Source organism: Pygocentrus nattereri, chromosome 24 (assembly GCF_015220715.1).
Source record: "Pygocentrus nattereri isolate fPygNat1 chromosome 24, fPygNat1.pri, whole genome shotgun sequence".
Classification (NCBI taxonomy): Eukaryota; Metazoa; Chordata; class Actinopteri; order Characiformes; family Serrasalmidae; genus Pygocentrus; species Pygocentrus nattereri.
The window spans coordinates 13,987,585-14,059,673 of NC_051234.1; the positions used below are offsets into that span (position 1 = coordinate 13,987,585).

The window sequence follows — 72,089 nt, forward strand, 5'->3', positions numbered from 1 at the left end:
GACAATAATGCCAGCACATGTCCCTATATTTATAAAAGAAGCCAGCAGAAGCAGCAGTCCCAGCAGTCATTGGGTGGAAGGTGAAAAAGAATCGTTTCACAAGAAAAAAACAATTGAAGCCAAATGCATTTATAATAGAAGACACTGGGCAAGGACTGAAGCAGCTATCCACTGGCTTCTATTATAAATGCATTTTCTGTTTAGATACCAGGGAACATATCAAGATTATTTTCATGGCAATCAACCTTACAGTGTCAGAAAAAGATTTCACTGAAATTCCTGGAATATTAAAAAATATATAAAAAGTGTTTTCCATGCATATTTCACTCAGATCCACATGTTCTCACACTGAAACACATGTGAATATAGGGATAAATGTGAGGAGGCCTTTGTCATGTTAACTATGACAATTACAACAGTTAGATCTGTCATAATACACTTTATATATGCACTACTAGCTCTGAAGTCAACATACACTTAAGTACACGATCAAGCACACTCAAACTGACACACATAGTTTCTGACAGTAAAGGGAGCCTATTGTTCAATACAGTGAGTGTGCATGTGGCTTCATCTTCACTTGTCAAAAGGCCTTATTGGCTGACAGCAAAGAAAGAACTGCTGACATACAAATCAGTCTCACTGACACACTCTCTCTCCCTCTCTTACACACACACATTTGTTTTTATACAATGTCAGAATCTTGTCATATGTATGTTCCGTATGTGTTATATTTCCAAGATATATAAAATATTCTAATATTACATTTCTAAAAATAATATCAGCTTCTGCCTATTGTCTTTATTATTGTCTTTATTTTCATTATTTCCTGGATATGTACTTTCAATTTTCAAAGAAAACTGCAGTGATATGTTTCCACACATCCAAAGCCTTAGAAGCTTTTTTTTCTGCTTCTCACAATCCAAATAATCCCAAACACAATAAAAACTCTGGCCTCTGGGGTGGTCAGTCCATTAATCTAAGAACACCTGAAGTTTCTTTACTTGATTTGTAAATTTTCTTTTCACAAGAGGTAAAAACTTTAAGTACTCTTTATTTGGCCTGGTAGACCGTTCTTGTGGTCTATCAAGTCTTGCACAGTTGTCTGTTGTTGTTGTTTTCATTGTGTCTATATCTTTTAATACATTTTTGAACAAGCCTCTCCAAAATGGCAACTTTACAAGAGAGGCCAAAGAGTGTCTATACTTGTAAGGTAAAGAGATTTTATTCCAAATTATTTTGAAGCACTTCTATTGGACCAATCATCATGAATTTTCCACACAATATAAAGGACAGCAGCTGTGTTCAAATGTGTTCAAATACATTTTTTTGACAGTGATGATATGTACCATATGTATTAAGTACCTGTAATAACTATATAAACCTAACATTAACCTCAGTAACTAAAAAGGCTTTGCTATTTCGGTTTCAAAAAAGTGACACTTTAAATAGTGAGGACCATTCTCTTGGTCCTGATGTTGTAGTTTTTGTCTCCAGAATGCATGAAAACAAATACATAAACACTTTCATTTGCTAAGCATTGTCCCTTGCACATGCATTTACACACAAACACACACACAAACACACACACACACACACACACACACACACGCACACACACACGCACACACACACACATATAGGGATCGATTGACATCTGTGTTGCTCACCATGGACAGGCCTGTCTGCTAGGCCCTAATCTCCGTGAGTCCCCGTTCTCCCTGGGAGCCCATTATGGGCGTGCGCTGTGTGTTAGCCCATTAATCTGCTGATGGTGTGGCACACTAGATTCCTTCCCCACTGGCTCCCAAGGGAAGGTGTTGTGGTGATAGATTGAGCCCTATGTGTGTGTGTGTGTGTGTGTGTGTGTGTGTGTGCGCATGTGTATGTGAGCCATCTTCATTTCTTTGTTCGACCAGAATAAAGAGAAAAGTCACCACAACAATATCCTACTTTGGTCTCTTTCTCTCTCTCTCTCTCTCTCTCTCTCTCTCTCTCATTTAGAGTCTAATCACAGCTTTCTCTCTTCTATCTGACTGCTGCTTGATTGTTATTTGATCCTTCATTACTCATTGAATGCAGACAGAACTAAAGTGTCACTAAAGTTTGCCTCTATGTGTGTCTGTACATCAGTCAATCTCTCTCTTTTTCAAATATCTCTAATATAAGCTATAATTCAAATGTTTGTTCAATTGTCAAATTCAATTGTAATTTGAAAAACTGGATCAACTGTTCCTAATAATGTAAAACCAATTTTATTTAAATCCATGTATGAAATGATTGAAAATAGAGATGCCAGGAAAGGTTTCTTTGTGTAGAACCATAGAAGAACCTCATTTAATTCCATGAGGACCCTTTTAGTGGATGGTTCTTTGGAGAGCAATGTTTGTAAAGGGGATATCTGAATGTAAAGATTGTTTTTCAACTATCTTAAAATTGTTAAATTAACTGAACTTCAAACAATAAGTTAATATTTAATGACTGTAAGATTGCAGCAAAGACAAAAAATCCTGAGTCTCATAGATAAACCTTGAGATTTGACAGCTAAGGTTTAGCTGAAAGTGACATAAGTTCCCAACTCTGATGCTGGACTTACCCCTTGTCCTGTACATTTCTGTGTTTTCCTGCACTAATGCACCCACTTCAACTCAGGAAAGGTTTGTTATTTGGTTGTTAAGTTGAATGAGGTTTGTGGGGAGCAGAGAAAACAGTAAAATGTGCAGGGCAGGGGGTACTACAGGACCAGGTTTGGGAACCACTGTTCTATGGTGTCGCTCAAAGAAACTTTATTTTTAAGACCGTGCAACATCAAATTTCATCATATTTCAAATCATTTAGCAAAAAGCTCTAAAAAACCTAGAGATTTTAGTTCATAATGATGGTAGCTGATTCCAAAGTAATTGATTAAGCTGTATAACATCAATAATGACAATGCTTGAATGTATTGTATTTATTGTTCCTTAATTTTGTTACAATACATTTTTTCAGGCCATATAGGGAAACTATGTTTGTTTTGAACCTTTTGTTTTTGTGATGTCACAAGAGCCTACTCATTTAACGATATTAGCGTGTAGCAGTTTAGTCTCACCCATTTATATTGAGGATTAAGGGAGTGTTTCAGCTCTGAGTGCTTTTTAAATGTGGTACAACACAGTGTGGCCAGTCAGTGTGGGCAGAGATAAATGTTGATATGCATTAGTCTTAAAGGCACTGCAAAAAAATAGCCTGTAAGGGATAAAGAAATGTTGGAAAATTGTCCTTTAAAATGAATTATGACTGATTTTGGTTTTAAAATCATTTTAAAATACTTTTCTGAGTCTAGTTTACAAGTTTCTAATATTTCAGTCTATTCTGTATAAATCAGTATCAAATAAACACAAAACCATTGGCATTTGAAATCAAATGGTAGCATTTCCTTTTACCCCAGCTACTTGTAGTTTTCATTTCAGCACCATTTTGTTACTGCACATTATACATTTTTCACGAACATGAGTTACAAAGAAGATCTGCTGGACCAAAAACCTTGTTTTTGAACCACTGTATTAAAAGAAATTTTAGAATTCCAGTATGAACATATATGAGTTTATATGGTATGCAAACCTTTGAACAGTGTATATATATATATATATATATATATATATATATATATATATATATATATGTCTTGCAGTCAGCCTGTTTACACTTCATTGTTTTTTTTTTTTTGTTCCTTGATAATACAGGTGTACTAAGCTGGCATGTTTGACTGTGGCTGTTGGAACACAAACACCGGCGTGTTCCGATCAATAGCGTCATTAAACGTGAATTAGTGCTAACTTGATCAAACAGCTAGCTTTAACACCAATCAATTACCATGGTAACTGTGAGGGGCAGTCTGGTCGACACAAGGGCCCACTCAATCCACAGCAGGAGATGCCAATCACTCTCCACAGCCCACAGTGCGCTGAGAGAGGTAGGAAAAGATGAGATGGAGGAGGGGTACGCAGTGTGTGTAGGTCTCCATGGCTCACTCCTCCAGTACTCCAAACTCAAGATGAAGTTGCAAAATGGGAATAAAAGAAAAAAAAAGGATATTTTTTCTTGAAGTGAGAAGTGTGGATGGAGGGAAGCTATCGGTGGATGTGGTGCTTGCATTCGCTGCTAACATTATCCTGTCCACAGAGAGAGAGAGAGAGAGAGAGAGAGAGAGAGAGAGAGTGATTGAAAGCGTGAGGGGGAGGAGGGTTAATTGATCTGCTCTCTCTCTGTTCAAATCCAGTACGTATCACAAATAATACTTCACGAAATTGTTACCAACATTGTTAAATCATATTTTTTCATAGTTTTGACCTAAAGCATATTTTTTAAAAGACATTTATATTGAGAAATACATTCAGGGTGTTGTAAGGTAAAGTAGTCCCCAAAGATAAGCCATTTTCAGGGATTTACCACTGTTTTATGATTATCTGCAGCACACTGAAAATCTCTGAAGACATGTGTGGCTTCATTGGTGGTTCTGGGAAGTAAATAAATGGTTATATTTGTGTTACAGAGATTTTGACCCCATGTTCGGGTCACCACCACATGTTAGTTTCGCTTGAGCACTTTGCATTTCATGTTAAACCACTCTGAATGAACATTATTTACATCTCTGCAGTTGAATTCTGGAGACATTTTGATAAATAAGTCCAATTGCCCTTTAAAACCACAGCTTCCCTCTCATCCATAGAACTCAATGTCAATATATAATATACATTGTACACACACAGCAATTTTGCCATGTACAGACAAAAACTTACTCTGTAATGACTTTGTTGACATTCTTTTTCAGAAAAAAAACATTCTAGAAGTTTAGTAAAGGGTCTGGCTTTTATCTGCCTTTGCACAACTTACTACATCTGCTGTGCCGGGAGTACTTCTTTGCTTGTGTTGCTACTTGCTGAGATGCTAAGTGACCAGTATTCTTACAAATACCTTATCTGCCAATAAGTATGAAGGCCAGCTAATTTCATAATATTACTCAAGAACAAACTCACCTCCTTAGATTATAATTTTGATAGTAATACTTTGGAGGAGTAATAAAATATCCTTGCAGACTTCTTTGAAAAACTGAAATCAAAGTTTATTGAAAAGCATGGAAGCTGTAATAAAGGCACAATGTGCACACAATAAACAACAAAACAATTATATTTAGTTGTTATGGCTTCTGTCTAATTTTCTGTTAAATACAGGCTAAATATAGAATGATCTCATTGACTGACATTTACTCATTTGAGTTACTATTTCTGTTTCTAGAGCCAACAAAGTTGGCAAAAGGTGTAGCTTTAGGCCAGGGGTTGCCAACCTTTGATTTCAATGCTTTGATTTCACATGTTTCAGGGTGGAAAATACTGATTCACAAATATAGGTTGAGCCAAACATTGACAGGAGCTTCAGTGCAGCTTGTTTTACATTGCGATACTTCTACACAGGCATGAGTTTACAAAATTCCAGGGATCCCTAACTCAGAACAGACCTGAGTCTGTCATCTTCAAAAAGTTCAATCATCTCCATTTGAGATGTAGCTTCATCTGTCACCAATGGGGGTTTCAAACAGCCTGAATCAGCAGCAAAAGGGTTAACAAGGAATGTAATTTGTGGCCTTTCCTGCTGTAGATCATGGAATCTGTCCTCAAAGTTCTGTTTCAGACTTTCAAGATGTGTTGTATAGTGTGCAGTTCTCCCTTTTAGGACCTTAGTTGCTTGGGCACTTGCATTTGACACAGACTGGAAATATGTTAGCTCTCCCTTTTTAAGATAAGTTTTAAACAGCATGAGTTTGCTAACAAATGCAAATACTGACAGCACTAGATCAGGTAGCATCTTTAATTTCCCCTGGAGATCAAGGTTCAGTCTGTTCAAGTGGTGCAGCATGTCCACCAGAATAGCCAGATCTAAAATCCACTGGGGATCAGAAAGTCTTTGTGTTTTTCTTCCAGGAACAACTTCACTTGGTTCAAGAGATCAAAAGTTAATTTCTCAAGATCAGAATATAACTGTGTCTCAATCGCACTGTTAATGTCTGATATTCTGTGTTCGACTGTATGTCAGGACAACTGGAACTCTGATACCATTCGTTTCAAATGTTCATTTTCTGGAGATAAGATTGAAATGACGTCGCTGAGACAACTTTTCACAAATTCACCCTCACTGTATGGCTTTTTAGCACGAGCGATATTCCATGGCAGTTGATAGGATGCAAGCGTGACAATTTCTGACTGTTTTGTTAACTTCTGAAACAACTGAGTCTGTTTGTCTGACTGGCATTTCAAAGTGTTCAGCTTGTGCTTGCACAGTTCGGTACCTTTGGATAACTCCTGGTCCATGTTGGCATGCAGTGAGATAAAGTGGCACTGAATAATGGAAGCTTTAAAATTGGATAACGGCGTTTGGCATATCAAACAGAATGACTTTCCTTTCCACTCAATAAAAAATACAAATCCTCCCACTCTGGTAAGAAGGTTCTGTGTTCATCTTCATATTTTCGTCTGGCTTTACGTTTCCCAGACACTGCCATGTTTCGGTGGTTGGATAGCTAGTAGCCTGGCTCAGCGCATGGTTTTGCTGTGACGTTCTCCTTGCAGGGGGAGGGGCGGGGATGTAGCATCACCGTGGCAACAGACTTTGGCTTCTTCCAGCATGGAAAACATTCAAGCAGTGACTCAAATACACAACGTATATATATATATATATTTAATTGTAAATAGAAGAGCCGCACATGTGCAGGCAAAGAGCCGCATGCTCACTTGCGAGCCGTGGGTTGGCCACCCCTGCTTTAGGCCTATGTGGCTGCATGTGGTCGGTATGTATTTGATCAATTGTTCCTGTGCACTGAACTCCCCCACTATGGAGACAGCTTATCTTAATGAAAGACCACAAAACCAATGTAGCAAGATCATTACTGTAATCACAGGCACTGATGAGGTATGTTATCTTTATCATTACATACACTCACACACACGCATGCACACATATTGGTATAAAGAATGCCCTGTCTGTATGTACTTTCAGGTAATGGATGCAGATATGAAAATAACCTGTGCTAAAAGTGATAGCACAGCAGATCCTGCTCTAATTGGCCTGTGTAAAAGTGATGAATACATGCCATCAGACATTATAACTCATGCAGTAAACAGTATGTACATAGTTAGTTCTACTTCAACAGCCTACAGAGGCAGCATTGCATAGCATTAAGTGTAGATTACAGATAATCTAAACATATTATAATGGCACAAATACAAGAATGACTTACAGTCAAATGCAAAAATTTAAACATACCTGGTCAGTTTAGTGAACAGTTCAGCAAGTAAACAGTATTTGCACATTAAAATGTGCATGCTCTCGGCAGAAGATGTGTTAACTTCTTTTTAATTAGAACACCAACAAAACATGTCATTTGACCACAGGCTTCCAAACTTTGGCATACAACTATACATCAGTGGAATGAAAACTGAAAAAAATGGAGAGAAAAAGAAAAGAGAAGGGAGGATGAGTAGAGGTGAAGGAATGGAGAAACAGTCACACACACACACATACAATGCAAACTCTTAAGCCAGATAAAAAGACTGCCACAATCATTGCTGGTGATAACAAAAGCATGGTGTAGCTTTATGATGATTGTTTCTTACTCAAAGTGTATTGAAACATGCAGAGAATGTGCCACGTTTCCAATATGAGAAAGGTTTTCTGGATTGTCCGCAGGCCTGTCTATCATCCACACTCTTGAATTACATAGCCATGCTAGTGTAGGACGTTTAGAATGTGGCTTGGTATGGCATGTGGACATCCCTGAAAAAGACGTCATCTAGAAGGCAGCCTATGTATGTATGTATGTATGCAGCCTCCAGTGCATGTGTCTTACTAATACATGGACACTGATACACCCCATGCTAAGACAAACCCTTTTTTTCTTTTAACATTACGCTGGTAACAATCTGGATGGTGTTTTGGTTTCTTTTGACCCAGAATATACAATATTCATTATTTCTACAAACAATATGAAAGGCTTACTTGTCAGACCACAATAAATGTTTCCATTCTGCATTAATCCATTTCAGATGAGCTCAAGCCCAGAAAAGTCAGTGGTGCTTTTGGACATTGTTGACATTCGCAGTGCATACTAAAACAGTGACAAGCTGTGTTTACTGACAGTTGTTTGTCAAAATATTGCTGAGGCCATGTGGTAATATCCACCATAGAAGCATGCTGCTTTGCTCGCTAAAGCTCTATTCAGACAGGTTTAGTTTTCCATAAGGAGGTGGGATAATACCAGTTTACCTTAGGACATCTGCTGCATGTTTATGAGCAATTCACACAGAATAAAACATTTTGGAATAAATGTCAGAGATAGGAGTGGCTACTCAATATACATGCCGCCTTCACTCCAGAAAAGAGTAGAAAATGTTAAAACATTTAATTTAGCCATTATTTTGTTTAACCTAACTGTTTACCTTAAGTGAATTTAGTTAGTTATTAGCATTACTGTTTGCTTGGGAAGTCACAACAAACAGTCAACTTCACCAATCAAAGTTTTTTTTCTGTAATGTTTACATGTTCTGAGTTGTACACATGAGACAGGACAGTAACATTACATATTGGCCTGATTTTAGCCACTGAGAACAGTGTGGCTGAAGTTGGCTTCCAATTCACCTGCTTCTTGTGTGAGTTTTCTTGTTCAACCTTAAATAGTGCAGCAGTTACATATGTATATATATATATATATATATATATATATATATATATATATATATATATATGCTAAATTTACTTATGAAACACAGTGAAGTTGTCTTTGCTTTGGAGTTTGTTGAAAAAAAAACAGAAAAACAGTAATAATAGAAGAAGAAGAAGATGTCTGGTTTCTCTTCTTCTTGGTCCACTCTATCCATAGACATAAATTTGTTCAGTCCTATCACCAGTACAGCTGAACCCCTTAAAATCCCAGGCTTAGTACATACTAAGGTTTGTTATTCAGTAACTACACGGAACTGGCTGAACTATTACTGAGGGCATACTGAAACTTTGGGCCCACTGATGAGCCCTGGCTCTTAATTAATTAAATGAAGTAGAGGTTTTGAAATGGTTAAGCAAACAGTGACAGATATAAAATTACAATATATTGTAATAACATTTACTTGTATCTATTGCAATGTTAGTATTTTTACAAGCAAATAAACCACTTTATGTATAATGTTCTCAGGTGGCCTAAGACTAGGCCCAGTGCTGTAACTCCAAAGAGAAGTGAATAGAAGAGAAATGGAAAGATGAAGACAGTGACAAAAAGGAGAAGCAAATGAAAATAGAAGCCCTCTGTGCCTTTGTCCAGCCTGACCTGTCTACACTGACCCCCAGTATCCCATCATCCCCCCAGTGGAGCGCTGTACAGATGTCTGTGGTATTGCACAGTGCAGTGATTTCCCATGTGTTGTACCCTCCAATGAACCCTCCAATTCTCTCTCTTTCCTCTCCCTCATCTCCAAAAGCTTATAGATTCCTGGCTGGGATTCAGATGGTAATTGAATATGGTTTGCGTCTGTTCTGATGATAGCTGAGAAACAGAACAGAGGCTTGGCTGAATTAGGCTTTAACATCTGTTGCTGTGCTGTAAATGTGAAGTTATCTCCAAAAGCTGTCAATTAAAAAATAATTTATGATAATGATCACTGTTATTATAGGCTACACTCCATAGTATTGTAAAGGCTTTGTGATGCATGGACCTGAAGGTGTTGATTCAGCTGTATTGACTCTGGAATGTTAAAATGAATCCTAGTAAACAAGAACAGTATTCCAAAATATTACACACTTTCTGTTAGCCAAAATAAACAGTTTAAACTGTTTTCAAACATACATATGAATAAATGCATGACATTTAAAGAAAAGGAACCCACACCAACAGAAGCGTACAAAGGCTCATGTTTGCAGTCAGAGTAAACTGTGTTGTTACACAGTATTGCGTTATTTAATATGTGATATTGCATTACACTACTATTCCACCCATTTTTAAAATTATTTTTGAAAATAATTCAGAATCTAACCAAATGAATCTGTTGAATCAGTTGAATCATTTTGATTTTAATTGAGCTGTGGCAGCTATCAATAGTGCTGGAGGACAAGATGTGCAAGTTGTTCTTCATTAGAACATCTATGCCTTACCTACCTTGTGTGTATGTGGACACCTGGCCACAGCTGTATGAGCTTGTTGGACTTTTATGTTAAAACTATGGACATTAATATGGGGATAGCTTCCCATTTTGCAGCTATAACAGCCATCACTCTTCTGGAAAGGCTTTACAAGAGATTTTGAACCGTATTTGGGAGAATTTGTGCTCTTTCAGTAAAAAGAACAATTGTCAGGTTATGTTTTGTGCACAGAGGCATGGTCCTGCTGGAATAGGAAGGGTCTGCCCTAAACTGTTGCCACAAAGTTGAGGCATGTATGTGTCTAAAATGTCTTTGTATGCTGTAGCTTTAACATTACCTTGGAACCATGCCCAAACAGCTCCAGGCTATTATCCCTCAACCAAACTTTACTGTTAGGTGCTTTGCTCAAGGGCACTCAGCCAAGGGGATTGAACCACCAACCTTCCAGTCACAGGACTGGTTCCCTAACCTCCAGCCATTATGCCTCCAGTGGCATTATGTTGGCATTATGTATTCTGGTAGTTAGTTTTCTCCTGCCATCTGCCAAAACCAGATTCATTCATTAGACTGCTAGATAATGAAGCATGATTTATCACTCCAGAGAACATGCTTCCCCAGCTTCAGAATCCAGTGGTGGTGTGCTTCACTACTCCAACCTACATTTGGCATTGTGCATAGTAATCTTAGGTTTGTGTGCAGCTGCTTCGCCATTGAAATACATTTTAAGGAGCTCTCAATGCACAGTTCTTGTGCTGATGTTGATTCCAGAGGCAGTTTGGAAATACTACTTGTTTCAGCACTCACCAGATCTGCTGTGTGAGGATGTATGGTCTATTCATTTATGATTGCTCCTGGATGCTTCCATTTCACAGTAATAGTACTGTTACCTGGGGCAGATCAGGCACGGTAGAAATTTCACAAACTGAATCATGGCAAATGTGGCATCCTATGATGAGAGCATGTGTATACATAATAAATGTATTAGCAATAGTTGTGGCTGAAACACCCAAACTGAATAATTAGGAGGAGTGTAAACATATTTTTGGCCATATAGTGTGGTCAATAGGTAACTATCTAATGAATCAGGTGTGCTAGAGGCAAAGCACAAAATATGCATAATAAAGGATACCCGAGTGGGACTGGGAACTGATAATATAGGTATGTAATTAAGGACTGTAGCCACCTGGTCTTATGCAAGTTTTGTCAGCTGTCCTCTACCTCATTCATTAGTGGTCAGTTTCTGACCACTGTACCACTTTTGACCAGATTTCGTTTGGATGGTGGATCATTCTCAAACAGCTTGGTCATGCAAGAATTATATTACATGTACTGGGTAGCTAGGATGGTAAAACGAACCTCGTTAGATGAAGTACACTCATGAGTAAAAATCTATAAAGCTTTACTTGAGACAGGCACAGGCGGGGGGGTGGGGGGGATGGGGGGGTGGGGGGGGTTACCCTCTGACAGAGCCCTAAGCTGTGATTATCTGTGCAGTTCTCACGGGCATCCTAACCCCTGCCTGCCAATAATTAGCCCCAGTTAATTACAACCTTACTGCAGGTTAAGCTAGTGAAAACCACCCAAGAGATAACACACACACACACACACATAGGCTCACACACACCTTCTGAGACTGGTTTTATGAGCTCAGTGCCCAGGTTCAGACCTGAGTCTGACCAGTGTCAATATCAGAACTGACAGCTGACAACTCAGGCCCCTAATACACTTACACACACACAAACACAGAAGAGGCTTTGGTGGGCAACTGTAGGGGGTAATACAGAAAGAACTGATTGAAAAATGGCTTGAGGTACTACTGTTCTGGGGCAATTTACTATCATAATGTCATGTCATCCTTTTGGAGTTCAAACTGGATTTAGGCCTGTACACAAATCTAAAAAGGGTGGACAGCAGTCCAATCAAAATCTGAAATGAAGAGATGCTGAAAAGCTATACAAATGGTACAAAAACTTTCTCAGGCTATGAACTCTCAACACAATATGGTGTCACATATTTCAATCAGAGGGATGTGAAAAAAGTGAAGAAAAAAAAAATACTAAAAGATACAAAAAGGGACTCCTGACAACCCTGCTAGCCCTGGCAGAGCCGTAAAATGGTCAGCTTCAAATAAGCAGTACTTAAAGCTTTCATCTTCGAGAATATCAAGCTCCACTTTCATTTCATATCTGGAAAGAGTCCACAGGTGTTTCTGCCCATTCTTGCACTGTGAGAAGACAACTCAATGACGTGGGTCTGAAAGGATGTGTAGCTGTCATGAAGCTGTTGCTGAGAAAAGAAAATACATAAAAGAGAAGGATATTTATAAGCCAAACAAAGAATTTGTTGGTATTCTCAGAACATGGTCTAGAACTCAACATCACTGAATGTGTTTGGGAAGAGTGGTAGTCAAGTGACATTGGCCACTAGTGTTACATAATAGTGTAAAAGTGTATTGTTTTAGCAAAGCTTTTACTTTCACTCAAAGCAGTTATACCATTTAAATGTGCTGGGTTGTTATAGTAGAATTCTACCAATTTTTCAAAAATTGCATATTCCACTGTAATGAATCTTACCAAGTTAGAATTCAGAGTGTTAACAGAGAGTTCATAGTGGCAGTGATGAGATCCTGAAAAGTTTAATGCAGGTGTGTCCAGTCTTATCCACAAAAGGCCGGTGTGGATGCAAGTTTTCATTCAAATCAGGCAAGAGCACACCTGATTCTACTTGATCACATGGTTTCAAACTTTAATTGAACTAAATTAATTATATGAAATAAGAAACCTGCAGCCTTCCACTCGACGACCGCTGTGATAGGCTCCAGCACCCCCCTCGTGACCCTGAGGGAGAAGCGGCTTGCAAAATGGATGGATGGAAGAAACCTGCAACTACACTGTCCTTTGTGGTTAAAATTGAACATACCATCAATCCCCTTAATGCCTTTAGAATCTACTTCACAGAAAACATACATGAATTGCTTACAAGTACACAGGCTAATTCCTAAGATATTATTATGAGATTTTGGGCCTAAAATATGTTTTGTTTGTTTTTGTTCAATCCATTTATGGCAGAGATGTACATGACAGAATAAGACAAGAAAGTACTAAAAAAAAAGTACTTTTTTCAGATTTACCACTGATTTTTTACCCGCATCAACATACAAAAACTCAGAAGACAAGTGTACATTCACTCGCCATTTTTACCATAATGCAAAAATGGCAATATTTGCCTTATAGACATTGCCCCTGGTTCCTAGCACCACTGTTTTTTTTTTTTTCCTAGCACCACTGTAAGGAAATCTAGTCAGTAAAATTCCCTACACTCTGATTGATTTTATTTATATCTCAGTCATTAATTTATGAAGAAAGTTTGAAACATTAGTGGAATTCCACTTTAATAGTCTCACACCTATTGACATTCAGGCCAAATGCACAGGAATTTATGCACTGGCTTTGGAATATATTTGTTTACCATAAGCTGACATCAGCTATTATAGGTCCCATTTTGGCCTAGCTACAAAATTGTACATGACCTCAGAGCTCTATTCTCAACCTCTGTTCGTTTGTCTGTTGCTCTCTCTTTTCTTTCTTGTTCATTTTCTATGTCATTTCCATATTCCATAACAGTGAACGTGAAGGAACAAACAACCACACTCTAACTCATCCCATACTACCTGCAGTAACAATTATAATCTCATGGCATGTTAACTTTTCGTGTTCTCTGAGGAATCAGAGCACATATAACCATTTAGAACAATCCAATTAACTGCAGGAAATTAGCCAATTAGCAATTACACACTGAAGAGAGGACTCATCAGGGTGTATCTAATCCAGACCTCTGGAACATTAAAGCTGAGCACCAGCTGATGGCTTACTCCACACACACATTAGTGGAGGATATCAGTCACTGACATTAACATAATTACAGCATCAGCTACAAATATTACAAACACTAAGAGGAATGCATAGCTAAAAACAAAGCTAAGATGTTAAAACATACTTGTTTTTATGCATGTTATGATGTGGGGTTATATATACAGTGAGAGAACATTCATTTAAAGTCCAGAAAAACAGGCATTCGATACAAGTTGTTAATTATTTAAGAAGACACTTTTGAAATTTCCTTAATTTATATCTAATTTATATTAGATATAAATTAAGGAAAAATAAAATAAATTAAAAATAGGAGGAAGTCAAAGGAAAATAAATTTTAAAAATAAGAGTTTCTAAAACTGGGGTTTAAAAAAGTATTAAAAAAACAGAAAGTGAGAAGAAAAGAGAAAACGAGACTCCTAACAACCATGCAAGACCTGGTAGACCACCTGAACTGTCCCCATCAGATAAACAGCACCTAAAGTTTTCATGTTTGAGAGACAGGAGGAAATCAAGCTCTGCATTTGCTTCAGATCTGTAGATTTACATGATGCACATGATGAGGGCTGGGGCTCTGGCTCTTCTCAGTTTGTGGAGGAAGCAGAAGTGCTGATGAGCCCTTCTGGCCAGTGATGCTGTGATGTTGGCCCAGGAGAGATCCTCTGTGATGTGCATACCCAGGAACTAAGTGCTGTTCACCCTCTCCACAGCAGCACCATTGTTGGTCAGAGGAGCATGCTGGGTGCACGTTCTCCTGAAGTCCACAATGATCTCCTTCATCTTCTCAATGTTCAGATGGTGTGTCTTCATCACAGGGCCAGGTGGCACACCTCGCTCCTGTAGTTTGTCTCATTGTTGTTGCTGATGAGACCCACCACAGTCGTGTCGTCCGCATACTTGATGAAGAGGTTGGAGCTGTGCGACAGTGTGTAGTCGTGGGACATTAGAGTAAATAGAAGGCGGCTCAGTATATATCCTTGGGGGGCCCCTGTGTTCAGTGTGATGATGCGGGATGTGTTGTTGCCAGCCCATACTGCCTGTGGTCTCCCAGTCAAGAAGTCTAGCAGCCAGTTGTACACTACAGTGAAGTGTTTAGCCCCAGCTTGTCCAGTTTGAGAATAAGCCACTGGGGGATGATGGTGTTAAATGCAGAGCTGAAATCTATGAAAAGCATTTTGACATGAGAGTCTTTTTTGTCCAGATGTGTGAAGGCTGAGTGGAGGGCGGTGCAGATGGCATCATCAACTGAGCAATTAGGCCGATATGCAAACTGGAAGGGGTCCAGTGAGTGGGGATGGACAGACTTGATGTGTTGCATGACCAGCTGTTCGAAGCACTTCATGAGGATGGGAGTGAGTGCAACCGGACGGTAGTCATTGAAACAGGAGGGTGATGCTTTGTTTGGGACAGGCATAATGGTGGTGGCTTTCAGGCATGTGGTGACAACAGCCTGACTCAGCGAGACAGACAGACAGACAGACAGACAGACAGACAGACAGACAGACAGACAGACAGACAGACAGACAGATAGATAGATAGATAGATAGATAGATAGATAGATAGATAGATAGATAGATAGATAGACAGAACTTTATTGATCCCGGAGGGAAATTGCAGTGTTTCAGTAACAAGACATATAATTACAGATAAGCTTACATAAACTATGCAGAAAAACACAAAATAGAAATTAATCTAGACATACGTTTAAGTACAAGAGAAATAAAATAAAATATAAAAGTATATCTAGTTACATATTCACATGGCATATGAAACAGATTCGCTATATTTACAGACAGCAGGCACTGAATGGTATGAGGTAGTCTAACATTACATATTAAAGACATGACTAACTTTGAGTTGCAACAGTATTGTAGTGTGAAGTGCACAGTGAAAAGTATCATTACAATAATAGTTGTGATATAGTGCACAGTGTGTATTAATCAAAGAGATACAGTGATGTGGTTCAGCACAGTTCAGACAGCAGGGATCAGTACCTTCTCTGCAGTAAGGAGAATTGTTGTAGAGCCTTATAGCAGTAGGTAAGAAAGATCTCACACGGCACTCTTTAACACAGTGCAGCTGTAACATGTGCCTCTCTGTTCATCCAGTGTAGCATGCAGAGGGTGTGAGGTGTTTTCCAAGATGGCTAACAGCTTGTTGAGCATCCTCTGTTCTGTTACAACCTCCAAAGAGTCCAGCTTGACTCCTACAACAGAGCCAGCCTTCCTAATAAGTTTGTTGATTTTGTTCAGAGCACTTTTGTTAATGCTGAGAATGTTACAGCTCCAGTCCAGCTTGTTGTCCAACTGCACACCCAGATATTTGTATGTCCCAACCACCTCCACATCAACACCATCAATCGTGACTGCTGACATGACAGGTTTGGACTTCCTAAAGTCCAGCACCATGTCCTTAGCCTTACTGATGTTTAGCTGCAGCTGGTTCAGCTTACACCAGTCAATTCAGCTTACACCAGTTCAGCTTACATCAGTCAACATGTGTCAGGAAACCAGCTGAGTAATTATAAATGTAAATAAATCCATTAATCTCCAAATTATCTCTTTTCCTTTTCGATGTCTGCGTTGCTGTGTGTCCAGCAGTCTGCACATCAGTCTTCAGCTTTAAAATCAGAATCAGAATCCTTTATTGATCCCAGAGGGAATGTGCAGTTTAGGAAATTGCAATAAAGGCTGGTGAATTAGCAGTTAAACATTAACTCCAGCATTTAAGACCATTTATTGTGAATAGTGTGTTAGAACTATGTGTCATAATGATTTTACAGCAAATTAGGATTATGTTATTTAACCTAAAAATCTAGTTCTGCTGTGGAGCTGCAGCAGCTCTGCAGCAGTGGAGAGACTATTCATGCCTGATTCTCAACCCAAACAGAACCAGAGTCAATGATGAGGATTTTGAGGCTGAAGTGTTGCTGAAGTTTAATAAAGACTCTGAATGTCATGTCTGTACACACACCAAAAAGGCATAACATTATGACCACCCCCTTACAAGGTCATAATATTATGCCTGATCGGTGTATCTTGCTGAAATGTTTAAATTGGAGCAGTTTAATTTCAGCAGTTGACAACATTTTGCAAAAAAATTCTCTGAATTATATTCAGTTATTTTTGTTGACTTTTGTTAGAAAAAAAACATGGAATGATTGACTTTGTATTTAGTCTTAATTCTGGTTGGATATCATGCCTTTGGGTGTGTAAGTTTCATTGTTGGTTACACTTAAACTCACTTTTTGGTGATCTTTTTGCAGCTTTTGTGTGTTTCTTTCTGGCACATGGTTAAATGCAGTGTCTTGTTCACACATCAGTTGGGCTTGTTTGGTGTGTCAGGTGGAGATTCACAAACATTCTGACAATCATACTCTTAAAGCAGCTAAAAAGCAGCCACTACTTTCTCTGGAAAAGTAGCTAAATTGTAGCTAGCTACAAACTTTGTGAAAGTACCTACAAAGTAGTTAACTATTTTTTCATTAGCTATCCCAACCCTGGTAAAGTGTTTCCAAGCAACTGTGTTAAGTAGAATCGTAGATACTTCATTAATGAATTCAAGTCAATAAGACACAAGTGATAATTAAACTGGACTGATTGTTTTACTTAATATGGACATGTTCAACTAATGAAAATAGAAGAAGTGTGTGGGTTACAGGTCACAAAGCCTTGGATGGATTATCGAACAGGCCAGTTGGGGCAATGTCAACACCAGCCTCTAGCTGGTACCTATAATACAATTTGTTGAATGGGAATGTGAAATGGGAACATTTCTGCATAATTACATCTTTAAGATGTAAACAAGTCACTCTGAGAGGTTTGGTGTGAAAAAGAAACATACAGACTCAAACTTTCTTTACAGTACTGGTAATAGGAACCAGGGGTCACAATGTCTTCAACACAAATATAGACATTTTATTCACTATTCAAACCCACCAGTGAATCAACACCTGTCTTCTTGTAATGATGATATGTAATGATGATGACGGTAAAGTTTAACTATGTTTTGGGCCAAAACCTATTCTCTAAATGAACATAAAACAGGTCTCAGCCATCAGGCAAAGTGTTTGTAACAATTTCATGCAATTACTTACTGTGAGGGAACTGTGAGGCATTAAAACAGAGTTGTTATAAGAGAGGACAGCAGTTAATGGCTGTAACATGAATGGAAAGGCACGTAAAGCTCAGCGTCAGGTTATGGAGAAATAAAAAGAGCCGAAGATCTTGCTCGTTACTCCACGAGCGGGAAAGCCCCTCCTCTCCCTGTTGTGGAGATCTGTGCCTGGTTGTACCAACAACTGCAGACTATTTATAAGGTTTTTGTTAGATTTTATCAGTGATTTCAAACATGCTTAGCTAATTTGACCTTCAGTTTGGAGTTTTTATGTCTCTCCTCATGCAAACAGATAGGAGTCTGGTCTTGTTTGACCGAAAAAAAACCCCAAAAACCTGGATGCGTTGCCAAGATGGCTTCTGACTGAACAGGCTTTCAAGAAAACTGACAAATAATTCTGGCTTGGTAAACTTATCTATAATGGAGCACTTCACATCAGCACTTACATTGTTGAAATCTTAATGACTGAATTAGAGAGAATTTTGGAAACACAGGTGGAACTCCCCTTTAAGTATCATCAGTAGGTGAGGTCAGAGTCCAGACCTCAGCATTACTGATGTGTTTGGGATTACTCAGAGTATATGCAGCAGAAAATGCAACCAACTTCTAAAACTGAATCTTAGTAAATAAGAAAATACCCCTGCAGATTTAATTGAAAAACTAAGAGCAAGTCTCCAACAAAGACAAAAAGTGGACATGCTGAATCTTCGATATCATATTTAATTTTCTAAACTGAATCCTAAACCTAATCTTTTTTTTTTCAATAAACCATAGAACTTTGAGGACTGGACCTTTGCTGGTCTTTACATTGCAGGTCTATCTCGTGCTGTCTGAAAAATGTACGTAAACAAACACCATAAACACAACAACAAGAAAGTCTAGGCATGCACAAGGTCAACGATCGTTCATTAAAAGAGAGCAGCGTGTTAATAATGTCCCAGCACACACACACACACACACACACACACACAGACCAGGTTATCAGTTCGCCAAGTTACGAGGCCTCTCGCGTTTCCAAAACAGATGCTCGATTACTAATAAAAATCAATGGTCCACATTATCTCAACAGCCGCCTCGCGCCCCTCTCAGCTCAACAGCTTCGCGAGCAGCCTCTTAATGAAATCGCTGGCATGAACATTCCTTTCGCCTCTCCAATCTCACTAACACGCAAGGCAAACACGCGCGCGCGCACAATTAAGTGCTGTTTTACTCACGAGGTCGTAGGTGTGTGTGTGTGTGTGTGTGTGTGTGTGTGTGTGTGTGTGTGTGTGTGTGTGTGTGAGAGTGTGAGTGTGAGTTTGTTTGTGTGGGCTGGGTGTTTGAATGAGTGCTTGCCCCCTGCTGCCCTCTCTCTTGGCCGTCTCTGTAATTCGCGCGCTTCCATTAACCGCTGTATTGATAACGGTCATTAGCATATTTATGGTGACGGCGGGGCCGTTATTGTTTGCGCGGGTTATTAATCTTCCTTCCGAGCAACTGATCTGACAGCTCAATCTATTCTGCCATCGCACCGCGCGCCCGCTCGTGCCACGCGCCGCTTTTGTCCCGGGGTAAATAGGCTGAGCGTGTGCCTGGTATGCGTACACGGGGGATTTTGATTGACGTGACCCCTCCTCAGGTGAGCGCTTCCTCCAGCTGGGCCGAGCCTTCTCGGGCATCACTGACACCCTGCCAACCGCTGCCAGGCGCGCGCGATTGTTCTTGCTGATTGCAGTCCCCCGGGAGAGCATGCGCACGTTCTTATTCTACATATTCTACATAAAGATTAACCTGCAAAAGTCCGGAATCACTGTTTTCAGTGGGTTTAGAACCATAAAACCCCAAGAACCATTTGAGTGTTTTTTTTCGCATGGTGAAGTCGTTCTTCAGACTGATGGAGAGTGTGTTACAGTTCTATAGAGAACCTTTTTTGAAAATGGTTTTGTAAAGCGCCAAAAAGGGGTTCTTCTACTGTTATGATGTCAAGCATGGAATAATAGAACTCTCTTTAGTGTTAAACAAAACCATTTTGAAAAAGGTTCTACACACTTAAAAATGATGGTTCTTTATTCAAGAAAAATGGTTATATTTAGAACCAGTAACACTTTAAGAACCGTTTGAATGATTAAAGCTATTCAGATTGCTGGAGAATGTTTTATATGGTTCTGTATAGAACCTTTTAAGGTGGGGCCTATATAGCACCAAATGGAGTCATGCTATTGTTTGTTGTCAAGCTTGTGTCAACAGCAGAACCTTTGGTGTTGCTATATGGTTGGTGTTGCTTTTCAAAAAGATTCTACATGCTGTTGAGGGCTCTTCAAAGGTTTGCCACTAAAGAAAATGGTTATATATAGAAACATGAACACTCAAAGAACACTTTGCCTGATTAAAAGGTTGACAAAAAGGGTTCTGTTTACAGTTCTGTTTTTTCAGTTATTGTTACAATACATTCTTATAACAAAATTTTTCTACATTTTTGGGGGTAAACAGTAAGAAGCTATTAAATAAATAACATAAAATACTGCAGATTTAACAGCCACTTTTTAAATATCGCACATTTTGTATGGTAGTTTCTATTTTTACTAAAGTTAGAGACTATGTTTATTAATTTAATTTGCAGGAAAACGTTTCCATTACATACAAATTATTAATTTTTTCAGTAGATATTTCAGAGGATTTTAAATAGAACACAATTCACTTGACTATATATATATATATATATATATATATATATATATATATTGAGATATATTATAGCTCAAACAGCATTGCAGTGTCTCAATGTGCACAGTTAAGTTAACAGTATAAGTTAATATTAAATGCAATAATAAAAACTGTTGACAAATGATTCCACACTGTCAAACAGTAGACTGTACACTTTCACAAGTCATTTTTTCTTGGATAAGTGTCGCACGTAGACTCAGTGTGATGGTTGTAGTGCACCTGCGGTGTGGTTGGTTTGTGTGTGTACATGTTGGGTTTGGGGAATGAATTTCTGGATTGCTGGGATGTGTATGTGTGTCTCTGTGCCTGAGGGGAGAGGGTGAGGGGGACTGGAGCATCTAATCGGGGGTCCCAGGCCAGCGGGGAATACTGTGGGTGTCACTCTCTCCAGATGATTGACAGATTGTTGATTAGGGGTCGGCTGAGGGCTGGAAACCAGCCAGGACCACCAGGGGCAATCAGCAGCTCCACCATTCAAACAGTCTCTCTCAAGCACAGACACACTCACATGTCAGCACTTAGCATGCCATTGGGAAGTGACAAGATCAGATCATCCGCAAGCAAAATGTGCAGCACTGAAAAAATGAAAAAAAAAGGAAAACTCACAGGAGAACTGATAATGTTCTTTGAGCCGTGGACAAAAGTACATGACATTACACCTGTTGGTTTGCTTTGAACACACAGGTAAACACATGAGGGTTGTAAAAATTATATGAAGGTGGATATTCAATTGCACTGATTTTATCAACTGGAAAATCTGTAAATTTTGCAGTTGTATGCACATCTATGACCACTTCATAACATTAAATTCTGTATCTGTAATCTGCTTATACTATACCATACTGCCCAATCAATACTAAATATATCCTACAGGAGAACTTGGTTTGGTTAAACTTATTGTCATAACTAAGCTGATCAACTGGCTAACAGGCAAGGACGTTCTTATATTAAAGTAATAGTTTGGCAAAAAATCTAATTCATGAAATTCACACTTACCCTAAATGTAGTCGATCAGGCAAGACACGCTTTTTGTTAAAATTTTGCTTCTTTGTTTTAAACTGCAGATATGAGGCTAACATTGCTAACAACAACTAGAAGTCAATAGTCACCCCATCTCTTCCATAAATACTCCAAAACCTCTCTCAAGAAGGTAAAAATGAATCCAGGCTTTGAAATAAGCTAGACTTAATGTGGTTTAGAACAGGGGTTCACAACTTTTCCATCTTAAGGCCCATCTATTTGTGTCTAGAAGACATGTCTAAAAATGTTATTTTTGTGAAATTTAAAAAAAATCTGTTTAGGTCCTTCACCTACATTATGTGGTGCATATCAGTGAGCATATCAACAGGATAGTGGAAAATTGCATTGTTTGTACAGTACAATGTTTTAGTGTTTTTTTTAGGAGTGCTTAGAATGAATCTTTTTTCTATAATCTTTTTTCCAGCGGCAAGGGGCAAAAAATTGGCAGTTGCTAAGCAGCTAAATGATGTGGGAAAATGTCTAATAATTCTAGCAAATGTTTACAATAGTCTTTTTTTTTTCAGCACATCCAGCTTTTCTGGCTCAAGCTGTGTAATTTATCTTACTGGCAGTTCACAAGCTTAGACATAAGACTGTCATAATGTAACATTCAATGTAGAATGTAAATAGAAGGTTTGTTGTTTTTATCTTATCTGTGCCACCTTTTTTTTGCAGTTCTTGAAGCTTGATGTCATTAGATTCTTATTTGTATTTCTGTTACACCTTAAATACAGCATTCCCACACTAGTGCCCATACAGGCATCTGAATATAAGTGCTACATCATTTAAGGTCAAAGACGCTAACTCAAGCATCATCTAATAACTGTCCACTGCATGAGACTCAGTTACAATTAATAAACTGAGAATATACTACTTGAAATGGGGGCTACTGGTTTTACCCCTAAATTACTACAGATATACTCTTGGATGTAACATTTATAGTCTTAGCGTTTTTCGTGCTTATATGCACAGGTTAATACATTAACTCACAGATACAGGCCTAAAACATTCACAGCCCAAGTGGAATTCTTGAGATTACTCACTTTGGCTTTCTGCCTTAAGTAGCATTAAGACCAGCATTACATTATTAACATTACACAGGAAATCACATAGCACACTTGCAAGCACAAATTAGCATTATCATTGGGGTGGTCATTTGACAAGAAAAGCTACTTTTATGGTGAAGGCTTCTGGATTAAATGCTGATATAAGAAAAGGCATGAAATTACTAGAATGTTCAAAAATAGGTGACAAAGTATATTGTCCTTGTTTAGCAATCTGTGCCTGCTTGACAATAATAGACTACTCTAAATGAACTATGTTTTCTATCAGAAATATTGTTCATTGAGATTATTATTGGCAATGCATATAATGAACCTATGTGTATTTTATCATACTGTGTGATTTATAAAAGTGACAAGCCTGTGCTTTAATAATCAATTATTCTAATACTCAGTAAAAGCACTCCTTGTTTGACCAAATAACTTTGTAAAACATTGTAAATCCCCCCCAAAATAAAACAAATAAACAAAGTTTGTTGTATTAATAATTATTTGTATTGCCTGCAATCAACTACTATGCAAATATGCTTCCAGTTCTCTCCGCTTATTGTGTTTTTTTCTGTACACATAAAAATACTGGTTTTTAACAAATAATGAAATCATTCATCACAAAATCCTGATGAAACTTGTATGCATTGAGTCATTTTTCTAACGAATCACAATCAAAACAATTTGAACTCTAAATGCAAAATCATGAGCCACATCAGTATACAAATAATTCAAATACTCTTCAACAACCAAAAACTGTCCTAAAGCCTTTGTACTGTGTCCCAGTATGAAGTCAATCACTGTACTCTCCTGTGTACGGGTCAGAAGCAGATTAAACCTTTTTCACTACAAAGGAACATTGTTTGGAAACTGTTTCTTTATATGTGGTGATAAATATCTGCTTTTATAGAGGCTATCATTCTGCTCATAACGTCGCACGGTGATATATGACTGGTTGCTTTATTAAAATACCCAGGCGAGATTGTTTTATTCTACAAATATAAATCAAAACTCACTCCTTACACTACACCAATTACCCAGGGCCCAAATATGCTAATGTAGCAGAATATTTTATAGAAGCAGTAAAATCTGAAATCCATAATTTGTTAGTGTATTTCATGTAAGAAAACACTAAAAGGTGGGCTATGAATACAAATTGTTGGAGGCTAATCTGTTTTATGGAGCTGAGATGAGTGATAAGTGTGTGAGAGATAAATAGAAAAGATACAAAAGAATGTTTCAACCTACTGCTTGGAGGTATACTGAGGGCTGTGTTAAATGGGATTGTATTAATTGAAAATGATGAAACCCTGCAAAGTTGCCATATTAGACTAGACTGAATATGTGTGCATGTGCATCTCGTACATATAGGGCCCATATTCTCCTTGCTTTTTCACATATATATATATATATATATATATATATATATATATATATATATATATATATATATATATTTTATGCTTGCTGAAACATTAACACATCCTCTGCACTGAATACATTTTTATTTTTAAATGGCTTTTTTTATATTTTAGTGCATAATTTCTATTTATTTGCTAAGTTTATGTTGGGGAAAAATGAAATACAAAATACAAATTATGGAATTGGTCTCCACTTTGCAGCTACTACAGCTTCCACTCTTCTAGGAAGCTTTCTACAAGATTTTGGAGTTTGTGGGATTTTTTGCCCATTCATCCAGAAGAGCATTTGTGAGGTCAGACCTTGATGTTGGACGAGAGGGCCTGGCTCGTAATGTTCATTCTGGTTCATCCCAAAAGTGGTCGATGGGGTTGAATTCAGGGCTCTGTGTGGGCCAGTCATGTTCTTCCATACCAAACTCACCCAACGCCTTGGTTGCATTGACCATTTTGAGTTTGATTTCACAAACATTTACACAGTGAGGTCGTATGTAAATTGACTAATACATTTGTTCCCCTGTATTGTACTACTCACTAGCCATGTTACTAGCTACCTTGTAGGTTCATATTGGTAAAAAGTTGGTAAAAAAATTTTTTTCTTAACCCTGGTTCTTGAAATACACTGCCCTTTCTGCACAACAGTTGAGAAGTGAACAAAGTCACTTGGAGTGGTTTGATGTGAAAAGCTTCATTGTAGAGATTCAGAGTCAGATTTATTTAGTGGTGGTGAGAGGAACCAGGGGTTATGATGTCTACAATCTTTTTTTGTCAATGATAGCATATTCTACACCTGGGGTGGGGCACTCAACTTTTGAGTTGTCAGGTTTCCTACACAGTTCAATACAATTTTCCTATTCATGTACATCAGATTCAACTCATCATCTGATTACCAGGCTTAGGTGGTAAAGGAAACCAACTTTATTCATGAACTGATTTGTGTAAAGGTGGCATCCTATGAAAGTGCTGCATTTAAAGTCCGTCAGCTCTTCAGTACAACCCATTCTTCTGCCAGTGTTTGTCTAAGGAGATGGCACAGCTATGTGCTGTCATAAAATAATGTCTGTTTGCTGGGGAAATAAAAATACTGTTCACTGTCTCAGTCATGAGAGATCATCTCTGTGCTCTTGAAAAACTCCAGCGTTTGTTTCACCTCCTCCAGACTCTGCAATAGCTTCTTTGCTAAGGTAGACAGACCACTGAGTGCTCCGAGGCCATCACTGCACACCTACACTTTAAATTTCTTAAATCTCAATCTTTGATTGCTGCTATGGGAAATGAGGACATCAAAACTAGACAGGACAGCAAAACAATATACATGAATTGGGGATTTGTTTTGCTGTCCTGTCTAGTTGCACCATGTGTATTTGTCATGTATCTTTTTGTTCTGTTCATTTATTGTCTTGTGTATTTATTCTGGTGTATTTTTAGATGTGAAGCACCTCATTTCGTTCCAATGTATACAAGTTAAATTGAGGAATAACATTAAAAGTCAATAAAGATCACCCAGCATCTGAAAAGCTTAATCTCCTGCCAAGTTTTGTTCCAAATCTAAGATGGTAATATAATATATATTACCCAACTGGGCTAGCTTTTAATATTACTTAATAATTTATAATTATAACTGTTATATGCCACCTGTGCCCAATATACTGTTAAGATCCAGTAGATATCCATGTTAATTTGGTTGGAAGCCAAAATATTGGTGCACTGGCACTCTACTATCTACTGTATTTTTATTTTTTATTTTATTATATCATCAACTGGAGTTCCTGTCTTTCATTTGAATTTTCCTCAGCATTATTGTGCCATTCAAAGTATGTATGTAGGTAATTAGTTGATGTTTTGTTTGTTTAGCTTATGATTAAATGTAATCTTTTTGATTGTAGAACAAAACTAAAATTAGCCTCAACTGTTATAAGGACCAAGCACCATATGACATGACCCTAGGTTATAAATTTCTAATCCAGTTCTCAAAGCTTCCTAACTACTCTGGATTTCCTATTTCAGATCCCAATAATACTAAATGTGGTATAGTTTTAATTATATATGTAGACTGACGATTGCCTGGATGGCCCAGATAATGGAGATGGGAGCCTCTAACACAATTGTACAATATATGTCTGTCATTTATGGATCATTTGACTTTAATGTGCTCATTTTGCTCGTCTCCTATTAATTGAGACTTCAGAGCTTCACATTACTGTCTGCTACAAACTTCAAATAAAACATAGAATGCCTTACAAACTTACAAACTTCAAATGTGTCTAATCTAAAATGGCCAAAAAATATTTATGCTAACACATAAAATCCCATAGTGGTGCTAGTTATATATGACATCTGTCATAACTGTTTGTTTCTGACAGCATTTTTATATTTATGGCCAGGACTGAAAGCCTAACTGTAATAGCCACTGTTCACCACTGCATTTTACTATTCAATTTCTTGTATGTTAAAGCAAAATTTTGTTCAAATTTAAATAAGTAGCTTTACTGAATGAGATAAAAAGGAAAGCTAAAATGTGGTGTCTGTGCATCGCTGCACGTCAGAATAATTTAAAAGTTAGAGGTGTCAGATTTCGCAAACATTTTTCATACACCTTTATGTATTAACAGCAAATGCAGGGTCTTAGAAAGAAGGCACAACCTCAGAAAAAAGGCACAACTCTTTCAAAGTGCTCACAACCATCTGCTTAGAGAAAGGGTCCGAAGATGATACAAAATGTTCATCCTCACTTAATACGCGATTACATAGTTGCACAAGAGAGATTACAAAACTTTCAGTCATCAGACTTTAAGCCTGATGGGCATGTGACAATTTCATTTTAAAAAAGAAAAAAAACTAAGCAACCAAATGGCTGGCTAATAGCAGCAAAAGAAAAAGTGCAGCAGTGCTCTGTAACCTTTGCTTGCTCTGAAGGTTATGCAGTCTGACCTGGTTAATGCTCCTGTTTGATTTACGCCTTTGCAGGCCTCATAAGCCCTTTCTTATAATGCATGATTAAGACCCAATCAGCGCTCAGGTAAAAATAAGCTCTTCATATTTAATGTGCCTTGTGTTAATGAGCAAACGGTGCTCTGGAACTGCCAACAAAACAGATGCACCGGCCACTGCAGTGATATATCTGACCGTCTCCATTATGTGATTAAAGATGAGGCTGTTTAAGTTGTATGCAATAAAGCCTATGTGTGCAATATTAACTTGTGTGTTGCACGTTATGGCCAGTCGCCTTCGTAACAGTACTGCAAACAGTATTTTCTTGAAAAAGAATGTCAATAAACATGAAAATGTTCTGCATGGTTGAAGTACCACAAAGGAGTGTTAGAGACTTGGAGATGATCTGGTTCTATAACTTCTAATCAAGTGCAACCTTTTATCATATACATTTTTTAAAACTAATCATAGATTAACATGCTGATACAAAGGGAACAGTTAAATGGGGTGAAGCAATAAAATAAAATAAACACATGAAATGGCAATTTGCACAAATATCACAGTATTTAACATCAATTATCAGCCGAAGACTAATGCTCTTGTGGCTAAATACAATCAAATCCTCAGCTTCAATATCTAGTGTAATGCTTCCTCAAAAGTGTAGTGTTCGTTTATGCTTAAGGGTTACAAACTCCCTATTAATATTAATAATTTATTTGAGAAGATAAATTGGATTACCCATTGTCTACAATTTTACCAGCAGTGAAGGACAAATAGGGCTTTCTATGCCTCAGGCTGGCTTAATGATTTCTGCAAGCTAGAAAAAAATATATAAATTTTAGTTTCTTTTTATTTAACTCTGCATGTGTTAGTGTTTCTCTTGTTTAGCTTTTTTGGAAACATAAGCGTCCAATAGGTAATGGAAAAAGGATCCAATCAGAATATTTTTCCGTGTGGTATCTAGGTAGAAAGCTCTCCAATTGGTTAGGACTTCAGAAGCTGAACAGAAAGCCTAATGTGCCAACATAATTATGAAGTGAGAGTGGAATCAACTACTCACATGTTTAGACTGCAGCCAATTTTGTGAGGAAAAATGGTACTGTAGGCCTTAAAACCTAAAAGTTCTAGATACGTTAGCGATTGTCAGTGTGACTGTTAGTCGGACTAATGTGTTTCAGTCTCAAGGAAAGCAATGGCAATTTGCTTGAATCGCCATTAGCATAGCACCAACATATTAGAATCCCATAAGGTTGTTAGCAGAGATTAGCATTATCGTAGTGGTGTTTTTCCTCTTTTTGGACATGTATGGCCCAACTTACTAGTTTTAATAGCTACTTACCTAGATATTCCTTTTGAATGGTTTTCTATGTTCGACAAACATCTGATTTATAGCAATGAAACTACTGAATTTCTGTTCAGAGCTTAACTGCTAACATCAGTAGTTAAGACCTATTCCTCATTCATCAATCATATTAGGGCTGTAACAAACGACTAATTGGATAGTTGAATAATATATTGCTTACTAAAACAAATGATTATTTGGATTATGAATCACTACATTGCCAAAATATGTTTATGTAGCTATTAGCTTTGAAATCTAACTGGAGGTTGTTTTATACATTTGTTAACTAACAATAAAGATGAATACCATTCAAGAATTCACTGTTTTAATAAAACTAAACTCCAATGTATTTTTTCTGTCAAAATTTATGACCAATCTCCAAGCGCTGTTAGTACTGCGAGACTGGAGGAAAAAGACTTTCATTCGGCCTCAAAGAGGTTCTGGACAACTGTCCGGCAACTCAGGAGTGGTCGGGGTGGCTGCACCCAAGCTGTATTCAGCAAGGGTGGAGAAACTCTGATTTCAAATGAGGATATTGTCGGTCGGTGGATGGAGCACTTTGAGGAACTTCTTAATCCGGGAGACGTGCCTCCCTCACGGGAGTCAGGGCCAGAGGCTTCTGGGGTGTCAAGTTCCATTTCCCTGATGGAGGTCACTGAGGTAGTTGGTAAGCTCCTCAGTGGCAAGGCACCGGGGGTGGATGAGACTCGTCCAGAAATGCTTAAGGCTCTGGATGTTGTGGGGCTGTCATGGCTAACATGCCTCTGCAATATTGCATGGACCTCGGGCGGGAACAGTACCCTTGGACTGGCAGACTGGGGTGGTGGTCCCTATTTTTAAAAAGGGGGACAGGAGGGTGTGTGCCAATTATCGGGGTATCACACTGCTCAGCCTCCCTGGGAAAGTCTATGCAAAGGTGCTGGAAAGGAGACTCCAACCTCAGATTGAGGAGGAACAATGTGGATTCCGTCCTGGTCGTGGAACAATGGATCAGCTTTTCACCCTCTCACAGATTGTTGAGGGGGCATGGGAGTTTGCCAATCCAATCTACACGTGTTTTGTGGACTTGGAGAAGGCTTATGACCGTGTTCCTCGAGATATCTTGTGGGAGATCCTCTGGGAGTATGGGGTGCCGGGGCTACTACTCCCGGAGTGAGAGCTGTGTCTATATACTATATACTCGGCATTAAGTCAGACTTTTTCAGTGTTAGCGTTGGACTCTGCCAGAGTTGTGCCCTGTCTCCACTCTTGTTCGTGATATTCATGGACAGAGTGTCAGGGAGTAGCCGGGGTCAGGAGGGCATTATGTGTGGAGGCTGGAGGGTGGCGTCTCTGCTATTTGGAAATGATGTTGTTCTTTTGGCAGAATCACATGGATGCCTCCAGCGCTCGTTGGAGCGGTTTGAAGCGGTTGGTATGCGGATCAGCACCTCCAAGTCTGAGTCCATGGTCTTGGCCCGGCAAAGGATGGCATGCCCACTCCAGGTAAGGGGAAAGGACCTGCCCCAAGTGGAGGAGTTTAAGTATCTTGGGGTCTTGTTCATGAGTGAAGCGAAGAGGGATCGTGAGATCGGCCGTAGGCTGGGACAGGCGGCAGCAGTAATGCGGTCACTGTACTGGACTGTAGTGGTGAAGAGGTCAATATGTTTACCAGACAATCTACATCCCAACCCTCACCTATGGTCATGAGCTGTGGGTAATGACCGAAAGAACGAAATCGCGATTACAAGCGGCAGAAATGAGCTTTCTTCGTCGGGTGGCGGGCTACACACTGCGATAGAATGAGGAGCTCGGTCATCCGGGAGGAGCTCAGAGTAGAGCCGCTACTCCTCCGCATCGAGAGGAGCCAGCTGAGGTGGTTCGGGCATCTGATCCGGATGCCCCTGGACACCTCCCGGTGGGGGTGTTCCAGGCACGGCCTACCGAGACAAGACCCTCTCCAAGTTTGCCTAGGAGCGGCTTGGGGTCCCCGGGAATGATCTGGAGGAAGTTGCGGGGGACAGGGTCATCTGGGATTCTCTGCTCTCCCAACTGCTACCCTGTCTGGACTAGCGATCAACGATGATGATGATGATAACCAGTGATGTGCAAAGTATCAGCAATAAAATACAACAAACTAAGTTTCCTTTAATCAAATAAATAAATCTATCTAAATGTAAATGTTAAACAATGCAGTTTGTGCTCTGTGCATTCTGCTGTCTGTCTACACTCTGAACCTAAATGTTACGATCACAGGTCTTTGATGGAGGAGAGTCTTGCTCTGCAAGTGGTGGCAAAAATTTGCGCACAACAGAGAACTGTTTGTAAACGCTCTCCTGTGCTCGCCAAATCTGACCGAAACTGCAGTGTTTAAAAGTGTAAACGTTATCTGGAACGTTTACAGGGTGGCTGTGAATAATAGTTGTTTCTCTGTTCCAGCTCCATTAACGAACAGAAATTGTTACGGCTCGTATCATGATGTAGGACGGGATTTACCATTAACATCAGCTAAGCAGCTAGCTAGCACAACTATCGCCGCATCCCAAACACTTCTGTACTTCACACACTACACTAATGAGTGCACTTCTAATTGTATATGCGCTGTTTTTACACATTAGTGTCCTAGTTTGCAATTTTGGACGTGACGTATTGTCCCGCCAATCTTCTTCATCCAGTGAGCCGATGAGTTTCCTCTTCAGATGCACCAACATGGAGGATACATTCCCATAGCCACCTTTTTCTGTGTTTAGCTCCCACACGTTTTTATTTACAAGTAGAAGAGGAAATTTTTGATAATGACTTAAATTTGACGTAAAGTTATTGTTGTGTATGCACTCCAAATTTTTTTGCCCTGTTTCTGTCATGGCTTGACAAAAAGAAACAAGCTAGAAGTGCAGATATGTAGCTGATGAAACATAATTCACATGTTAATAAAATTCATTGCATAAATAAATGTCAGTTATTACATTTGAATAGTAAAACTAAGTAAGAATTCCTTAAGACAATAAAAAAAAGAGTGCCATAAAACATTTTAAAAATAACTGATAAATAAAAGCTTTTTATATAATGACCACACAAAACAGTGTGCATCATTTAATTTAATGATGACCTCAGTTTCACATCAATAGCATCTATGAGAAAGCACAGAGAGTCAGTAACAATCCAAAAACCAATACAGAATTGTGCCCCTTTGTCTCTAAGAGAACTTTCCTTCCAGTTAACTAACTTACGAGCTCCACTAGTTTCAGGCTGAAATAACATCCGCCATTGTTATTACTGAACAAAGGCTGAAATGCTTTAAGACGGAACAGGGCACAGAAATACTCCCCATCGATTTCTGCCCCGGAAACTCTCTAATGGTCCGCAGGCAAAAGACACACACACACATGCACGCATCCACACAAACTCTTACTCACACTCACACTTCAGGCCCCTGAGATGACACGCACGATCAATGTAGCCAGCAAACAGTAATTCATTAACCTCTCAGTCAGACGGGTGCTCCACATTCTGGCCCTATCCAAGCTGAGGTCCGTATTGTCCCACCAGCCGAGTCCTAGACAGGTTAAAAGTACCCATTCGTTCGCTGCTCTTTTCTCTAATTAGCGAGCGCATTCTTTTATTGGTCTCTCCATGGTGACCTGCACAGTGGAATGCTGAGAGTGCTGGAGTCACTGGGTCTGTATGATGTCATAGCATCAATCGGTCAGGCTGAGGATATGCCTGTGGAGCTGGTCAGTAAATGCTTGCAAAGAGAAGCGATCTATGACTCTGTCCCGGCCGGCCTGGCCCATGCGCTGCTTAAGTCCTGGATCTGTCAAAAAGCGTCCCATTGCTTCTGAAAAACTTTCTGGTGTGGGATCACACAAGAAGCCAGTCTCCTCATGTGCCACTGACTCTAGCGGCCCACCAGAGTTAACAGCAATGACGGGACAGCGGGTGTACATGGCCTCCACTGGCACAATCCCGAAGTGTTCATTGCTGGGCGTGTACAGCACGCAAGTGCTACTCTGAAGGAGGGCTACTTTCTGGCGGTCTGAGAAAGAGCGCAAGAAGGTGGCATGCTCCACTAGACCTAAAGAGGCCGCTAGCAAGCGCAGCTCACCATAGTGATGCAGGTTCTCAGCCACGCGCTCATCATAGCCACCTGCCATCACCAGATGCACCTGGTCCCACTGCCTTGAAGAAATACTGTCCTTTAAAGCAGCTAAAGCCTGCAATGCTAACGGCAGGTTCTTCTTTCGCTCGTAGCGGTTAATGGAAAGGAAAATGACACGTCGGCCCTCAGGAACCAGGCCAGTGAGGTCTTCTTCCACCTCTACATCGAAAGAAGCAAAGTTCAGAGAAGGGTACAGGACATCTGTGTGTATCTCAGCCAGGTTGGGGAAGGTCTGTTTGAACACGCTAGCAGTGAATTTGCTGTTGACCACAATACGGTCGGCCATGCCTGTGGTCAGCTCCTCCAGACGGTCGATGGGCGCACGGTAGAGACGCTTCAGCAGCGAACGACGCTGAGTCAGTAACTGGTCAGGAAAGTGACAGTAGAAAAGAACCTTCTTTCTGTGGCGTGACAGGCGCAAGACAGGAATACATGCTGAGACCTAAAAGAAGCACACAGAGAGAGAGAGAGAGAGAGAGAGAGAGAGAGAGAGAGAGAGAGAGAGAGAGAGAGAGAGAGAGAGAGAGAGAGAGAGAGAGAGACTGTGTTAATTAGCGATTAGTGATACTTCTGCATGCACAGACTCAAACTATTTAATCAGCTATGGTTTTACTTGTTATTCTCCTTTTTTGAAATTTTAATATTTTATACTAATGGTAAAACTTTGTTTATGTTGCACTTGTGTTATTATTTTGCAATCTGGTGTCAATCAGAGGATGGGTTTGAGAGTTCCTCTCAAAGTGTCTTCCTCTTGCTTCTGGGCTCTTTGTCACCATGGGCTTACTCATGGAAGCTGGACCCTAATCTTTCTGTAACGCTGCTTTGTGACAACACCTGTTGTAAAACAGTAACGTTTGACTTGAATTGAACAGTACTTTTTTGTGGTAATATACATTTGAATATGCATTAAACCTGTGGCATTAACAGAATCCTCTTATTTGGATGACTGTATGGAACTGGGTTGGGCTGGAGTATTTTTTTCTTTTGCTTTACCATTTCATCTTGTAATTTGGTGACATTCCTTTACTCTGAAGAGGACTTGGGAGAAAACACAGTGATACCACGTGATCAGAGTCTTAATCTTTGTCAAATAAAAAACAAAGGACAGCTCAGTAAAATACCATCAGTATACCATCATCTTTAAGTTGACAGTGAAATTGTAATTAATATAGTAATACAGAACAGAATTGCACACAAACTGAGACAAATCTGAGAGTTTGCAGTCACTTAGCTTAGCGCTTTGCCTTCTCTGAAGTCTGAGGCTGTCAGAAATGACCTGTTTCACCTGGTGAATGAGAGCTGAGACATATTCATACTTGTGTTCCCCGCCCAACATTTAATGTTTACATGTGTAAATACTGCTGTCTTGTTATACTTTGGACAAAATAAATCAATAAATAAACTTCTTATTTAAACTGCAGTGAATGAGTTTTTCTTGTCATTGGCTCTATTAGCATGGTCGCTGGATTAACCATGGCTGGACACAGGCCTACATTAATATATTTCTCAACCCATCTTAGTATGCTTTTAACCATAGTAAGAAATGAGAAGACTGGTTGAAATATGAACAGGAACACTCGTACTGGCATGTTTGTGGAAAAAGTCTTGCCCTTCAAGAAAAAGCCAGTTTTAGTTTGATGATTATGCTGCTCACTCATGTTGTGGAGCTATGCGCTAGCGCAGCCATTATAAAAACCTTAAAAATACAGTTTTTATTGAGCCAAATGCCACAAACAATAAATGAGGTTTTTGTCAGATTTTACCAGTGATTTATATTTTTATTAAATGGTCTTTTAATCTCTCCTCATTCAAAGAGTGAATTAACCATTATTTTCATGTTATTTTCATAATATCATGTCTAATATGTTTAAGGGTACCATATGCAATAATACAGTGGGAGAGAGAGAGAAAACTAGTAGGGAGATGAAGGAAAGATAGAGGCCGGTTACCTGATCACAGAAGACAACATCAAATTCCTCGCCGCTCAGAAAGACCAGATAAAATGCTACGTAAATCATGCGCAGGTAGGCGCAAAGAGCATGGAAGTACCCAAATACACTGGTGGGTAACCAATCGCCTGCACACACCACAGGTAGGTCTGGCGAGAGGGTCTCTGAAAAGCAGTGCTGTGGGTCGTAGTGTGCTGTCCATATCTGGACACTGCAGCCACGAGATGTCAACGCCACAGCAGCATCTACCACCAGCCGCTCTGCACCTCCTATACCCAGATCAGGGTGCAGGAACACAACCCGGACCATCCTGCTACAAATGGCACAAAACAAACGTCTTAAGGCATATATATAATCAAATTCAAAGTGATAGTTTAATGAAAAATCAAATTTACATCAGTATCCCCTTTATCCTTGTCTTAGGTGTGCATTTTGTTTGGTGGTAAACAGTGGGTCATAGGCTTTCATTACTTGTTAGCTTCACTGTCCTTGTAGCTCCAGTTCAAAAATAAAGAAGTCAATTTCAGACACCAAAAAATGTCCAGGCTGAACAGTTAAATTTGGGGTAATAGGTAAAGTGTGTACGTTCGGTTTTTTGCCTAAATTTATAACAGCTTTGTGAACAGCAGATTCAGATGCTTCCACTGAGACTCTTGTATCCACATCTCTGTGATGTAAACTGAGTAGTTTGATGTGAATTCTTTTTTATTGTATAGAAACGAGAAAAAACGAGTTTTTTTTTACAGTAGCATAGGAACCAGAGGTCTTAATGCCTACGCAAATATAGCCATTTTATTTATTATCCAAAACGACCAGTGAACCTACATGCGTCTTCTGGAATTTTATAAGTACTGATGATAATAGTAAAAACATTGACAATCTGAAGAAAATACTTCCTTTGGGTCCTATTTTGCTTTACAACGCCCTGCATGTACATGTCCCCCACAAATGAAAACCACCATAAAACAACGCCTTAATCACATTGGTTTTAGAGGCATTAAAGTCCTCAGTTATCTGGTTCCTATCACCACCACTGTGAGTAATTCTGACTTGGCAAGCAGACGGGCCCATTTCACACCAAACTCTGAATGATTGATTACGTATTAACCACTTAATCATGCAAAAATTTTGAATATACGGTGGAGCTCTCCTTTAAAGATTATCACAAATAGTCGAGGCAACGTCATGCCAAAACAAGCAAGCAAACTGTACTGTGCTCATTTACAAGTAATAGAAAATCATCATGTTTCTACCGAAACAAAAAAAACTGTCCTATGGTAGCTTAGCTACAACTGCCTTGTAAATGTAAAGTTTTATTATTTATGTTAGCTCGGCAGCTGGAACTGTTACTATGAGCCAAAGCCACGTAATCTAATTCAACCGTAATCTTCTTTCAGCGGAAACAAGTTGGCTATATTTTTCTATACTGTGTCAGCAGTATATTGTAGTATGCCAAGTTATGAATCGCTCAAATATAATAATCTTAAACTGTAACTAGATACTTACGCTCAGTTGCTGTATAAGGCTGCTTGCAGTGGCTCTATCGCGCTTCCATAATGGCTCAAATTTCGCACGTCGTGCTTAATAACGTACTAAACTCGGGCTCAAGTGTGGAAACTGGAGCATAGCGGAGCCAAAATGTCCTCCTGTTCCTCGCCGTGCGTCAGACACGTCACAACATTCAACGCCACACGATTAAAATGGTAAAATGAACTGCATTATATGAGTCACAAATAGTCGAATAAATAAAATGCGTGTTTTTTACATTTTAAGTGCCCAACAAATCCCCAAACTAAGCTCTAAATATCACGTATGTTATTTTCTTGCGTCCGAGTTTAAGCCAGGCAGTGTACAGGCTACTAAGAGTGCCCTTCTTAGTGTTGTCGTGGCCTTTTCAGTCTTCTCGATTCAAAAGCGTCGTTGCGGTCGGCGTTCATTCACTGAGCCGGCCTGTCCGATCAAGTCTTATTCTACAAGGCTCAAGAAACCTTCAAGATAAAATGGTAAGTTTTTTTTGTATTGTATTCGATTAATGTGCGTCTTCGTATAATAAAAAAGCTTTTTTGAGAGCGCGTCTGCGTTTCCTCCGTTTTGACAGCCACCGCTAACGTTAAGCAGTAACGGCAGCGCGCTAGTTCGCTTTGCTGTCTTTTTTATACTTGTTAGGTTAATGTTTTCATATGTGTCTTATCGTTATTATATCGTATTTCATATAATATACACCAGCTGTAATTATATAGTGATATCCACTGTATTCGCAATTTACAGTTAGTCCGCCTCTGCATACGTGGCTTTTTAGTAGTGGACCATCAGCATAGCTGTAGTGGTCGCCTGGCTCAACCTGAGCCTTTATGGCGTAGTACTGTTAACCTATGTATGTACAAAAATCTTCCGTTAATTTAACGCTTGTATGTCTCCAACTGGCTTTACTTTTTAATTGTTCTGATTGCTCATGTCTCTTTGTGATCCTCTTCAGCCTGGACCTGCAGCAAGTGCATCAAATGTGGGTGCCTCCGGCCGCTCCCCTAGCAAGACAGTGGCCCCTCGCGCAGCTGGCTCAACGGTCAGACAGAGGTAAGAGATCTGGCTAATCTTCAGCTCATCTGCTCCTTGATACACCACATCGAAACCACTATCAAGATTATGATCACCATTTTACTGTACTAATGTTGGGGGTACACATGCATCATTCAGTAGCACCTGGACAACAGTTTGGCACTTAACTAATCTTACAAATGCTCAGAGTATCTGAGGGTTGTCACACTAAATGTGTCTAACATTATGAGCCAGTTTCCCAGACACAATATAAACCCTGGAAGGAAAAAGGATTTCTGGTGGCGATTTGCACCATGGCACTACAGTTTAGTCCAAAAAAAAAAAAACAAAAGTACAATATCTGAGTGAAATGTGGAAGTGTGTGTGTGTGTGTGTGTGTGTGTGTGTGTGTGTGTGTGTGTGTGTGAGAACACACCGCCAGTCCTGATTAGATAACTCATCAGAAATGATGGTAACTGGTCTTTCGTCGTCTAGGTCACAACATTGTTTTAAACTAATAATGATTGCTGATGAAATTACAATATTTGCTTGGTTAAGAGTAGCATAGTGTTAGCACTGATAAACAGTACAAACTACAAAGTTGTTTGATATAAAAGGTTACTTCACCATTTTTGTGAATCTGATCACCGTTGCATGCAAGGATCTCAGATTAACTTAGATTTGTTTGTTTTTTTTTTTTTTAGTCGTAAATAATCATTTTAAACTTTCAGGAAAGCCACTGGCAGTGGCACGAGGTCTGCGGGTAGAGCTACAGCATCAGCAGGAACAGGTGGCATGTGGCGCTTCTACACTGAGGACTCGCCAGGACTTAAAGTGTGAGTGAACACAAACACAATCACACAATTTTCCACAAAGTGCAATCAAGGTTTTTCCACTTGTCCAGGTACAACAGAAAATGGTCAGATTGGCAATAGTTTGGTCATTTGCATCAAGCACAACTTTGAAGCAATTGCTGTCTGGTAGTTTTGAAGCTGTTAACAAAAGTGTTATCGCAACACATGGACGAGGGGAACTGAATAGTTATAAAAAGACTTCCAAATACCGTGTTTTCCAAAGTTCTGCATGATTTAATAGTCGAGATGTAAACAGGCATTCAGAATTTTTTGATGTGAAAGGGTTCATTGTAAGGAACCTTACCATCTGCCAACGTTCTTTATAGTGGTGGTGTTGGTACTAAACAGGGGGTGTCAATGGGTTTGTTTTTATATATATACACTCACTCACCCACCCACTACGCACTTTATTAGGTACATCTATACAATTGCTTGTTAACACATAGCTAATTAGCCAATCACATGGCCGCAACTCGGTGCATTTAGGCATGTAGAGGTGGTCAAGATAACTTGCTGAAGTGCAAACTGAGCATCAGAATGGGGAAGAAAGGTGATTTAAGTGACTTTGAAAAGGCAAAAGGGGGGTCCAACCTTTTACCAGCAAGGTGTACCTAATAAAGTGTGTGTGTGTGTGTGTGTGTGTGTGTGTGTGTGTGTATGTATATGTATGTATGTGTATATATATCTCTCTCTCTCTCTCTCTCTCTCTCTCTCTCTCTCTCTCTCTCTCTCTCTCTCTCTCTCTCTCTCTCTCTCTCTCTCTAATAAATAAAACGTTCATGATCGGCAGAGGAGACTGAGTTTGTGTTTTGAACTTTAAAAGATGGTGGTGGGACGGGTGTCCAGCTTCTGTGTCTCAGAACAGTCTTCTCTCACCCTTCTGTAATAAGTACGCATGAGGTACATTTTTCTGAGTCCGACATAGTTTTAAAGCAAAAAACCATAATCGTGCCAACTGAAAAGCACATTATTTTGTATCTGATTACTTTTATTGAATAGTGAATTATTGAAAAGTGTGTGCATATAAAACCTTAGTCTTAATCTGTAATCGGAATGTATTCAATCAGCTTGACAATCTTTGCATGTCTACATAGCCAGTTGCAGGAGTCATCAGATCTGTGGGTCGGTCATATGGCTAAAATACAATATTATGGCACTAAGAAACATTTTCATTTTTTGTATCACACATTGTTCTAGTAGTGCCACGTTCAAAAGCTTAAAGTCTGTATGCTTTTATTCAGTAATATTAACTTTTTTATTTATTCAGTTTTATTCAGTGTTTCAGTTGCTCAGTGTTCTTTAAGCACTGACCGTATCCATGATATGCTCAGAAAAGTGTACTGTTTTTCACAACAATAAATTTATCATGGTGACAAATATTGTCATTTTGCTAACCTTTAATCAGATCATTACCAAACATGATGAATAGTAATGAGCTTCTGAAAGTAAACCTTAAAATCCCCCATTAACAAATGCACTAATTGATTAGTGCTTTCAGGTAACAACCCAAAACCTTTTCATCTTGCTACACTTTACACAATGCATTTCCATGCAGGCCTGCAACAATAAGTCCAGTGACTTACTGAGTCCAGTATGGCAGATTTAAAAATAATTTATGGTCATAAAAGCATAGAAGAATAAAGAATTAGAGCAGAGGTGAATGAAATCTAAAATCCAGTAGAGAGAGGAGACAGCCTGTGAGAAGCCCAAATTTGAGAAACTATGTTTGAATCTAAACCAATCTAATGCTAATGGACAGCTCTGTGGAATTTGGGCAAATATATCAGGTTTTACTATTTATTAAGGAGAAATTGACAGTTTACATTTCATGACACTTTCGTTTACTCACTATAGCTATTTACTGCTTCATTTTTGTAGAATGAGGTGATTAATAAATGAATAGAGATGCTTAATCTGGTGAACACACAGCACCACTCATTTTTAATTCATCCCCTCAGCTCAACAGGAAGTGACACGGAAGGGAGAGGCAGGGGGATCTGTGAGGTTTAGCATTTATGAGGATAAACATGAAATTTTAACGACAGGAAATTGGCCTCTTGGGTTCAACCTCCGTCTTTATTTGATCTCTCTCCTGCTGATTGCCCTCCTACAGATGTTTGTGTGTGTATGTGTAGAATAATGCTCACATTGTAGACTTCTGCAATCCTATAGTCCTTTTTCTAGTCATAAACTTAATTTCTCTTCAGATTGTGTTTCCTGTGCATGTTTATCATCTGTTAATCTGTATCAGCACTGAGCCCAGTACACATTGAACTTTCAGCCTAATTCTAACCTGACTTGACCCATAATTTGACACAATTCTTACCCAACCAACAGCAACAGAAAACTACATATGTAAGGCTATAAGCAGGATATCAAATACTTGGTTAACCAGTGCAGTGTATAGTATTCAACTGAAATAACTACTACGTTTCACAGTATAAGTCAGAGAAAATATACAGTCCAAATGCTGATTTGGGCACATTGCCTAGGGCACTTAGTTGAGGACATGACTGAAGTCAAGAGAGTTCAGTTAGCAGTACAGGTGCACTAAGTGGCCAAAACATTCTCATTTGAATAATAAAACAAGCCTATAGCCTTATGTTAATATGGTCTAAAGTATTTAGTTTTTCCCCTCACTCCTTCAATCTGGATATCCAAATTTATATTTATATTCATTTTGAGTATCTGCCTGAAATAAACACAATCAAACAAAACCTACCATCTGAGAAAGAAAGCAACAATCTGAGCTGAATGTTTTGTTCATCATTGTTATTGTACAAACCATCTAAACATTATCAGTAACAGTCTGAATGTGAAACTGATGGTCTTATATGACTGAATCTGGAGTTTCTTTCTTTGGGCTGAAGTGTGTGTGTGTGTGTGTGTGTGTGTTGGAGCTTAATTGAAGTTCTGTCTGAAAAGGTCACATCAATTAAAGCCTGGGGGGTGGGCCTTCAGTCGGCATGGTTACACGGCTGCCTAGCGACCCAGGGGATGGTCAGTTCCTACTTTAATAAAGCCCCTCGTTAGCTGCCCTGCTCATTAGTGCTGTGCCACTCACCAGCATTTATAATCCTAATTACCCCTCCTCTGCATCACGTGACCACGATGAGCAGTCCTGATTGGCCCATGGGAAAGAAACTTGGATCGACTAAAGCTGTCAGTCATAAAAGTCGAGGAACTTTTATCTATACACTGCATGCTTAAGTAATCCTCTGTGAGATTTATTCTTTTTTTTTTAAATTAATTTTTAGTTTATTTACTTAAATAATAATAATTCTTTTTAATTAGTCTGCTAAACTTATCATGCATTATGCCACATGAGTTTGGGAGGTCTTAGGGATGGCATTACAAAGTAGCTAGAAAGTTGTGAAGAAGTGAATAAGAAAATAATGAAGGAAAAAAATGGGGGGGGGGGGGGTAATACCGCAAAATATTGTACAAAGCTGATTAACTTGGTCCACAGGTGGTGGGAGGGGTTGTCTTAGCCTGGGTGTTCACCACTAGGGGTCATTCTGTCAACATGAATTGTTCAGCTGAGGATTGATCTGAAACATTACACTTGACTTCTCTCTCTTTCTCTTTTTCTCTCTGTGTTTTGCTTTCTCTCCTTAGTGGGCCAGTGCCAGTGCTGGTAATGAGTCTGCTCTTCATCGCGTCGGTCTTCATGCTGCACATATGGGGAAAGTACACCCGCTCTTAAATTTCATTGACCTTTGATCTTGGACCGCCAAACTCATCAGCAATTTTGACTTAAGCCATTGGACTCGGACCAAACTCTGATCATCCTCACACCGAAATGTTTTCATTTATTTTAAAGCGCCCATTTCGGGGTTTCACTCCCACCCCCCCTCTATCTGGCTGAACAAAAGATTCCTACCCACTACAACTTTTCATTTATTCTTTTAAGTTTTTTTTCTTTCATCAGATCTGGAGCAGTACATGTATGTATTTCTTTTTGCTACCATTTGTACAAACAACTATGTAAAATTGTACAATAAAACAACATGAAATATGTTGTGTGACTGTTTTTTTCCCCACCCCTTCTGAAGAGAAAGAAAAACTGTTCTTGTGGGGGAAACTTGCTTAACCTCAGCTTGCAGTGGAAGAAAGTGCTATGCAAAATCACATTCCAGACATGTGTTGGAGGGGCTCCACCTGTCTCGGAGCATTATGCAGTAGCATACACCGTAGCCTGCAGCTCTGCACCGACAACTTCAGTCCAACCTGTCTGATTTGCCCCAAGCAAAGTACACATGTACTCATGTCTGTAAACACAACTGAAAGGTGAACCAGCACTGCGCTATTAATACTATTTTTAAATTGAAATGTCAATAATGCAATAAAAAGTATTTTTTAAATTGGGGAATTTGAGGCATTTCCTTTTAAAAAAAAAAATGTGACCAGGAAATTAATTATGAGTAAAGCAGAAAGTCGGCCAGAAGCTACACGTTAAAACCCTGAAATGTCAAGACGGATACATTTTACACGAGTGAAAAAAAACATACAGTAACAAAATACGAGTATACAGTGGAAATTAAATCACTTTCCTCTGCAAAACTGCTGAATTACACTTATTATAAACTTCAAAAAGTCATAGTTATCCCTATATATTGTTATGGACAAAACCATGAAGTAGCTACTGTATGTGGGTTCAACTGGTTGCTGCATGTAATACAAACTTGGATTTGATGCACAAGCATGTTGCATCAACAGACCTTTGTGATCAAGCAAGCTAGTGTTTTCTTGCAATTTGTAGCTATTTGCAGGGAAAATGGAAGCAAATATGTTTGTTTATAAAGTTATGATGCACTTGAAGTGAACAGTAATTTATCTCACAGTATTTAGTTCACAATAACACTTCCAGATTGAAAAGTCATTTTAAAGCTAGGCTAATAAGAATTTTCATGACTCAACAGCCTTTGGCTTTGAAGCGGCCTAAAACTAACATCCTAAAACTAGCATGTTACTTGTTATGCAGTATTCTATAGGGCTACAATTCATCTCTCTGCCTCTTTGGTTTGATCAATTTCAGGATTCAGGTGTCCTTTTTGTGTTTTCATCCATCAGTGTTCTCACAGCATTGAACAAAAATGTCACTGGGAACCCCCCCCCCCAAACAATCCACTGAAGTAAAGCCTAATAATATAGAAGTGATGCTCACCTTCTAAACGATGTTATTTATCTTCCTTCAGCATTACCCACAATTCAAACAGCCTGGCCTCATATGTCCATTCCCAACAGGTTGTAGTTTCACTAAATACATCAACAGGTTATTATCTTCAGACCAGGAAATCTCACTCTAGGGACTTTTCTGGCACCTAGGTGGCAAGTAGGCCTGTTTACAAGAGACGTAGGTCTTTGCTTGGTGTGCCTTTTTAATCCTTGTCCACCCTGCTGAAAAAAGACTATTATGATTAAAACCTGATCATTTTGTTGGCTTAATAGTCACCATTAGAGACCACTAATTTTGTGTAGGTCTTAACCATTTACATTGTAATATAAATCATATACATCACCAGCAAGCAACAGAAACGTTTAATGGTGTTTGTGATTTTTTTTAGCAGGACAGAAAATGAGTCCTTAGTGAAATTTTTTAAATTTGAAAATTGATGTAAGGAGCAACAGTGGTTGGCTTTTCAGCTATGCTAAAAGTACCAATATTGTCAGTTGCATATATGGTATTTAAGAATTGTGTAATTGCCAGCATTTGAAAACCTACAGAAACTGCACATACACTATACTGCTATACTATAAGTATTTGCCTTCACACGGATATGAAATCGAGTGACATCCCATTCTTAATCCTTAAGGTTTAATATGATGTTGATCCACCCTTTGCAGCTATAAAAGCTTCACCTCTTCTGGGAAGGCTTTCCACAAGGGTAAGGAGTGTCTGGCTAGCAATCTCTGCTCTAATTCATCCCAAAGGTTTTCTATCAGTTTGAGATGCAGGCCAGTCAAGTTCTTCCACACCAAACTCGTTCATCCATCTCTTTATGAACCTTGCTTTGTGCACTGGTGCGCAGTCATGTTGGAACAGGACGGGGCCATCCCCAAACTGTTCCCACAAAGTTGGGAGCATAAAATTGTCCAAAATCTCTTGGTCTGCTGAAGCATTAAGCGTTCCTTTTACTGGAACTAAGGGGCCAAGCCTAACTCCCGAAAAACAACCTCATCACACCATAATCCCCTTCCACCAAACTTTACACTTGACACAATGCAGTCATACAAGTTCCGTTCTCCTGGCAACCGCCAAAGCCAGACTTGTCCATTGGATTGCCAGACGAAGAAGTGTGATTCATGACTCTGGAGAACACACCTTCAAAGTGGTTTGACATTTACATTTACAGCATTTGGCTGATGCTCTTATCCAGAGTGACTTACAATTTGATCATTTTACACAGGTAGGCCAAGGTGGTGTTAGGAGTCTTGCCCAAGGACTCTTATTGGTATAGTGTAGGGTGCTTGCCCTGGTGGGGGACTGAACCCCAGTCTACAGCATAGAAGGCAGAGGTGTTAACCACTACACTAACCAACCAACCAGCCTTCAGTCCAGTGGTGGCGCTTTACACCACTGCATTCAACGCTTTGCATTGTGCTTGGTGATGTAAGGCTTGGATGCAGCTGCTTAGCAATGGAAACCCATTCCATGAAACTCTCTACGCTGTTCTTGAGCTAATCTGAAGGCCACATGAAGTTTGGAGGTCTGTAGTGATTGACTCTGCAGAAAGTTGCCGACTTCTGAACACTATGCGCCTCAGCATCCGCTGACCCCGTGCTGTTCATCTCAAGAAAAAACAGTCCAGATGGATTATACAGTATTTAGTAATAGTAACTGCTGAGATATGGGAACCTCTGCATCTGAGTAGGTGCTGTTCTACAGGAACTTTACCAAGTAGTGAAGTTCTTCAAGAAATAGCACACGTCCAACTTAGACTATATGACACTTAACAACGTTTAACTGCCAGTATTTGAGAAGCTATGAAAAAGGCATTTTTTCTCTACAGCTATCTTTCTCAAGGAACTTCACTAAGCTGTGTGGTTGTCCATGTTCTTAAGAAATCATAATAGTGTTGAACATTGAATAAATTATATTGTAATAATGGTTTAACTGCTGAGATATGGGAACCTCTGCATCTGAGTAGGTGCTGTTCTACAGGAACTTTACCAAGTAGTGAAGTTCTTCAAGAAATAGCACACGTCCAACTTAGACTATATGACACTTAACAACGTCTAACTGCCAGTATTTGAGAAGCTATGAAAAAGGCATTTTTTCTCTACAGCTATCCTTCTCAAGGAACTTCACTAAGCTGTGTGGTTGTCCATGTTCTTAAGAAATCATAATAGTGTTGAACATTGAATAAATTATATTGTAATAATGGTTTAACTGCTGAGATATGGGAACCTCTGCATCTGAGTAGGTGCTGTTCTACAGGAACTTTACCAAGTAGTGAAGTTCTTCAAGAAATAGCACACGTCCAACTTAGACTATATGACACTTAACAACGTCTAACTGCCAGTATTTGAGAAGCTATGAAAAAGGCATTTTTTCTCTACAGCTATCCTTCTCAAGGAACTTCACTAAGCTGTGTGGTTGTCCATGTTCTTAAGAAATCATAATAGTGTTGAACATTGAATAAATTATATTGTAATAATGGTTTAACTGCAGGAGTATGGGACTCAGTGTCTGAGTAGGTGCTGTTCTACAGGAACTTTACCAAGTAGTGAAGTTCCTCAAGAAATAGCACATGTCCAACTTAGACTATATGACACTTAACAACGTTTTAACTGCCAGTATTTGAGAAGCTATGAAAAAGGCATTTTTTCTCTACAGCTATCCTTCTCAAGGAACTTCACTAAGCTGTGTGGTTGTCCATGTTATTAAGAAATCATAATAGTGTTGAACATTGAATAAATGATATTGTAATAATGGTTTAACTGCAGGAGTATGGGACTCAGTATCTGAGTAGGTGCTGTTCTACAGGAACTTTACTAAGTAGTGAAGTTCCTCAAGAAATAGCACACATCCAACTTAGACTATATGACACTTAACAACGTTTTAACTGCCAGTATTTGAGAAGCTATGAAAAAGGCATTTTTTCTCTACAGCTATCCTTCTCAAGGAACTTCAATAAGCTGTGTGGTTTTCCATGTTATTAAGAAATCATAATAGTGTTGAACATTGAATAAATGATATTGTAATAATGGTTTAACTGCAGGAGTATGGGACTCAGTATGGGACCACAGATGAGTAAGTGCTATCCCGGAAGAACTTCAAGTAGGGTGGTTTTTCAGTTCTTCAAGAAATAGAACATGTCCAAGAATATGCAATATTTAACAGTGGTTTAACTGGTGATGTTTGAAAACGTATGAAAAAAGACATACAGCTTTGGAGGTGCTACCATGGAGGAACTGCAGTAGTGCAGTTTTCCAGTTCTTTAAGAAATAGTACATGTCCAACTTAAAGCATATGATAACTGACAGTGGCCTACCTGATATTTGGGAACCTACAAAAAAGACATTTTCTCTACAGCTATAAGTACTATCCTCAAACAAATTATCATCAAGAGATAATTACAGCATTCATATACAAATTCATGTGAAAAAGGTATTCCTTCTCCACAACTGAGTAGTGCTATCCTGTAAGAACTTAAACCAAATAATGTGTTTTTTCAGTTTTTGAAGAAATAACAAGTGTCCAACATTGAATACACAAAAATAAACGCTGTTTTAAATGCTTATATTTGGGAGCCTATGAAAAAAAAAAAACAGAATGGTTTAACTGTAAGTGCTTGGAAAAAAATTTAAAAACCAATTTCCAATAGACCAATTTCCTCAACAAACAAACGTCTGTAGGGGGTGCTCTACATCACCATACGCGCTCAGACTCTTCATGAGACCGCCACACCGGTGTGTCTTTGCTCCACTGCTTGGCGGTGTGTATATGTGTGTGTTCTTCATTATTCATGCCCTGAATAATGAGGGTTAGGTTTCCCACTGGTCCACTCTAATCCCAGCCGTGACCCACACAGCCAGAATAATTCAGCTTCAGCTTAAAAATAAATCCATATCAGGAGAGAGAGTGGTGTGTGTACACTTTGTTGGGCATTGTTGGATGCATACACTGGGGTGTGTGTGCCACTTCAAGTCAAGATCTTGGACTCACACACACTAAAGGAACTCAAAAGCTTTTAATTTCACTTGGAATGTGTAAAGCAAGAATTTTTGGTTTAAAAGCTAGAAAGACACTCTCTTGTAAATGAAGGTAAAGTTTGAAAAGTGTTTTGTGGAGGATTTGATGATTCTTTTAACAAACAAAAAAGTATCACTAATGCTAGCACCACAGATGTATTATTTAGTGTAGATCAGTGGCTAACAGTCAGGATATTTGGCCTGCTGTAGGTATTCCAAATGATTGTGTGATGCAGTTGCATGCTGGGTGTTGTAGTGAGAGAACAAAAATGAAAAACAAAAATGACAAAAAACTCTAAATTCTGTCAAATCAATGAGGCGCAATGCTGCTCCACAGTATACTGCATAACATGACAAATATTATATTAAATGCTAGGTTTTAGACCAGATTGGTTCTTTAAAAGAGAAATCACTAATTAAATGATAAAAGTGGACAGTCAGAGTACCTTTCATTTGTTTAATTTCCAGAAAAATGTCCAATAAGTACAAGCTATTAATTTTTCAGGATATATTTCTGAGGAGATTAGATCTTAGATATAAGGTAAGCCATGCTCATAAAACTGCTGTCGGAACAAAACCTTGTATCTCCATTTTTGTTGTTTTTCAGTTTTTGACATAATTTGAAAACACCTGTTACTGTTTTCATTGTCTGAAAATTTCTTGGTGAATGGACCAAATGAAAAGAAGCACTTACAACTTACATCTTTGAGACAGAGAAGAAAGATAAGCTCCACTCTTTCTTCAGATCTGTCCATTTGTCCACTGTGAGAAAACAGCTCAATGCTCTGTATTTGAAAGGATGCATAGCCATCAGCAAGCTGTTACTGAGAAAAGGAAACAGACAAAATATAAGAACATTTGCAACTCAAACAAAGAAGCTGCCGGTGTTCTCAAAACAATGGACTGGCCACCCCAGATACCAGACTTCAACATCCAACCATGAATGTGTTGGGATTACTTGGGTTGTGAGAAGAAGAAAGTGCAACTAGGTTCTAAAACTGAACATTGTAAGTGTGGAAAAATATATTATATATTCTTCTGTTAAATATGTTTTCTGTTGTTTTCCTGACACTGAAAAATGAATAGCTTGTATTTAATGACTGTTTTGACAGGAAAGTGAATAAAAAATGAAGGGTGGTCTGTGACTTTTGCACAGTGCTGTATAGTTCCACTTGACAAACTGGCTTCAGCAGAATTTGTTAGTTGCTCATCTGTCAAAGGGAAATGGAGCTGTAGTTTCTTGTTGATTCGTTTGTTCTTTTTTTCTTCAACTTAGCTTGAATCTGTACTTACCTGGAAGACTACATGTAAATGTGCAATACATAACAATGAAGTTAAACGTTTCTTGGAAATTGGCAATGTTTGCATGAGCGAAAAGGAGTTTGAGAGGTTTTTTTTTCTTTCATTTATTTTTCTTTATGTGCTTTTTTTCTGGTAACCATTTCCTGAGTTCTTAACCACTGCCTGTGTGGAGGGACAGCCCCAGAAAGAACATACACACATACATACCCATAGTTACACCTCCAATAACACTGCCAAGGCATGTATGGATTTCAGAAGCACTTCGAACAGGTGAAAGGCTTAATCTGGACAAACCTTAAGAAACGTATTGCCCAACATCATATAAACTAAACGAACACCCTCCCACATGTTCATATGTACACACTTATTTCCACGGAGGAAGTCACAGGAAAGAGTTTTAAATAGGTCAGTGTCTTCTCTTGCCCTGATATCATTCAGGGTGCTGTCTGCCATCTGCCTTTTCTCTTTACTCATCCACTCCGTCCATGTGGAGGTGTGTGCGGGGGTATGGTAATGTTAAGGAAATTGTTAGCGGAGTGGACTTGGGGTGGGGAAGGCTCCTGCTTTTACGATGTTCAGTTGGTGTGGAAAACCAAGCTGGGCCCACCGTAAGAGGATTTGTGCCAGGAAAAAATATTGTCCCACCAGCCCACCCCCAAAACGGAGAATGGACTCTTCCACTGGGGGGCAATGCTTGGGTGTCAATTGCAGTTTTAATACATTTGAACTTTTCAATGATTCATTTACTTTTGCCATTGCCAACCACATAATATACTTATTGAAATCATGACAAAATTTTTGTCCAAATATTTTTTTTAATCATTATGCAGAAACACTGGTGTGAATGTAGTTATTACAGCAAGAAAAACTAGTTTTTGTGAGTTTGAAACACACCTTTAACACATGGATGTGGTATGAGAATAGACTGTCTGACTGAAGGAAGCAGAGGAGAGATAACTCCATTATGTATTACCACAGTCCTAAGAAAACATTGCTTTTATTATGTATACTGTCACAGTTGTAAGAACCTTATATGTTAAAAATGCAAAATTTACAGCAGAAGGAAAAGAACTTTTAGTTTTAGTGTAGCTTCAACATAACTAAACTTTTGGACCATTTCTATTAGTCCAGTTGTCAAACCTCATATTACAGAAGATTTTAAGTAAAATGTGTCCGTGTGATAACATTTTAATTTGGAGCATTTCTATTGGTCCATTTATTATGAAATGTTCATACAGTGTAAAAGGCAAAAGCATAAAGACATTGAATTTTTTATATCGTAGAAGCGACAAGAGATTTCTAAAATTGAGAAGAAGCATTTGATTACATATACTTTACACATGATCACCTAATATTGCGCTTGACTTTTTGTTTTTCATATCAACAGAATTTAACCTCACAGAAGAGATGTTTTATGATTTATTATACTTTTTACTAGCCTTATCATAATATCCAAGTCTTAAAATCCGTTTTTTTATTTGTAAAGCGCTTAGCCATTGCCAGTTCCATGTGGTGGCTAGGTCTCTGCTCATCACACAAAGCTACGCTGATAGGGGGAAGGCTAGCACATGCTTCTCCTGAGATGCGTGAAACGTCACTCCATCTTTTCGAACTGTCATGAACACAACATCACTAGACTGTTCAATATGCTTAGAGGACAATGCTACCTGCCAAAGCACTCTCTGAAGGGTATGAGGAACATTAAGAGAAGAACCAAGACTTAAAAGAGGGACCTATCTTCCACTCAGCACCATAATATGAAATTAGTAATGTGAAATTAAATGTATCAGATTAAATTAGATTGCATTACAGTTATTGTCACATATTTACAGTAATAAAGCTAAATGAAATTCTCACATGCAAAGTTGCTACAGAAATAACCACTGACTAATACAATGTTCTAATGTATTCATGCTTATAGCAGCAGTTATACTGTACTGAAAGTCACAATTTTCACTTTTAGGGTAATACATAGTAGAAACCTAATGATGACTCATGAGCTAATTAGTCCATTTACAAGCTGAAATGGGTTTTAGAGCCAGGCATGTGCTAAACTTTGCAGTGCTGTGGCCTTCTCTGACCACAGTTTGACACCTGTGACCTAAATCTTGATGTAAACGTGCGTAGGTTGGCATAAACATGCACTTATGGACGCCCTCATCAGTCACTGTGGAATGGGATGAAGGAGAGCAACCTCAAACAATATGAAACCTGTTTTAATTGCAAAATACTACTTTACTTTCTGAGCAGGATTTCATCCCTGTCCATTTTTATTATTTTTTTTGTATATCAAATATGAAATATAATTTTACATTGTGCTAGGATTTCATGACGAATGGAAATGTTATTAAATTACAGGGCCTATTAAGTTCCGTTCAAAGCTGAAGCCAATGCAGAGGTTGTCATTTTTGCCCCAACAGTACTGATTTACACTCAGCTATGTCTGAGTCTCAGTTTATGTCATGTGTTTGGATGTATTTTTGTCTGGCATAGTGGTGTGTGTGTTTTTTTGGATATTTTCAGATGAAAATGTTCTGACTTTGTAGGAAAACCAAAACATGGAGACCAACAAAAAGGTCCTAATTTTTACAAAATGTGCTTTTTATATAAGTTATATGTTATTAACTTTTTAAAAGTGAGTGAGCAAAATCATTTCTTGTTGGTTTCTGAAATAATACATTTTAGGAAAATTCTATTTTCTATTGCTATCATTCTGTTTGTCAAGAAAATAACTGCACAGGGTAAAGGATGGCTGTTGTTTTCAAATACTATAAAAACAAACAGTGGACCCAATCTTATATTAAGTTGTTTAGGGATCATGACAAAACTTTGTAATGCAGTTATTACGTGTTACAAAGTTTTGTTGTGAAGCCTGAATACCTAACTATAATATGGTGTCCACCAACTGCTTTTATTACAGCTTTCACTCTTTTTGAGAGACTTGCTTTCAGTTTTTTTTAAAGAAATCAGCACAATTTTTTTCCATACCTCCAAAGTTCAGTCTTGGAAGTCACATTTTCTACTTGCAACCCATGTACACCCAAACACATTCACTGATGTTGAGGCTGGGACTTCGGGATGGTCAGTTCATTGTTCTGAGAACACCAGCAGCTTCTTTTTTCAATTTTCAAATGTCCTCTTTTACGACTATTTCCTTTCTCAGTAAAATCTTGAAACTGCCCATCCTTTCAGACTCATTGTACTGAGTTGTCTTTTCACAGCAGAAGTATGGCCAGAAAGGTTTTGTCAGAACTGAGCAGAAGCGGAATTGATTTTGTCCTCTCTCTCAAAGCTGAAAGCTTTAAGTACTGATGGTGAGTTTTGGTGGGCTACCAGGTCTTGCATGTTCTTGAAGGTCTTGCATCTTTTGATAGTTTTTTGAACTCCAGTTTTGGAAAAACTGAAATATCCCCTGAAAAATCAACTGAGATCAAATTAAGACGTTTTTAATGGCTGTTTAGACTGGAAACTAAATGATGAAAGGTGGTCTTTGATTTTTGTGTAGTACTATATAAAATATGTAGAGTATAACCTCACATTCCCCTGAAGTATTAAAATAAACCTGTGTGTGTGTGTGTGTGTTTGTGTGTGTATTGTGGCTAGAATGTATGGCTCAGTGGGTTTGGAGCAGTATTGGAATCTCGTGCTCTCCTTAGGGATGCATTGGGGCAACTGGTGTGGAATGGCAGGAGAAGTATATGTGTGTGTGTGTGTGTGTGTGTGTGTGTGCGTGTGCGTGTGCGTGCGCGTGTGTGTGTGTGTGTGTGTGTGTGTGTAGAGAAGCATGCCAGCGCAGAGTGCCTGGTTTTAATGGATCATATGGTTGATAAAGCATGGAATAGAGCGACAGCCGTTATCGATCCTACACTCAGGCCAATGCTTCTGTTCTCCTGTGGGACTCACACACATACAGACAGATGCACATTCTCCCTCTCTCTCTCCCTCTCTCTCTCTCTCGCTCTCTCTTATTCCTTATTACTTACCCATCAGATATTCACAAATGTCAAGTCAATGGTCACAAAGCAGCAAACTACTAAAATAAGCTTACCTACTGAAATACGAGTAATTGGATGTAGCTTTGGGCTTGACTAACATCCAGTCAACTGCACTTTTAACATTTTTTCTGCACTGCAACTGTCACCACCACAAAAATCCATTTAATACATACACACAAATCACAACCCCACTGTTCAAAAGTGTGGAACTGTTTTTCATGTCAGTACCTTTTTGGTTTTTTTACATTTTTGTTTTACAAATCTTTATATATGAGTTTAGGCAGTATATGAGATGCAAATGAAAACAGAAAACATTATAAATCCACCCTGACCTGAATTTAAACTAAAACAATATAGAGAGACAATGTTTCTTTTTTTTTGTTTTTGGAAATATACACTCATTCTACAATTGATGCCAGCAGCATGTTCCCAAAAAAGCTGATGCAATGATGCTTGGGTATGAAAGGAACATTCAGGAGAGCCCTGGCCTCCTTAAAGAATAAGGATGTATTAAGGCTCACCCCCTTTGCCAAGCAAATCCAACAGTTTATGAACAACATTCCTCAGTGAGTGATCACAGGGTTTTTAGATATTTCACCCTCATAATATCATCAACAGAATCAGGGAATCTGGATAAATCTCTGGCCCTGGGCCCTAATGCCCATGACCTTCGATCTTTCAGACGACACTGCAATAAAAGAAAGCATGCTTCTCTGTTAAATACCACCACACGTTCTTAGGAACACTTTGATGAACTGCTGTCAACAAACACTGTTTATTGCTATGATCACAAATGCAAAGTTAAGACTATGCACAGCAGAAGCCATTTTTCAACAATATCCAGAAACACCACCGACTTCTCTGGGTTTAAGCTAATCTGATGCACATGGACAGTGGACTGATGCACAGTGGGGTCTGATGAGTCAATCTTTCTAATTGTTAATTAAAAAATAATCTTACTGTCTAGACCAAAGAGAAGGATCATCACAAACAGAATTATTAAGGACTGCTTTCTGTTTTATTAGCATTTCACATACTGTCCAAACATTTTTGGAATCAAGGTTTACATTTCATTTGATCATGACTATATACAGTATAGTTAGAAATACTATACTACTGTATAGTATATAGTATCTATACTATAAAAACTAGACTACTGAAAATATTTAGCTGTTTAATTTAATAAGAAGAATAATAAGTTATTAAATCATGTACTGGAATCATTTATTCATAAGAAATTATGTCATTATCTACTTTGAAATTCGATGTCACTTTCTAAAAGACATTCTTATGATGCCCTGCTGGTCACATGTATAAATAAAAATATATATTAACCATATTAATGCACAGGAATGAGATCCTAAAGCATGGCCATGAGTTAGTAAGGCATGGGAACGAGATAATAAAGTTGTGGCCATGACTTAGTAAGGCATGGGAACAAGATCATGCCTTTATAAGCGGTGGTCAAGGTTTAATTATTTAAATCCAAACCTTAGTTAAGTCATGGTCACGCATTAGGATCTTGTCCCCATGCCTTACTAAGTCAAGCCCACAACTTAATTATCTTGTTCTCATGCCTTACTAAGTCATGGACACAAATCATTTTTATGTATATGGGATGTCACCAGCAGGGCTCTTTACATTCTAAATATGAATTGTGTTATGACTTCTCAGTTATTAAAAGATCATCCACAGCTACTGTATGTTCATCCTGGACATGTCTAAAAATGTTTTTATTATTTTATTTTATAATTTTTTTACAGCTTCCTATAAACTATTTAAAAGGTATGAAGTTTCACAGTGCTATTAGAATATTCATAATAGATAACTGTATACATGCATCTGCAGCAAAACTGGTTTTATATAATTGAAAACAGTGATGCAAACTTTCAAAGGGCAGTGTAAATGAATGGCTGGAGGTTTTGGGCCTGACCTGAGCTGGAAAGGTAAGAATATGGTATCAGCAGCTTTTAATTTAAGCACTGGCATGTTGTCAAAGTGTTTTTGGCACAGCGCAGGCTTTGCTGACTCTGGGTCCTGCTCTGGAGAGTCTATGCCTCTGGAGCTGCGACAGATAGTGAGCCAGCCATGTGTCAGCCTTGTAGGCACAGAAGGGAAAATAATCTCTTACAAGCCCCTCATTCTCTCTTTCTCTCTCCTTCCTCCTCTCTCTCTTTCTTGTGTTCTCTCTTCAGTTTAATTCAGTTCAATTCGACATAATTGTTATTATATCAGAACCATACAAGAATGAACTTGCCCATTGACCCGAAATACGTTTGGTAAAAAAGTTTGCTTCTTTAGATTTGCTGCAATTTATGAGGCTAATGTAACTACTCTGCCAAGTTTATCACAAGTTCAGCATCATGTAAAGTGCATGAATCATCACATACTTTCCTCAAACAATAGTGAGCTGTTCAGTAATATCAAACAGACTTGCTTATATGGTTTCTGTCAATGGACAATGTAGCATAACTTACACAGTAGTTGCAACCATACTGATAACATTTACATTTACATTTATGGCATTTAGCAGACGCTCTTATCCAGAGCGACTTACAAAAGTGCTTGTCATTACTTCAGAATATCTCATGTTAATAAAGGTCGACATAATTTTAAAGAGCTTTGCTCTAAATTGCTACCTGAAGTTATTTATGCATTGAGACCTAAAACAAGTACAACAAGTAGAAAAATACCTTCAACTCAACACAGAGTCTACACAACACTAAACCTGCTGAAAAAAAGTTTGTAATAAAATACAGTGAACAAAAGAGGTGAAGATCTTTAATAGACAGTGTTAGTGATTAGATAAGTGTAGTGTAAAGAGATGGGTCTTCAGACGTCGTTTAAAGACAGCAAGTGATTCTGCTGTTTGGACACTTAAGGGAAGTTCATTCCACCACCTAGGTGCCAGGACAGAGAACAGTCTGGAGGCATGTTTTCCTTGTGATCTGCAAGATGGTGGGTCAAGTTGAGCCGTACTTGAAGCACAAAGGTCTCTGGGTACGGATCTAGCTTTCACCATTGATCTCAAGTAGGAAGGAGCTGGACCATTTTTGGCTTTGTAGGCCAACATCAGGGTTTTATATCTGTTGCGAGCTGCTACAGGAAGCCAATGAAGGGAACGCAGCAGTGGAGTGACATGGCTGAATTTAGGAAGGTTGAAGACAAGTCGAGCTGCAGCATTCTGGATCAGTTGCAGGGGCCTGATGGTACGCATTGGAAGACCAGCCAGAAGGGAGTTACAGTAATCTAGTCTAGAAATGACTAAAGACTGAACGAGTACCTGTGTGGCCTCTCTAGAGAGAAAAGGTCGAATTCTCCGGATGTTGTAAAGGAGAAATCTGCATGACCGAGTCAGGTTAGCAACATGAGCTGTGAAAGAGAGCTTCTACAATCTACAACTACCCCAAGACTACGAGCTTCTGTAGATGGAGTAATCAGGGTGTTCTCAAAGGGAATTGAGAGATCACACCGAATACCAGAAGATCCCGGGATGTAAAGCATCTCCGTCTTGCTTGGGTTCAGCTTGAGGTGGTGGGTTGTCACCCACGATGCAACGTCTGCCAGACATGCTGCGATCCGAGTCGAGACCTGTGTGTCATTAGGAGGAAAAGAAAGGATGAGTTGTGTGTCATCAGCATAGCAGTGATATGGAAAAGCCATGAGAAGAAATAACATGTCCGAGTGAGCGGGTATAGAGAGAAAATAGGGGAGGACCCAGAACTGAACCTTGAGGAGCACCAGTGGAGAGGTTGCATGGAGTGGATGTTGAGCCCCTCCATGTTACCTGGTAGGAGCGCCCCTCTAGGTAGGACTCAAACCACTTCCATGCTGTTCCTGAAATGCCAAGGCCAGAAAGGATAGACAGAAGAATCTTGTGATTGACAGTGTCAAAGGCTGCAGAGAGGTCGAGAAGAATCAGAACTGATGACAGTCCAGCTGACCTTGCTGCATGGAGTTTCTCTGAAACTGCGATGAGTGCTGTTTCAGTAGAGTGGGCTGGTTTGAACCCGGATTGGTTGGGGTCCTGTAGCTGGTTTTCAGAGTGAAAGACAGATAGTTGGTTGTAAACAGCACGTTCGAGAATTTTAGAAAGGAAGGAAAGGAGAGATACCGGTCGGTAATTGTTGATGTCGGTGCCATCGAGACTCGGCTTCTTTAGGATGGGGACCACCCTAGCTGCCTTGAAAGAAGATGGAACCATTCCAGATGACAGGGAGCTGTTGATGATGGAGGAAATGAAGGGAAGAAGTTCATGAGAGATAGACTGGAGCAGTGTAGATGGGATGGGATCCAGAGGACAGGTGGTAGGGTTACAAGATGTTAGTAGTTTATGTACTTCCTCATTTGAAAGAGAAGAGAAGCAGGTAAGAGTATTAGGAGAGAGTGAGTGGTGGCATACAGTGGTTGGAGTCAGAGAAAAGGAGTCACAGATCTTATTCACCTTTTCTTTAAAGAAAGAAGCAAAGTCATTAGCAGTAAGAGAGATGGGAGAAGGAGGAGGGGGAGGGTTAAGGAGGGAAGAAAAGATGCTAAAAAGTTTACGTGGATCTGCTGCTGATGCCTCAAGCTTCTGTCTGTAGAAAGAAGACTTAGCAGCAGTCACCTCTTTAGAAAACTTGGACAGAAGAGTTTGATAGGAAAGAAGGTCAGCAGTGAGTCTTGACTTCTTCCATCGTTTCTCAGCCAGTCTGAGAGCCCGAGTCTGAGATAACAGTACAGTATCAGAAATCACATGAACAAGTCTATTTGAGATTGCTTAACAACTTAACACAGATTAAGATAATTTTTGATGAATTATGTAGAAAGTTTGGCTTAACGCTATATGTTTCCATGACTTATTTAGCCATGTTAGCTTCATAGCTCAACCAAAAACTAAAGAAACTAAATTCTGACACTAAAAATGTCGGATGGCTGATTGACTACCTTTGGGATTAGGGATAGTACATTTTCTTCCCAAATGTTACTGGCTTCTCTGAAATGCCAGGTTGTTTGGCAATCACAGTATGAATATTGCTCCATACACGTTACATGCAAGCTAATGCTCCTATACACTTAAATGTTGTCACATGAAGTTAGTAGACTTACTTTCATACATCACATCAGAGTGTAGGAATGTTAGCTTGCTAGAAATAGCATTCATATTTTGATCTCAACAAAAGCTTCTTAAAGTATAGCCTAAAATTGCCAAAGCAACTCAACTAGCACATTTGACAAAACTCACTGGTTTGTGTGAGGTATTTTGGTGAGGTTGCCAGTCTTATGATGTCAATTTAGTGCATAGTAGTGTTAGCTTCTATGTAGCAATAATTGTATTTCGACTCCTCAATGTACATCATGAGTCACAATGCATTTTTCTTGAACGTGATGTTTTTCTGAGGGAAGCAGGACATTCGAGTGAGAAACAGTTGTGGGCAAGATATGATTTTACTTTCAGGATCGAATTGGATTGGATAGAAAAAAGCAGGTGTTCTGCAACAAACAGTCTCTCATGGTCAGCGGAATATGTCTGTGATACAGAAAAGCGAAATAAGAAAAGATTTTGTCCAAAAAATGAAGTATTACATTATTTTGAGGTTCAGTTCCTGTAGTTTCTGAAATGTTATTCATTATTTGTTTAGAGCTCGATTGATTAGCAGCCCAGCCTGTCAGCATCCAGGAAAACAGAAGTCAGGTTATTGTTAAAATTAACCTCTGTACTAGTGTAACTACCTAACGTATACAAAGAAGAGGTACAGCGTGAGTGTGTGTCCATTTCAGGTTGATTTTAACACCTCATGATTCAGAGGATCTGATGAGCTTAAGAGGTTAGACCCAACGTTTTAGTCTTAAAGAGATTCTCTAGCATTTTTCAAACTAATCGTCCTACTGAAAACCCACCGACACAAAACACACAATGCATAGAAATTCTGTTATGCTATATATGCAGTAAAAGTTAGTTTACATATCCCTTTCCAAGCAACAAGCCAAGGAGTGAAATGTTTAATGTACGTAAAAAGACAGGGGTGACAGCATATAGCTGCTGGGTGATCACTAAGGAGGGAGGAACATGGCTCTGATGATGCGGCGCGTGTGACTGCCACTGGAATGTGGCACAGAAGGCATGTGTGTAAGCGAGAGACACTGTGGGTGTGTGACTGGTGGCGGTATGCGCTACGTTTGTGTGACGTGAGGGGCACGAGGAGACCCCGAGCTGCAGCTTAATCTGGCCCAGGACAGTTCAGGCACTGGCAGGGTTTTGTGGTTAGCAGCTGGCCTCCCCAAACTGCTATTAGTGTCTGTGCTTTCTAATATTAACCCCCCTCGCCTCCTCTGCTCTGGAATGGTTTGTCCTAGCCTGAGGTGAGAGCGAGTGTGCACGTTATTTTTAGGGTCTTTTTCCACTACTGCATCGGTACACTTGAGGAGCTCAGTCAGGAGGAGAGATGTTAGAGGGGTCTGCCTCATGAAACAGAGACGCAGGCCATGTTACGAACTCTCTGCCAAAAAAACACACAACATAAACCCAACACATGACTGTAATAGTATTACGCCTTCCACTTAATTATTTACACATGTATAATTGATAAAACAGTCCTTCAGTCTTTGGCTCGGTTTAAATCAGGTCAAATGTCTGGCCATGAAAACACTGTCAAATAATTTTTAGTTTAATAAACCTCTATTTGTAAGTTAAAAACAAAAATGATACAACATTACATTTTTCTCACCACCAAAACAACCATAAAGCTACTGCAACTTACTAAATGTTTCATTAATGACTGTTTGTAGAGACAATTTTAACAAATTTTGAGCAGAACTCAAAAACACTAGCCAGCACATGAAAATAAATGTTTCGGTGGGACAGTAATGACACTTACAATTACATTCAGTAATATCACACACTGATTTTCAGACTTTGGGACGCATTAACTTCAAAACGTTGGGATCTAACTGCTCACCTTGTGTCCATGAGGAATAGGGATGCAGTCTCATTTTGAATAAAAACATGAGTTGATAATAAGAAAATAAGACTCCGTCTGTGAACTAAAATGCTTTGTGTTTCGGAAGTGAAATGAAAATGTGGGACAGCATTTTTTGAATGTATATATATATATATATATATATATATTTTTTTTTTTTTTTTTTTTTTACTGAACTCATTATAATTCCTAATCTGTCAACCTCACTTTAATCCAAAAGATTAAATCCAAAAAAATGAAAATTAAGTATTGTCTAAATATAAGTATTATTTTGCCTTGAGTAATATTTAAATGTATTTAATATTTAAATATTTAAGGCCTAAATACTAATTGTAAACTAAGCTAATTTGGTAGAATGGTTCATACAGTGGAACTATAATGTATGTCGTTCTGATAATATGTCTCTATCTCTCCCTCCCTCTCCCTCTCTCTCTCTCTCTCTCTCTCTCTCTCTCTCTCCCTCTCTCTCTCTCTCTCTCTCTCTCTCTCTGTATAGTACTCTCTCGCACTCTCTCCAGTAGACGTGACAGTAGAAGTCCTCTAAGTGCTCTCAGAGGAAACAGGGCCATGAGGGTTAGCGTGTGCAAGAGTGTATTTGTGAGTGTGTGTGTCATGGACCTCCCATCCACCGTCATGATGTGAAAGGGGTGGACGTTAAAGGAATGGGGGTGGCGTGATAGAGGGTGTCCCTGTCACGTCCCCCACACACATATACACACTCTCTAATACACCATGTTTCAATATGTACACTTCCTTTGTCCTCTGTTCCTCTACAGTACGGCACACTACACCCTCCCCCATCTATTTATTTTTCTCTTGCACTAACCCTTGTAAGTCTAACATTACAGTCAGTTCCATCATTTTAGGCACCCTTGGGAAAAACAGGAAATAAAAAACTAATACAAATGTCTTTATGGTTAAATAGCTCACCATCACACTGCAAAATGATAGTCTTTACAACACCTTTTTAAAGCAATTGTCATAATTATTGACACCCCTAGAAATTTTCATGAACATAATGTAACTAGTAACATGTATTGTGGAGTGATCTCAGATTCCAGATTGCATTCTCTAGTTTCATTAAGCAATATACATTTATGGACCATATTACTGAAGTAGTTGAAACCACAGTCCCACATAAAAATAAATAAATAAATAATCAAATAAGTATTCAGACATTTGTTATTTATAAGGATTATGTTATGATCTATTTAAACCTAGGCCATTAATTGAGACTTCAGATAGTAATCCACCAGATTGTTCCACATCCACTGTTAGGGCAATAATTAAGAAGTTTAAAACAGCCAGAGCTGTAGTAAAGCTGCTTGAATGAAGATGCAAATATATTTTGGTAAGGAAGATGATTAGATTAGAAATTACAATTAGATGCCATCTCCATGCCAGGTAATCAGAGTTTGGCAGAACAAAGCCTCTTCTTTCATCTGAAACACCTGGCGTTTGCTTGGTGGTACTGGAACTTTGACTGGAACCAGGTTCAGACAGGATATAAATTGAGCTTTCTGGCAACAAACACTCAAGGTGGGTTTGGTGTAAAATGAAGACCTCATCCTCCCACCCCATGTTAAGTATGGTGGAGGATCTGTGACGTTTTGGGGCTGTTTCTTCCTCCAAAGGCCCTGGGAATTTTCTTAGGATACATAACATCATGAACTCTATTAAATACCAGGGGATTTCAGATGAAAATCTGACTGCCTCTGCCAAAAAAGCTAAAACTGGGTCGTGGGTGGATCCTCCTAAGAAACCATTTGACCACTCAATTAAGCTTTTGAAATCACCATCCCAGTCCTTCACTTAAACCTCACTGAATACTTGTAGGGTGAGCTGAAGAGAGTCCAAAAGAGAGGACATTTGACCTCTGAGGGTATGGAGATATTCTGTATTGTGGAGTGGTCTCAGATTCCTTGTTTTGTATTCTTCAGTCTCATTAAGCTATATGGACCATTCTACTGTAGTAGTTAAACTGCAGTCTCACAGTAAAAAAAAACAAAACAAGTAGGTACTCAGACCTCAGACATTTACAAGGGTTATGTTATGATCTATTTAAACCCAAGGCAATAATTGTTATTTAAGATATACATACATATACATTATAGGGTACTATCTTTTGAAAGGTGGCTTTCCCAACCCTAATCCCTAAATTTCAACTTCTGTTTGTATTTTCTTTTCAATTTTTCTTTTTAATTGTAAAAAAAAAAAAAAAAGTAAAAAATGCTGTCACAAGTTTTCATGTCACTTCCAAAAGTTTTGGCCTTATTTTAGCCACACCCCTGCATTTTACAGCAGGGTGTTAGACTGCATCCCTGTTCCTCATGGCCACATTTATTTTAAAACAATGAGATCTCATTGTTTTGAGGTAAATGTGTCCAAAAGTCTGAAAATCAATTTACAAAAGAATTTATGATTTTATGTGTTGTATGTTGTGTGTTCAAGGCTGTGTTTGCTGGTCATGTTGTAAAGTAGGGTTAGACCCAGGCTACATTTGCAGAGTGACTTTATTCGGCGCTTTCCGTTACTCATAATTTATAGAAAAGACAGTGGTCAGAACAACATCAGATGCAGATCCTTATAGCAAACATCACTGTAAAATCAGGGTTTAAACACAGAAACATGCTAACAAAGATTACATGGTTTGGCTCTAACAAGGCATGAGAGGCACTATGAGCTCTAAATTCACTTGCCTTCATTTCAAGCTGATTTTGGTCCAAAAATAAAGCACCTCCTAAACTGTTATAGATCACCTTATGGCTCTGTCCTTGTCTACAGAGACTGGACTGTCTTTTGTTTGTTCCACAAGCCTGTCAATCATTTTATGGCTTCAAAATAAATGTTTTTGCATGACAGTACAAAAAATGAGATTAAGCTGGACTGTTGAATGACTGTACTGTAATATTTGAAATAGAAGCTGTTTAAAAATACAACCACAATTCCAATGAAGATGGGACATTAGGTAAAACTTAAATAAAAACAGAATATGGTGATTTGCAAATCCTTTTCAACCTATATTAAATTGAATACATTACAAAGACAGTATATTTAATGTTCAAACAGATAAACTTTATTGTTCTTTGCAAATATTCACTCATTTTGAATTTGATGCGTGCAGCACGTTCCAAAGAAGTTGGGACAGGGGCATGTTTACCACTGTGTTACATCACCTTTCCTTTTAACAACACTCAATAAGCATTTGGAAACTGAGGACACTATTTGTTGAAGCTTTGTAGGTGGAATTCTTTCCCATTCTTGCTTGATGTACAACTTCAGGTGCTCAACAGTCCGGGGTCTCCGTTGTTGTATTTTGCACTTCGTAATGCGCCACACATTTTCAATGGGAGACAGGTCTGGACTGCAGGCAGACCAGTCTAGTACCTGCACTCTTTTAATACAAAGCCACACTGTTGTAACACGTGCAGAATGTGGCTTGGCATTGTCTTGCTGAAACAAGCAGGGACGTCCCTGAAAAAGACATTGCTTGGATGGCAGCATATGTTGCTCCAAAACCTGTATGTACCTTGCAGCCTTAATGGTGCCTTCACAGATGTCATGCCATGTCACCCATGCCATGGGCACTAACACACCCCCACACCATCAGAGATGCTTTTGAACTTTGCGCTTATAACAATCCGGACAGACCTTTTCCTCTTTGGCCCAGAGTACACAACGTCCATGATTTCCAAAAACAATTTGAAATGTGGACTCGTCAGACCACAGGACACTTTTCCACTTTGCGTCAGTACATCTCAGATGAGCTCGGGCCCAGAGAAGCCGGCAGCGTTTCTGGGTGTTGTTGATATATGGCTTTCGCTTTGCATGGCAGAGTTTTAACTTGCACTTGTAGATGGAGCGATGAACCTTGTTCACTGACAATGGTTTTCTGAAGTGTTCCTGAGCCCATGTGGTAATATCTGTTACAGAATGATGTCGGTTTTTAATGAGGTGCTGCCTGAGAGATCGAAGATCACGGGCATTCAATGTTGGTTTTCTGCCTTGCCACTTACTTGCAGAGATTTCTCCAGATTCTCTGAATCTTTTGATGATATTATGGACTGTAGATGATGAAATCCGTAAATTCCTTGCAATTGCACATTGAGAAACGTTCTTCTTAAACTGTTGGACTAGGTGCTCACGCAATTGTTCACAAAGTGGTGAACCTCACCCCATCCTTGCTTGTGAATGACTGAGCCTTTCAGGGATGCTCCCTTTATGACACTCACCTGTTTCCAATTAACCTGTTCACCTGTGCTATGTTACAAACAGGTGTTTTTTGAACATTTCTCAATTTTCAAGTCTTTTGTTGCCCCTGTCCCAACTTCTTTGGAACGTGTTGCAGGCATCAAATTCAAAATGAGTGAATATTTGCAAGTTTATCTGTTTGAACATTAAATTTCTTGTCTTTGTAGTGTATTCAATTGAATATAGGTTGAAAAGGATTTGCAAATGATCGCATTCTGTTTTTATTTATGTTTTACACAACGTCCCAACTTTATTGGAATTCATTGGAATTCATTCATTCAGTCATTCTGAATGGTTGTGATGATTTATGTCCTGTTCAACACAATTGTAAAATTTTCCTGGGCTGCTCCTACAACATGTACGGTTATTTGCACTATAACTTTAGATTTGCATCATTAAGGCACCTGCACAGTCACATGTGTTTTCCACTGTCCACTGCAAGAGAAGCCAGAATCAGAAAGTGACACAAATGATCTCACCTGGACCCCACTGAAAACAGTTGGATGACTAGGTCCAGTTTATACATATATTGCCAATTGACATGTACTGGCTAGTATTTTTGAGTTATGCTAAAAGTATGATGAGTTAGCTGTTTTCACTTCTGAAGTAGTCACTACCATAACAGTCACTACCATAACAGTCACTACCAAAACGTGCTAAAGTTTGGGTTATGTTATGGGTAAAGTTAGCATTATGATTGTTTTTTTTTTTGACAAAAGTGTATAATATTCATATTCGCTTCCAGCGCCACTGTGAGTGGCAGCCTTTCCAGTAGCTCTGTGTTATGTGTACTGTTTTTGCACTTTTTTCTTTCTTTTTCTCTTTTCTGTATGTGTATATTACTTTTTAGTGACAGTTTTATTTGTACGAAAGACATGGAGCCTGTTTTCATGCATATGGGTAGAAATAACTTAGTTTGCCAAATTTCCTTCGGGATCAATAAAGTATCTATCTATCTGTCTGTCTGTCTGTCTGTCTGTCTATCTATCTATCTATCTATCTATCTGAAATTAACCTTTATTGTCATTACACATTGTACTTGTACATTTGCACAAAGAAATTGGTTTACAGCCCCCCTCCCCTCTTGGTGCCATAGAAATAGAACGTTTAAATATAAAATAGAAAAGTTTTAAAATATAAACAAATTAAATAACAGATTAGAGCTACGGTTAACTATACAGGCATAAGCATAAATTAACTAAGCTCTCCTATTAACTAAGCTATCTATCTATCTATCTATCTATCTATCTATCTATCTATCTATCTATCTATCTATCTATCTATCTATCTATCTATCTATCTATTTTAATAAAATACACCTAATTAAGATACAGAGTCACTCAACTCAAAATGATTTTGTGTGTCTGACTTTGAGCCAGTTTGGTAGAATGATCCATATTTGGTCCAGGTATGTGAAGAGATAGAACAGAACAAAAAGCTGGTCTGCACTGGACTGAGAACCTTTGGCCTGTATGTTCTGATACATATATTTCTTACTTACCTGCCCATTATGAGGTGATAATAAGAGAATGTTACTTTCACCAGAAAGTTTTATATCTCTTTAAAGCAGAAAAACAGAGGAAAATACATTTGAAGTTCAATATACTGGTTCACTTTTGTAGTATTAAATGTTATTTCCTTCAAAATATGATGAAGTTTGAATTGAACTGATTTAGCTAAAACTCAACATATACTAATCACAGGAATTATATTGTATTTTTTAAAAAGCACTCTTGCAGTTTTGTGTAAAAGGTACCTTAGCAATTTAAACCCTTTATCTGCACATTAAGTGAGTTTTTGCTTGTAAAAACATTATTTAACATTAGATTCTATATAAACAGTCATTAATGCAGTAAAAAGTAACAAGAATTCCTTGTTTTGAAAAATCCCAAAGTCATTGCATAGATGTGTTAAACTCCATTACTAGCACACTTGATTTAATTTAATGAAACACTGATTAACAAATAGCTACAAATAATACTGGGCCTCCAATCAGGGCTTTGGAAATGATTAAACAAACACACTATCATACATATATAAATATAAAATAAATATAAAATAAAATAAATACTTTTTGTGCTGATTGTATTTGTATTTGTATTAACTATATTTTTGAGCAAATCAACACATATTGCAGCATTAAATAGGTTTTAATTATATTTTTCTCAAGACCTTTGCACAGAACTCCACATTGTTTTTGCGGTGGTGGTGCTCATTAGAGATGCTTCAGGAGCAGCAGAGAGGAAAGACACTGTACTAAACAGTGATGTTACCCCGATGGCACATGAATGATTGATGGCTCCGAAAAATACAAGCTTGCAGATTTTTCACACAGAAATTTGTTTATTTTAATGATTGATGACTTGGAGGTAGACAGAGAACTGGGTGAGCTGTGGTGTGTGGGTGAATGTGTTTATTTAATATTTGTGTAAACAATTCAAAGATGTTCTTCAAATTATATCTGGTTGCATTCCTTAATGTCATCTTTCTCTCTAATACCAGCACACTTACACATTTCCTACAAATATTTCTAATATTTAATTCCTGGGTATACTAACAACCAATAATAAGATATTTAAATGGTACACTATTAGAAATAAAGGTACTGTGCAGGTACACTTTTCATTTATCAAGGTACAAACAATGTAAATGTACCCTTAAAGGTACAACAGTGGTTTTAAAGTCCAATTTTGCAGCTTAAATACATTTTTCCAGGTGAAGCGCACATATTTGTATCTTTCATAACATCATGTTTAAGAACAGAGCAATAAAAAATGCTGGAGGTGAGATGGGGTGTGTGGAGCCAATACAATTAAAAAATATATAATTTCAATGGATTATGGATTATGGTGCAATAATGTTTCCTGACTAAAGGTACTCAGATGTACCCTTGAGGGTACAACCCCAGTGACACAAGGGATACTGCCCCACTGACACTTTTGTACCTCTTTTTCTGAATGTATTTAGAGATGGACTACAAAACTCATGACTGTGATATAAATTGCTGTATGTAATTTACACAGTATATAATGAGTTTTATTCAGTACTGTGCAGACCATTATTCAGATATTCATATTGTATTTGTTGTATTTAATGTCTATATACATGGTACACAAATTTATATGATATAATATATACATATATAGTGCTTGGCCCCCTAAATTGCTGCTTGAGGCAATATCTTTTTTAGAATTTGCAAGCTGCCACATTGCATAAGGGCATTATGTGTGTGTGTGTGTGCATGTCTGTGTGTGTGTGTGTGTGTGTGTGTGTGTGTGTGTGTGTGTGTGTGTATATGTGTGTGTGTGTGTGTGTGTGTGTGTGTGTGTGTGTGTGTGTGTGTGTGTGTGTGTGTACACCCATGTATAATTGAGCTGTTGGGAGTGCAAGGTACAGTGGAGATTATTACATATTAATAAATCCACAGTTTAGAGTCATTCCGTGATTTGTACCTCTGGGGAGAAAAAAGATGTCTCAACTAAAGCAGAATAATGAGCTTCCTCCCACCGCCCCTTACATAGTCTGATTTATTCGCACATTAAATAAATTAGGGTCACTTACTGACATTTTTTTTACTGTAGCTCCCCTCGATTTTTGCTATGTTGTGTAGATATAAGGGCAGCCCTGATCTCATTAGGCAGCAGGTTGAGTGTGTTTGTATACGCTGGAGCAAATGCAGTGTCTACACTGATCATGGACAAGAAAGGTAAATTGGCAGTTACTCAAAACATTTAACTGGTAGTATCAACAAGCAGCACAAATTCATAAGGCCAGTGAGAACCTCTAAACTTAAAGCATAGATGTCTTAGCATATATGTCTTAGCATACATATAGCAAGATAGTAAGTGAACACAACATACCAGGGGCAACAGTGTTGGCCTTGGATTCACTTTTTTGAGGGGTCATCAACAAAAATGAACTTCCCACCACAGACCTCACATCACCACATACAGAGATTTTGTGACTGAATTTCTTTTGTTAGCTGGGGTGGTCTTTGCACTAGACAAAGTTAGGCAGCTACTTAGGGCCCCCATGAGCCATGGCGTAGTAAAATACAAATGAAGTATGCTGGTCATATTGATGTTCAAGGCCTAATTCAGAGGGAGAATCTACAACCCCATTTCCAAAATGTAAATAAAGTGACAAATGTAAATAAAAACAAAATTCAATGATATGTAAATCTTTTATACCCTATATTTAATTGAAAATAGTACAACAAATAGTACAACAAAAAGACAGCAAATCCAATGTTCAAACTAAGAAATTTTATTGTTTTTTGACAATTGCCCATTTTGAATTTAAATCGATGACCAGTAGTCAACTAGTAGTTGATTAGTTGGTGACGTCATTATGCATCTTTCTCGCGCTCACTAGGAATGTTTTGACAACAGCACATTGGCAACCTTAAGAATAAAATCCCAAGAAGTGTGAGAGTTTAGAAAATTTTGAAAAAAAAGGTTGCCAGTTGTGCTGTTTGAGGCAACCAGTGCATTCAGTTTCGGCAAACACAGGAAATCCAAACAGGTTTCTGTTCTCCGTGAACGTTTGGCTCCACTCGCTAACGGTTTAAGGAGGTAGTTCTTCGTAAACACACAGGGCAGCTGGACAAAGGGTCCAGTTGAAATTAAGCATTTACACAAAATCGTTTAAAGTGAACTGTTCATAGAGAGCACATCTTCTCTGCAGCATTGAATATCCGCTCTCAGAGGAGAGCAAGACTCTCACAGGAGCACGGAAAGATGCTGAGCACAGACTGCACTGTTTAAATGTAACATTTAAAGACAACTGACTTGTTTTGTTATTTTATTGCTGCTACTTTACACACCCTTGGTCATAAATTTATAATTTTTTTCTATTAGCAGGAAAGTTAATTAAAACAGTGAATTGAATGGTATTCATCTGTCTTTATTGTTTGTTAGTAAATGCATATAACAACCTCAAGCTAAATTTAAAAGCTAATACCTACATAAAAATTATTTGGTAATGTAGTGATTCATAATCTGAATAATCGATTATTCGTTTCAGCAATCGATCGACTATTCGAATATCAAGTTAGTTGTTTGTTGCAGCCCGAGTCGTAATACATGCAGAATGTGGTTTGTCATTGTTGTGCTAAAATAATCAAGGCCTTCCCTGAAAAAGATGTCATCTAGATGGCAGCATATGTTGCCAAAACCTGTATATATCACTCAGCATTAATTGTGTTTTCACAGATGTGCACATCACCCATACCTTGGCACTAATACAGCCCATACCATCTTGAGTACTGGCTTTTGAATTGGGCACTAATAACAAACTGGGTCTTTAGCACAGAGGACACAGTGTCCATTACTTGCAAAAAGTATTTCAAATGTTGATTTGTTAGAACACAGGACACTTTTCCACTTCACCTCAGTCCATTTTAAATGAGCTCAGGCCGAGAGAAGGTGGCAGCGTTTCCGGGACCTGTTTAGATTTGGTTTTATCTTTGCATTTAAGCATATTAATTAGCATTTGTGGATGCAACGCTGAATTGAAAAATGTCTTTGAAGGCAAAAGTATGTGAACTGTTTTTTTAGTAACTGGTTTGAGGCCTTTGACCAGTAATGACTTCAAACAAATGTTTTCTGTTGATGGGTCCAGGAATTTTACTTGGAGAAATTTTTGGTCATTGTTACTTGGTGGTGTTTATTCATACATTTCACTCTTCAGGTCCTACCACAACATTTCTATCAAATTAATGCCTTGACTTTGACTCCAAAACATGAAATGTCTTCTGCTATAGCCATTGTTTGGTTCATTAAATAATTTGTTTGGGGTCATTGTCTTCCTGCAAGACACATTCAGAAAAGCATGCTCTGACATTCTCCTGTAGAATTTCCATAGCTCATACTTCTGCCAGTGATTGCAAGCTCTCTTGTCCAATGGCAGCAAAACTGCCCAAAAATATATACAATATTTGCCAAATGTAAGCCATAAAGTTGCCCTTCTATCCATCTATATAACATTTTTTACCCAAATGGACTATAGGAAACTTTAAGCATTTCAAGAGTAGTATATTACATTATTGCAAAAAGTGCCATTTCCATTGAAAATAATTTGAATATGACTAATCGTAAACACACAAAAACACACAAACACTGCAAAGACAACCACACTAACTGTTGTATTTGTAAATATGTGTGTTGGAGTGTGTGTGTGTCCGGACGTTTGAGGCTCCGTGCTGAAAGCTGGCCGTCGTGCTGAGTTTATCTGTGCATGCGGCTGGAACGTGTAGCCTCACACTGGGGTCTCCCCACTAATCAAATATGTATTACTTACAGAATAACATGGAAGCAGCACAGCGGCGCAAAACACACACACACCAGTGCAGATCTCCACAGTGCATATCTGTCTATCTTGATTTGCAGTATCCATTACGTTAAAGAAGATAAAGGTAGGGACATCTCGCTATGTCTGTAACACGATGCCTTTTCAAATGCATTTTAATCTGCACTGTGTGGGTACATGGATGTGTGCATCTGTGCATGTGTGTATTTGATCCAGTGGATGTGCACAGATAAATAAGAATGGTGGAATATTCCATTAGACACCACCTGGAGGTACCGCATACAAAAATTAGCTCGCAAATAATGCATGACATGTACTCGGTGCCAAATAACCCTCTCAAAGTTGCAGATATGTAATATTATATCTATTATTTTGTAATTGCAGCTCATTGAATGATGAGAAATTCTGTGTTGAACTTTCAATCAATTCCACATCTGTGTTTGTCATATGGAGGGGTGGAATACTTTAATGATTGTTCTTTTTACTGTACTTTTTAAAGTTTTTTTTTACTGTTGCTGAGAAGCATTTTTAGAGTTCTATGTTTTTCCAACAGTTATCACAATACAAACCACAAACATTTATTGCTTAAACACAAAATGCATTTGTTTGTCACTAAATCTCAGCCTTTTGCAAAGACTTTGCATTTTAAACTGCAAATTCTTGCATACACTATTACAAAACCGCTATACTTTACTCCAAAAAACTAATATGAAAATAGTTTTTATGTTATTCTTAGTTAGCAATACTTTACTGAACAACAATCAGAGGCCATCATATTATAGTGGTTAGATTAACTGCTGATTGAAATTATGTAAAGAGGCCAATCATGACTGAGTCAAATCTCATCTGAAGTCCTACTCGGGTGTTCACCATGTGTAAAAAGGGGGTCACTTCTGGAATGATTTTGTTCACAATGAATGGTCCATAATGAGCCTAGCAAAGTGTATGAGCAACAGAGGACATTAGATGCGTTGTGGAGGAGAGCGTGTGGGCAAATGAGGAAGCCCAGCTAGACTACCTGTGACTTGTTTATTATTGCACTTATTTATATAAAAGGGTTATATAAATATATATAAGGGATATATAAATAAATATATAAGAGTTATATTAATAAATATTAAAAACTTTTCTTGACCCTTGTGTGGTGTTTGGGTCTGTGGGACCCATTTTCAGTGGAAAAATATGCCATTTATTATTATTTCAACCTCTGATTAATTGGCCTTTGCTCATTTTCTGTGAAGGACATACAAAATAACACATCTTCAAAGACTTCACACTGTATAACCCCCTACACATTTATTTTACACCTGTGGTGTTGAGGTGACCCCACAGGGAATAAAAGTGTGGAGTTATCCCTTCACTCTGTTCTCCTCCTATATGACCTGCTGTGTGTGTGTGTGAGTGTGTGTGTGTGTGTGTGTGTGTGTGTGTGTATATGTGTTTGTATATGTGTGCATTTGTGTGAGGGTGGACAACATGGACAGGCTGTTGACTGGCTACAGCTGCTAAAGGTATTTACACAAATTGTCATGGCTGTAATGATTTAAAAAACAATAATGTTCTGGGTCCACCAGACCCCCCCCCCCAGTAACAAAAACATGAACACCACATAAGGATCAAGTAATTGTGCTGTGATTGATAAAGTATTTGTAATGTAAGAACACTAGTATTTATGTTTCAATGAAATAAGGTTATTTTGTGATGGTTTTACTGTCTTCTGGTAGCTGTGAAGATGTACATTTCTGCAGAAAGGTGAATTAAGAGTTCTAAAAAAGTGAACTTTGTACTAACAAATGATTGTAAAATAACTATAAAATAATAGGATGGTTTGATGTGAAATGGTTCACTGTAGAGAAACTTACTGACTCAGATTTTTTTACAGTGGTGGTGATAGGACCCAGTGAACCTACATGTGGCTTCTGCATTTTTTATGTGTAACGCTGATGATGGTAAAATAGTGGGAAATCTAAAAAATATGTCATCTGACATTGAA

The 72,089-nt window shown here is 38.5% G+C and overlaps 2 protein-coding genes across 2 annotated transcripts; one reads left to right on the forward strand and one right to left on the reverse strand.

The window, feature by feature from the left end:
- Positions 1-31,665: 31,665 nt before the first annotated feature.
- alg2 (ALG2 alpha-1,3/1,6-mannosyltransferase) lies at positions 31,666-36,521 on the reverse strand. Its single transcript, XM_017704012.2, has 3 exons — positions 36,200-36,521; positions 34,694-35,006; positions 31,666-33,186 (listed from the first exon to the last, which is right to left on the reverse strand). Exons 2-3 carry the CDS (start codon positions 35,000-35,002, stop codon positions 32,284-32,286), a joined length of 1,212 nt encoding a protein of 403 aa, XP_017559501.1. The 5' UTR covers positions 35,003-35,006; positions 36,200-36,521; the 3' UTR covers positions 31,666-32,283.
- A 19-nt stretch (positions 36,522-36,540) lies between these two features.
- On the forward strand, positions 36,541-42,103 carry sec61b (SEC61 translocon subunit beta). The gene is made up of 4 exons (XM_017704014.2): positions 36,541-36,696; positions 37,170-37,267; positions 37,960-38,064; positions 41,701-42,103. Exons 1-4 carry the CDS (start codon positions 36,694-36,696, stop codon positions 41,786-41,788), a joined length of 294 nt encoding a protein of 97 aa, XP_017559503.1. The 5' UTR covers positions 36,541-36,693; the 3' UTR covers positions 41,789-42,103.
- The last annotated feature ends 29,986 nt before the right edge of the window (positions 42,104-72,089 follow it).

Excerpts from the sequence above, each read along its gene's own strand:
- alg2 (XM_017704012.2), bottom strand. The coding sequence starts at position 35,002 with ATGGTCCGGGTTGTGTTCCTGCACCCTGATCTGGGTATAGGAGGTGCA. Across the intron at positions 33,187-34,693 it reads ATGTTGTCTTCTGTGATCAG|GTCTCAGCATGTATTCCTGT; the intron begins GTAACCGGCCTC and ends TGCTTCTTTTAG.
- sec61b (XM_017704014.2), top strand. Across the intron at positions 37,268-37,959 it reads GGCTCAACGGTCAGACAGAG|GAAAGCCACTGGCAGTGGCA; the intron begins GTAAGAGATCTG and ends TTAAACTTTCAG. Across the intron at positions 38,065-41,700 it reads GACTCGCCAGGACTTAAAGT|TGGGCCAGTGCCAGTGCTGG; the intron begins GTGAGTGAACAC and ends TTCTCTCCTTAG.